At 38.9% G+C, this 72,089-nt stretch overlaps 4 protein-coding genes across 8 annotated transcripts in view; 2 read left to right on the forward strand and 2 right to left on the reverse strand.

The window, feature by feature from the left end:
* The first annotated feature begins 7,059 nt into the window (after positions 1 to 7,059).
* erlin2 (ER lipid raft associated 2) lies at positions 7,060 to 39,198 on the forward strand. 3 transcript variants are annotated; one of them, XM_034238331.1, is made up of 13 exons: positions 7,060 to 7,201; positions 7,400 to 7,495; positions 9,431 to 9,541; positions 10,330 to 10,411; positions 13,581 to 13,627; positions 13,792 to 13,853; positions 15,344 to 15,469; positions 16,493 to 16,566; positions 20,664 to 20,722; positions 30,466 to 30,557; positions 30,642 to 30,731; positions 34,269 to 34,348; positions 36,888 to 39,198. In XM_034238331.1, the coding sequence occupies exons 2-13, from the start codon at positions 7,446 to 7,448 to the stop codon at positions 37,068 to 37,070; spliced, it is 1,056 nt and encodes a 351-aa protein (XP_034094222.1). In that variant the 5' UTR covers positions 7,060 to 7,201; positions 7,400 to 7,445; the 3' UTR covers positions 37,071 to 39,198. The 3 variants fall into 3 exon arrangements, with proteins under 3 accessions (XP_034094222.1, XP_034094223.1, XP_034094224.1); XM_034238332.1 differs by having other exon boundaries at positions 9,434 to 9,541; positions 36,888 to 37,174; XM_034238333.1 differs by lacking the exon at positions 7,400 to 7,495 and having other exon boundaries at positions 7,123 to 7,201; positions 36,888 to 37,174.
* An 8,094-nt stretch (positions 39,199 to 47,292) lies between these two features.
* On the forward strand, positions 47,293 to 49,576 carry ch25hl3 (cholesterol 25-hydroxylase like 3). Its single transcript, XM_034238438.1, has 2 exons — positions 47,293 to 48,095; positions 49,021 to 49,576. Exons 1-2 carry the CDS (start codon positions 47,668 to 47,670, stop codon positions 49,397 to 49,399), a joined length of 807 nt encoding a protein of 268 aa, XP_034094329.1. The 5' UTR covers positions 47,293 to 47,667; the 3' UTR covers positions 49,400 to 49,576.
* Positions 49,577 to 58,063: 8,487 nt separating this feature from the next.
* bmp10 (bone morphogenetic protein 10) lies at positions 58,064 to 61,116 on the reverse strand. The gene is made up of 2 exons (XM_034238403.1): positions 60,726 to 61,116; positions 58,064 to 60,328 (listed from the first exon to the last, which is right to left on the reverse strand). The coding sequence occupies exons 1-2, from the start codon at positions 61,114 to 61,116 to the stop codon at positions 59,265 to 59,267; spliced, it is 1,455 nt and encodes a 484-aa protein (XP_034094294.1). The 3' UTR covers positions 58,064 to 59,264.
* A 5,875-nt stretch (positions 61,117 to 66,991) lies between these two features.
* arhgap25 (Rho GTPase activating protein 25) overlaps positions 66,992 to 72,089 on the reverse strand; it is a 23,934-nt gene continuing 18,836 nt past the window's right edge. For all 3 annotated transcript variants that reach the window (XM_034238400.1, XM_034238402.1, XM_034238401.1), the window contains 4 exons: positions 70,773 to 70,894; positions 69,727 to 69,881; positions 68,619 to 69,112; positions 66,992 to 67,595 (listed from right to left, as the gene is read on the reverse strand). In XM_034238400.1, coding sequence (XP_034094291.1) covers positions 67,394 to 67,595; positions 68,619 to 69,112; positions 69,727 to 69,881; positions 70,773 to 70,894 — 973 coding nt within the window. In that variant the 3' untranslated portion in view covers positions 66,992 to 67,393. The remainder of the gene's footprint in view (positions 67,596 to 68,618; positions 69,113 to 69,726; positions 69,882 to 70,772; positions 70,895 to 72,089) is intronic.

Raw genomic sequence — 72,089 nt, forward strand, 5'->3', positions numbered from 1 at the left:
TAGAAATAGTCTTACCTAAAGAAAACCGCATAGTTCCTTTCTTTTCTGTCAGACGACTTTAAAGAATATTATTTATACATTAAAGTTTGTTTAAATATCTACCAGTCTAGCTTTAAAGTACGCTTTTACAATGCCGTTATCCTCTGAAAATTCCAACAAATGCATTTCAATTGCTAAATTGCAACCAATGAAAATTAGACGGCTAGAGTCAGACCTGCAATACAATGGTATGTCATAATATATCCCTGTAAGGGGTCATGTATGCTTAACAAAATACATTTGTAATCATGTTTTTGAAAGGGTAACCCACATGAATCGACTTTTCTTGTAAATGGGCCAGTGTCAGCCAGCTGGTAAAATCATTTTATCATTTGGTGAGCTGATTTCAAACCAGTTAGAAAAGGTAAAGAAACCAAGAAGAAGTTGTAAGACCGAAAAACACAAAGCCACAGTGAACACATCTCATCCATCAAACTTCATCAGACTTTTTCAAAAACCCAGTCCTGTCAAACACACTCTGAACGCCAAAGAAAACGTGCTGCAAAAAGGCCAGTGTGTGTGTTGCTGTGAGCACATGTGTCCTGGCCTGTGTGCTGACATGCTGCAAGTGTGTGTCAGAGACGCTAAGAGAAGGAAAAGGGAGTGCTACTGACAAAGAAAGACTGGAGAGAGAGAAAGAGGGAGATAAAGGAAGGAGCAGTGGAAAGAGAAAAGGGAGCCGCAGAAAGCGAGTGTTGCATGTGTGTCGGTTCCCAGCCTGTCAGGGCCTGTCAGCCGGTGATTTATGGCACCGAGACTGGGAGCAGTCTTCTCTGCCAGCTCAGTATTGTTACAACTGACAGCTAATGAGGCCGGACGGGCTTTCAAGCACAGCACTTAACAGAGGCCTCCATCTTCAGGAGTCACAAGCTCTCCTCTCTCTTTTCTCCCCCCTTCTCCCATTTATTTCTTCTTCCATGGTGGCAGCAGTGTGGCGAGGTTCCTGTGGGGTGCAGAGTGGAGAAAATCAGGCAGGGGCGACAGAGATATATGGGTGACGCTCTGTTTCTGCCCACTCTCCTTTCTCCTGCTTGCTCTTAGCCCAGAAGCTCGGCTCGTATAAATGAGGGAGAGAGAGCCAGCCTCTGTTAGTGATGACAGAACAAATATTTTGAACTAATAATCTAACTATTTACAAATGTATATAGTCCTTTTGCACTACGTTTGATTTTGTACTTTATTATATATATTGCATGGTTGGACGAGCTCAGGTCAGAAGATTGTCATTGCCATTGTATACACTGTAGCTTGACAATAAAACCTTTGAATCTTGAATCTAATATGTTTGGAGTCTGGTATGCCTGTCGAAAAACCTGATTGATCACGATTACACTCCCTATAGTGAACAAACAAACAAACCAGTAAGGTCATCTTTTATTCATTTAAACTCATACCTGATGTTTTACGATGTAATGAAGATAAGTTTTATGGGTCGTGCAGCAATAGTCGTTGCATGTGAATGAACTGTCACGGAGACACTACATTATGCAAAACAATTCATTATTAATTTATACGGAAAAGGGGAAAACCAAAAACAATACTCTGTCATTCAAAATATCACACAAATAGCCTTTTTATACGTATACACATATATGAGCTTTAATGACTTTTATACTGCCCTCTATATTAATCCATAGTACATCATAATTCATTGTGGTTTTTGTAGTAGAAAGGACATTATTTGCTTCCAAATTTCTGTGAAGTAGAAGTATAAAGTAGCATACATTGGAAATACTCAAGTAAAAGTACAAATACCTACAAATGACTGAGGCCGTTTCTCAATCTCGAGGATACTGGCTTCCAAGCCAAAATTTCAAGGATGCTACGTCATCGAGTGCCGCCGAAGGACTGTTCCAATCTCCAGCATACTTGGAATTCCACCGAGGCCGCGTCGTTGGTTTGGGGGAAATTTCGAGGCTGCACATGGGTAGACTTTGCGTCCTTAAAATCCCCACAATGCTTTGCGCACGGACCAATTTCAAAAACCCTCGCGGAGAATGGCTGATCCGACGCAGCACACATTTAAATGTAAGTATGTAGTGGCGTAGAACATGTGTTGGTAAATATGTTACTTTGTTACATTTGTTTGTTATCACCAAAAATGTGTTCCGTGAAAGTAAAGCAAGTTCATAATTAGATAGACATCGTGAGGTATTTATTTTCGGTACAGTTTATGTTGAAACCGTTAGAGAGAGTGGCACACTTGTTAGCCTGTTCCATTCTTCTTTGTTTTCCGAAGCCGTGGCTTGAAAGCATACAGTACTTGCTTCGTTTCTGAAGGAAGTGACTTGGAAGTACGCGACTACTAAACCAGCATCCTCGCGATTGAGAAACACCCCGTATGTGCAAATGTATTGTCTTCTTCTGTGGTTTTGTGAGTGAGATCTGTGAGGTAGCTGAATTTTAAAGGTCCCCTATTATACTCTTTTTCATCAATATATTATAGGTCTCAGATATATGCAAAACATGTCTCTGAAGTGTTTGGCTCCAAACACCAAACAGATGTTACAGTGGTGTTACCTTGGTTGCTGATTGGCTAATGGTTACCAAGCCAAAACATCGTTATGACATCATAAAGTGGCCAAAATCTGATCAGCTCATTTTCAGACAGGTTTTTATATAAATGGATCAGGACAAAAAGAGAGAGAATCTTTGTTCCTGAAACTTTCAGAGTCTCTTTCCACAGAGGGGACACATGTTGATGTAGAAGAGACATGAAGAAGAGGGGGCACATGTTGATGTAGAAGAGACATGAAGAAGAGGGGACACATGTTGATGTAGAAGAGACATGAAGAAGAGGGGGCACATGTTGATGTAGAAGAGACATGAAGAAGAGGGGGCACACGTTGATGTAGAAGAGACATGAAGAAGAGGGGACACATGTTGATGTAGAAGAGACATGAAGAAGAGGGGGCACATGTTGATGTAGAAGAGACATGAAGAAGAGGGGACACATGTTGATGTAGAAGAGACATGAAGAAGAGGGGACACATGTTGATGTAGAAGAGACATGAAGAAGAGGGGGCACACGTTGATGTAGAAGAGACATGAAGAAGAGGGGACACATGTTGATGTAGAAGAGACATGAAGAAGAGGGGGCACATGTTGATGTAGAAGAGACATGAAGAAGAGGGGACACATGTTGATGTAGAAGAGACATGAAGAAGAGGGGGCACATGTTGATGTAGAAGAGACATGAAGAAGAGGGGACACATGTTGATGTAGAAGAGACATGAAGAAGAGGGGACACATGTTGATGTAGAAGAGACATGAAGAAGAGGGGACACATGTTGATGTAGAAGAGACATGAAGAAGAGGGCACACATGTTGATGTAGAAGAGACATGAAGAAGAGGGCACACATGTTGATGTAGAAGAGACATGGAGAAGAGGGGACACATGTTGATGTAGAAGAGACATGAAGAAGAGGATTTTGCATAACTAGGTGACCCTTGTAAAAGCCGTCGGCCTGTGGGTGTGGTTTTACTTCAACACCGGCCTCCTATTGGACCCTGCTCTGTAATTCAATACACAGAGTCTCTCTGCTCGCTCTCCTCTCTCATCTCTCTCCGTCTCTCTCCTCCTCTCCTCTCTCTCTCTCCCCTCTCTCCTCCATCCCTCTCTCTCTCTCCTCTCTCTCCTCTCTCTCTCTCTCTCTCTCTCTCTCTCTCTCTCTCTCTCTCTCTCTCTCTCTCTCTCTCTCCTCTCTCCCCCTCTCTCCCTCTCCCCCCCCCCCCGGCCCCTGGTTTCTTGTCAGTCGTGATTAATGGCACTAGGGCCCCGGCGCGGCTTACGCTGCCAGTTCCAGCGATGTTCCCTTGATACTTAATGAACTCTGACAAACTTCTTTTCCCTCGCTCTGTTGTTCCTCCCCTCCACCCTCCCTGTTTAAAATGCACAGCACAGACATGCCACTGCAGCACCTTGGGGTTAGCTCTGGTCCTTTCCAGATCTCTCAAGAGACCAGCGTCTAAAAATAAAGCTCAGCCATTTTAGTGTCAAGAGACCCTTAGTTGTGTATCACTTCCAGATGAGTTTTGTTTATTCACAATGTATTATATTCCTTTTTTGTTTGTTCCAAATGTATTGTTTGGCTAAATCTTCAACCAAATGCCAAAATTGATGTTTGTTGCTAATACTAACATCGAGTAACTAATATAGCCTATTTTAGTTTTCTTCTTTCTGAAAATGAAGCAGTGAAACTCATTTGGTCTGTGACGCCCTCTGCTGTTCACATTAAGGAAGTGTGTGAAACAATATTCTCACTGTCCATTCAAAAGTGAATAAGATCAAGATTCAAGAACATGCATTAAACTTTATAGATCAACCAAACCACTAAATTAAATCAGTGGAAACGAGTGTTGCATTTTACAAATTGGAGTTTACAGGTTACAATAACAGAAGGGTACATTTAGTCAAGTATTATTAAGTATCTAAGGTACTTGTACCCAAATTAAGTATTTCCACATATACTGCTTTATATATCTACTATACTACAATTCAAAGGCAAATATTGTACTTTTTACTCTTAGCAAGTAAGGCCCTACTTTAATGATTAAGATTGATCAAAATAAATAAACAAACATTGTTTTTAAACTGTATTCATCTCTTTATTCAAAATGCACATGCTGGTATTATTAGCTGATTATAAAATATATGTATTTTTTTAAAGCTATCTGCATCTGTAATTATAATATTATATGTAATTTATATTGCCATGTGCAGAATGAGTACTTGTTGTACTTTACATATGTTAATATATTGTATTAGTATGTATTTAAATAAATGCAGGTATTTTACTTGTAAAAGTGTTAGTGTGCTAGTGTTACATTTCTTAATAGTCTTTAAAGAGGACCTATCATGCAAAATGCACTTTTAGATATCTTTTATACATAAATATGTGTCCCCGGTGTGTCAGGGAACTCACGCAGCATCAGAAAATAAAACCCTCTCTCTTTTCCTCCGTACCCAAATCTCTAAAAACGGGGCTACAACGGAGCTGATCCAGATTTGCGTCCGATATGACGTAATATTAGAAACGTTGCTATCAGAAACAATGCCCGACTGTTTTGGACGTAATATGGTCGGTGTTTACATTAGCATCGCTAACACTCAGAGCTAACCTGTACTGGAGAGCATGTATGTGAAGAAGCAGGAAGTAAAAAGGAACTCACCTTGTGGTATAACCGGCAAGAGGGAAAGCATTTGAGCTCCAAACTGTTTCAGAGAGAATCCTTGATAATCCATGATATGGCGTTTCATCACGGCAGAATCTGCCGGTAGAATCTCCCGCATGAGCTCAGCCCCCTCCTTTTTTTTTATCAAATCTTTTTTTTTTTAAAGCTTTATTCCCCAAATCAGCACTTTTGAAACAGGAAGTGAAATAGAGGGATATGAGGCATGGCTAGAATGGGTGATCGGTTTGGTATTTTGAGCAAAACACTTCATAGACATGTTCTTGATATATTTTTATATATCGGAGACCTATGCTATTGCCTAAAAATAGCATGATAGGTGACCTTTAAGTTAGCTGACAGACATGTTAAAAACTAATGAAACACTGTTTAATATTGTATTAAAGTTGTTGATTTAAATGCTATACATTAGCTATACACACACTCAACATTTGAATGCCACTATAACAAAACTGTAAAGTAAGTTTTATCAATAAAAAGAGTGGAATTACTTTAATGTCAAGCGAGGTTAAACACACTGAAATGAAATACCAGCGATCCAAATTATATGAGGCTCATTAACGAGAGAATTTCAGATTGTTTTTTTTACTTCCAGACAAAATACTCAGGAGGAAAATGAGGCTGTAGCCAAGTTGAGGAAACCTTGCAACGACAACAAACAGTTGCAACAAAACAAACTCCAGTTTTGCTGTGATCAGACTCCTGTTGTGAAGACATGAATGCAACATTTCAGAATCAAAGAGGGTGTCTTTCCTTATTTTTTTTTATTATATTCTGTGTATTTTATCCTTGGGATTTTGAGCCTTCATTATAAGCAGCTGAGAGATGGCAGGAAATGATAAAGAGTGATGCAACAAAGGTCCCCAGCTGAACTCAAACCAGGGTCGGTGCTGCGTTCATGGTCAGCATGTGTCATCCTCAACTTAATTTGTTGAACAAAGTATGCCGTGTTCTTTTTTGTGTTCCTCTGTGCAGGGCTACTGTTGGCTTTCTGCCCCGTAACCAGCTGCTCTGCATTTGCCCTGCCACAGATCTAATTTGGTTTGCAGTTTTTTCATACTCTACTTAATTTCTTTAGATTTGTTTTAAGCACAGTCACTGAATGAGCCTTGTCTTGTTCACATGCAGCTGCTAGAGCTCTCACATGAAATAGCCTGGGTAATGTTGTCATGCATGTCAAGCGTGTAATTTCAATGTGAAAAATATTACAGTGGCAAATGGTCTAAAACAAAAAACCTCACAAACAACATTTAAAAAAAGAACACTATATTAAAGCATATCATGGACTGGAGAGTACTAACACAATTATGATAATACAGTATATATTATATATAAAATAGATATGTTTTAAAAGCCTTAAATGGTGTTTTTTTTTAGGATTTAGGCATTTTTCTATGTTCTATTTCTATTTTCATTCATGGGGGAAAAGAGAAGAAGAGCTGGACATGACTCAAAACCAAGTTTCAGTCAATTGTACCAAGATCTACAGCAATATGGCACAAATATTAACTTTTGTGTTTGCCTGGATTGAACAGTGTTGTGTTTATAAATCGATAACGTTCATCAATTTTGTTAAACTAAAAATGATAAATAATACAATTTGTCCTGTCTTTTTGTTGAATTGCCATTACAATAAAAAATACAATAACATATATATATATATATATATATATATATACAATTTAAATAAAATAAAATAAATAAAATAAATAAAATAAAGAAAATAAATAAAATAAAGAAAATAAATAAATAAAATAAATAAAATTAAATAAATTAAATAAATTAAATAAATTAAATAGATAAATAAAATAAAATTGAGAGACAGCTAGTCTTCCACGCACCAGGGGGCGCTAACGCCACACGTTCTACGCCAACGGTCAAACCACCGTAGAAGAAGACGGTTGCAGGTGCCTGTGGAGGTGCCTGCTTGTTTTCTGTTTGTTCGTGTCCTCTCTGCTGAAATTACAGGTAAGACCTTCTAATAAAAAATAACACTGTTTTACCATCTTTATAAACAAAGACTCTGGTTTCATCCATTCTGATTAATACTACATGGGATGATCGATATTTATCGCTGACTGTACAGCTTTTACGGCGACAGTGAAATGTAAAGTAAGCTTTGTTGTGAAATATAAGTAACTGATACTATTTTCAAACTGTCTGCAGTTGGAAAATACTCCCTGTTTTAAGCAGGACTAACATAATTCACATTATGATATCAGAGCCTCCTCCCAACGCCACACAACCAAACTCTCCTCACAGGTTTGTATATTTAAAGTTATTTTTCGGATAAGTGATCCATATCTTTGTTAATCCTATAATTTTACGACTGTATACACATCTTTAAATTCCCCTTTGTCATTCGGCATACCCGGGTTGCCTTTGAATTGAGTGTTTTTTTAATAACGTTGGACTTTGATCTGTTGTAGCTTTCGCTTCCGTGAAGCAGGGGAAGCTTTGTTTTTAGAAACTGAAACGCTTCTGTTTGAACGATGATTTATATTCTGAAAATACATGAAGATAATTTCTTCTCGTACAAGACTTCACTTTTCTTACTTAACCCTTTTGTGCCTTTTGCAGCGATATCGTTTCCAGATTTCTGAGTAATCACTTCCTCCCGTTTTGTCCATGCAGGAAGTCACTGCTGCATAACAACATGCATTTTAAAGATTATCTAACGTTTGATTATCATAGCATGCATCTCGTGTTGCAAACAAGTAGATTATAAATTAAAATGCTACTCTATCTTTGTTTATTTCTGTTTATTTAGACATCCGAAGAAACATATGTCCAGCATCAACCCAAATAGTTGCAGACCAGTGTCTTAAGAAGAAAAAAGCCACAATCCACCACAATCTTATTTATAAAAACTAAAATATCTGTATTAAATGGACTCAAACATACAAAGAGGGGTTGTAAAAACACTGCTGTCTCTGAAGGTCACCAGCTTATATCTTTGCAAATCCTTCCCAATCAAAGCAACTTATCTTTCAGCTTAAATTAACATTATCACGTTTATGTGAATGTACATTATTTTGTACATGATACCAGCAAATGCCACTTAATGTCTGACGTGAGGTTACAACGTCTTCTTCACACTGCAGCCTCAATCCTCTTTAAGGTCACTAAGTCCCAGCTGATGGCTCCTAAGCCTGCACTGAGAGGAGATAAAGAGAGCGAGGAGCCAACTGCACCTGTTCCAGCAGGACACAGAGGTTTCAGGACTCGTAGGCTTTATTTGCATATGCACAATATACAGATATATACAAAATGGGGCCATAAAAGTCCAATGCCCCTCCAACAATGCAATTAACAATGTATCGCAATGGCAATATGGACTAGTGTAATATTCAAATTGCACGAACCACAATATTTGTGCAGGCAAAATATGTGTTAGTGCCATTTTGAAAAGGTATTGTAATGTTTGTTTATTGCAAGTCCCCTTATCGTTGATTCATAAATCACACTATGGTCCTTTTTAATGTATTTTCAATAATAATGAGAATAATCACGCACAAATTATAAATTCCTCCAATATCAAACTATCCAGTATTTAAAAGGACAAATGACGTGTTAAAGGTGGGGTAGGTAAGTTTGAGAAACCGGATCGAGATACACTTTTTGTTATATTCCATGGAATGCTCTTTACATCCCGATAGCAATGAATATTTTTAGTGCTTTGACAAAAAATCCATAAAAATCTGTGGAAGCCGTAGTACTGTAAAAAAAAAGCACGACCAATCATCTGAGCCGGCTCGGCTAAAGTAACTGGATGGCCTACCTGCCTGTCAGCCTTCCATCCGTGCACAAACTTATCTCGTGCCCTCATTGGTCATGTGCGCGTTCGTGTGTGTTGGAGGAGGGGCTCTGTGAGGAAGTGGCAGATTTGTTACGGCTGTGTATTTTCAAATTCTAGCTCACTCGAGCTGGTTTCTCCAAAATTACCTACCCCACCTTTAAGACATACAAGGAAATACAAAATAAAAAAGTGCAAAAGACAAAGTAAAAAAATAGAGATTAAACTATTTAAATTGTAATACTATAAACTAGTGCCATCTGAGGGCATAGCCACCGTTAATTAGTGCTTGTAGTTGGGAGCATTTGCTTGTAATTAAAGCAGGATATGGTTTAAACAGAAAAGGGAAACTTTATACCCACCTGCTCATTTTACATGCGGTCTCCTTTTCCACCTGTCAGCAGGATGGCACAGTGGGGGGCCATATTCTCGATAATCGCTGCCCTCGGAGGAGCGGCGCTGTTATCCTCTGTGCACAAAATTGACGAGGGACACACTGGAGTTTACTACAGGTGAGACTGCAGCACACATTGTTTTCTTTAATACCTCAGACATAAGTGGTACATTTCTCCGTTGTAAAACTGAGGCTAAAGAAAAACGAGCATCTGCTTGAAATGTGTTAGCCGTTAGCAGTTAAACTGTTAAACAGAGACTACTATAAATACAATGTTAAGATTGCAAAAATAATCCAGCTGTGGTTCTGTGCCTCTGGGCCTTGGTAAGAGTATTTAAAGTGTCATTTCTTGTACTGACACGCAGTAAATATCAGAGTTTTCATAACAAACAAGATAGAAATCAGCTTCTGCTTTTCCGCCGGGCTCTATAAACAAAGTGTGGATTCATTATGATGCCATCCAAGAACAGAGATCTCTATTATGAGTGGACATGGGTCAATTATAATATCTTTCCCACTGATAAATGAGTTGCTGGAGTATGTGGGCGCAGTAAAAGAGACCTGTACTAACATCAGCAGGAGCATAAAGGACAATGGAAGCGGTGCTAACTGACTTAAATACACTCAATGCTCCACTTTATCTCTTAAATTAAGGCTACCACAAGCTTTATCAATTTGGATAAGACCCGGATCTGTAATTCATCATACCACATTTGAGAATACAGTTTTATTTATTATAAGATAACATTCCAGTAGGAGATATTTATTTTAAGATGCAGGCTCATGGTGATCCTGAAGAGATAGCAATGCAGAATGCTTTTATGGTTTTACTTGGATAAAAGCGCATTGAGGTTCACTTTCACAAGAAGGTTATGGATGAAATGTGTGTGTGTGTGTGTGTTACAGGGGAGGGGCTCTGCTGACCACCACCAGCGGTCCTGGTTTCCATCTCATGCTTCCCTTCATCACCACCTACAAGCCTGTTCAGGTGAGTCAACTGAAGTTCAGTTTTTAAAATCCCTAATAATCTGTACAAAGAACATCCATAACATTCATCTGTTTGCAATTTACAAATTATTAATCTAATATATCATATTCCAATGACTTGTATATAGACTCTCCTTGCACTATTTCCATTCTATTTTTATTTGTATGCACTATTTTAACTATTTTATCTGTTTTATTATGCACTGATGGAGGAGCCTGTGACTTAAGACTTTCATTGATATATTTACACCAGGGATGGGCAACTTTGATGGTGGTGGGGGACACATCATTGATGTACTGGCCACCAGGGGGCCGCAGATTCACTTGGAACACACACACACACAAATCCCATGTGTTGTATGTAATTATTAACAAATATACTAAGTCTGACATCTTCATTGACATTTCACAATCAATGGGAACATCCTCTAACATCTCACTAAACAAATATCAGTTCACAGAAATGTTATTTCATTTTTACAAGTGGCATGTTTGTATTGAACAGGTTATTAAACAGTGGAATAAAACTATTGGAAAGCACGGAAAATGTGTGTGTATTGAGATGAACCATAAGATGACATACACATGAAGTCATGAACACTAACCCAGACATTAGTTCTCTAACTTGAACCTAAAACACTTGTAGCCAGTCTCTGCATTCCCCTTATTCTACAATAAGGGGAATGTCAACACAGACACCTGTCAGCCCGCACTCTGCTGTTCCTCAGCACCACTCCCCCTCCCTCCCGCTGAAATTATGAATGAAAAGCGTAGTAATCATAGATAACACGGCAGGGTCCGATGATTTCAAATAAACAAAGTCTTAGTTTTAAGAATATTAAACTTGTTTCGTCAAATTCAGATGATTAAAACAACTTTGAAGCTTGTAAAGGCATAATTACAAGAGGCAACTTAACGTCACAGCAGGCATAACAACAGCCGGTGATTCTTGTGAGGGATTCCCCGGGAAACAAACACAATACACACAAATGCGTCACAGATTATTTCGCGGTATTTAAAATCATCTACGCAGCTCGCGACGTAACTAGGAGTCTGTATCAGTACTACAAGTAAAAAAAAGAAGAAAAAAAATGTACGTTGTTTATAAATGAATCTGAGGGCCGCAAAAAGAGGAGGTGGGGGCCGCATGCGGCCCGCGGGCCGCCATTTGCCCATCCCTGATCTACACTGTAGCTATTTACAAATGACAATAGAAGCCTTGCATCTTGAATCATACAACAGCCCATTCTACATGCATAATCATCTGAATCCTTAACATTAAGTACATACAGATAATGATATAGATTTGCAAGAGGAAATTGAAATTTGAGTTCAGACCTGTTGCAGGAATGTATTATACTCTGGTCAAATTACGTCACTGCTGATCTAAACACCAGATAAAACCAAATGAATATCCAGTGTGATGTTAGTTTGAATATCCTGGAATATGAATAAACCCTTATCTTAAATATCTCCTGGTCTATCAGCATATCCGCTAAACTCAGCTCTTTGATATAAAGCACCTTTGTGAAGGTTTGTAACGTAATGTGAGTTTGAGTTACACAGCTACTTACTCAGCAGTTTCTAATGTTGTAATGCGTTAATGATACTGACCAGGATTTCCTGTAACACCATTTATCCTGTATGCAAGTCCAATCCATGTTCCTGTAATTTACTTACTATTCATTTTCAAGTTGGTCTTCAGGCACAAAACAGGGACATGTATATACTTTTTAAGTACATAAATAATAGTAATGATATAAAAAAAACGTATAACAAACAGTGATGCAAATTAGTCGCTTTTCGGCGCCTCCCGCTTTTTTAACGCTGATTTGGGTGACTTGTGTAATTCGTGGAGAACCGAAGAGTTTTAGTTTTGGGGGGGGGGGGGGGGTCGGTCCGTCATTCCGACGGACAACTTCTCACTTCAAAAAAGAAGAAGAAATCTAGACCGCAAAATAATTAAACAAGCGAGTGCCTGTTTTTCCTGGCCAAGGACAGGTTCCTTGAACACAACACGAGCGTAACGTGTCTTCACGTGGTATGTGTCTCGTCTGAAAGGAGTGTAGACTGGTTAGCTAGCTATGCTAACGAATTTAAAGAGCTTTTCTACAACCAGGTGGAAGAGCTCTCTCCTGGGAGGCTCAAATAACCTCAACTCAGTGAGGTTAAGGCACACCTTGATATGATCATTATAGTTATTAGAGACATTAGAGACTAAATGAAAAACAGGTATAAAATACTATACGACAGTAACAAAAAAAGTTGTTAAAAATAACAAGAATAGAGTTTAAAAGGGGAGTGATTTGAAAATATCCAAAAAGAAGAATCTGCTTACAGTTCTGTTTCATATGGGTGTTGAGAGATGTATCCATAGATCTCCCAATGTTGCTCTCAAAGTGCACCAGATTGATGCTTTTAACTTCAATATTTAAAATCTTCCCGGGGGAGCATGACCCTGGACCCCCCTGGAGGAGGTTAGGTCCCCCCCCACTTAAATCATGTTCACATGGATAGGATACTAAATACATTTGCACACATCTTGTGTCCATATCTTTCTGTTTTTGTGGTCACGCCACACCCGTGCACATGCATGCATACGTGAGTCATGGTGAGATATCTGGATTAAGAGGTTGCTTTTTCTTTGCACAGCATGAAAGAAAGGCGAAATTAATGGGCTGTGATTTTAGTTTTTTTAAGCAGAGGTTGAGTTCAATAATTTGTACGGCCCTCGGAGGATGTTGTAAAAATTGAAAGGAAAAAGGTTCCCTCCCCTGCTGTAAATAATAATAAAACCCCTTGATTTCTAACTTAACATCTCTGTCTCCTATTGATCTGAGTATATTATAAAGAACAGTTAATTGAAGCATTATAGCACAGGCCTTTGTCAGATGGTATATTACGCTGTTTTTTTTCTGCCTCGAATAGTTCTCTCTTTTTTCACCATACCTGTGTTTGCATCACTGAACAAAAGATACTCATGATAAGATTAACTTAAACAATCATATGATGCGCTTCTAAACCACTGAACATATTTAACATTATAATAAAATAACAAGTTGACATATTGAATTTGATTTCATATTGTGTTTGATTCCCAGTCCTACCTCGATGTCAAGAGTGTGTTTTGTGCAATACTGATTCAATGTTTTATTTTGTTGTTTTTGCAGACCACGCTGCAGACAGATGAGGTGAAGAATGTCCCATGCGGCACAGGGTAGGTCTGCAGTTGTTTAATTTATTAAGTAGTATCATGTGTGGTCCCGAGCATGAATTATGTACCCTTCACACGCACAATGCATTGGGGGGAGTATTACACCATGAAATGCAAACGCTTTATCTTGTGTAGTTAATTAATGTTATGTATTTTCTTTCTTTCAGGGGAGGAGTGATGATTTACTTTGACCGTATAGAAGTGGTGAACTACCTTCATCAATCAGCAGGTAAACCCACCAGTGTACAACAAGACAGAAAGAAAGTTAACTGTAAATTGTCAATTGCAATGAGATAGAGTGGGTGGGTTTTAGAAGAGCAGAGTGGAGTTAGTTTAAAAACAAAACTGAGTCTGGGAGGTTTCTACAGGCCAGAGGTCAGGTGTTGTACAGATTGATGGCTGCTGTTAGGGAAGACTTCCTGTCTCGGTCATTGGTACAGAAAGAGCTCTGGTTACAGACACAGTATCTGCTGGAGACGGTGGTCAGGATTGTTCGTATTGGACGATAATGTACTCAGTGGCCTTACTCTCCTCCACAAATCTAATAGGGTCCGGTCTGCAGCCGATGATGGAGCCTGTGTTCTTTATGAGTTTATTAAGTCTGCTAATGTGTTCGGCTCCAATGCTGCTCCGCCAGCAGACCACACAAGTTGTTAAGATAAAGATAGGATTCACTTTATTGAGGGACAATCTTCGGTCACAACAGCATGTAAACAATGCGTCGCACATGATGTGAAAACAAAACATAAGCAGTAAATATAAACGTGTAAAATATCTACATCGTGACGGTGAAAGATATTTACTGTCGAGTATGCACCATGAAGGGCAATAAACATTAAGTGTGCAAGAAATTGTATATATATATTTTTTTCAATGTTTTCTTATTGAAGAACAGGCACAATCATACATGGTCACAATTGAGACAATGATCTTCATCCATTTTCCATCACCACCCCCCAAGGAAATTGTATTTTAAATATAAATGTACACGGTACAGTGTGAAGACATTATATACAGATGAATTATGGTTGTTAAATGTGAAAGGTAACTGCGTTGGACTTCCAGTTCAGTCCGTTGTCGAAGTGAATCTTTATTTAACCTCTTACTGTTTTATTTAGCTTTTAGTCTGCACAGTCCTCTTTGCTGTAGCGATGTCATTTTCCTCGCTGTGGGACGAAGTAAGGAGAATGTAAACAAGGAATTGGACAAGAAACGAACTAAGTAAGGAAGAAAGGAACGCCAGCGCTCTGTACTCAGAAATCGTTACAGAGCGCTGGCAATAAGATAAGATCGGACTTCATTCATCCCGAAGGACATTTTTGTGCCAGAGTTACAAAAATACAATAAACACAGCAGCATTATAATAATTAAACTGTACATTAACAGTGCAGAAAGAAGAGCAATTAAATATCTACAGGAAACATAGACGGTCACATAATTAATGTAAATATTAACAGTATTTAGTAGTGCAAAAACACGTAGTGGCAGATACGTAATTGCACGTAGAACATTATTAATAATAATGTGAAGTCTAATTGTAGATTTCATAATGTAATCCTAAACTCCCTATGATTTCTTCTCACGTCTGAACACATCTTGGCACTGGCTGACACATCAGACGTGCTTGGGTTGCAGCCGGCTCCAGCCCACCTGGATTGTGTGTGTGTTCTGTGCTGTATTTCCTAAATCGAGCGAGCCCTCATTTTCCCTTCCGTGCAGTTTTCGACATCGTGAAGAACTTCACGGCGGACTACGACAAAGCTTTGATATTCAACAAAGTTCACCACGAGCTCAACCAGTTCTGCAGTGTGCACTCGCTGCAGGAGGTTTACATCGGGCTGTTCGGTGAGTCCTGCACACTGGGTGTTAGCTAACTGCTCATTTAAGACACCTTCCCCTTTCTTTTTTATGGTCCATCTTCATAAACAGCATGTAATCAGCCTACTTGAAAGGGTTCAAAAGAGCCTACATCTTTATGTCTCGTCTAACTAGGTTGCGAGTGCCACAGACAACACCTGCTCTGCATATGCACTTCATTTAAGTGAACCCACACTGTTACAACTATCAATCTTACAAATGTCCACCGAGGGTAAACGCAGGATGTGTATGCAAGTGTCTCATCATACACCTTGCCTCATTATGTAGTAGGGCTGTGCGATCGTAGAAACAATTATTTTCAACACCCCTATTCTGTAGGATAGAACACTTTATTTATCGTTTACTCAAGTTGTGTTACAGAGAAATCAAGTGACTTATGTTCAAACACTGATGGTTGGTCAGCAGTAGTTGTGTCTTTCAGATACCATGCAAAGTTCTTGAATTTGGTTTAAAATAACCATATTGTACTTCATCACATTTAATTATGTTCTTCTTGTACTTGCATCACATGAGACAACACTTAAGACAGTAAAACTACATTTTCTTCTAAATGAACACTTTAAGGTTAACAGGTGGAAATAAATACTAGTCTGACTTAATTTACAATCCAACATTGATTTTCACATTCCACTGTTTGTCGATTTGTTTTCTTATTCAAATATATATTGACATTTTAAATATTCTTTAACAGGCCTAGTTGACTAACATTGATGTTTATAACTGCTGTGGCAGTTGACTGTAATATTCTCTGATTTTTCTCAACAAATGTTTTCATTTGAAGTCTGAAATGAAATGTCTTCGTACTCTCTTTGTCAGATAACTTGAAACATGCCGTTTTAGAAGTGAATTTTACGTTTGGTGAGCTAGACTCAAATCTGACATCTGTAGAGACATTCAAATCAATCTAAACCAATGTGACTAGGATATCTTTATTTGTATTCTCACCAGCTCACCTACATGCCTTGTGTCTCTCGTACTTTTCCCCCACAGACCAAATCGATGAAAACTTGAAGCTGACTCTACAGGAGGATCTAACATCCATGGCCCCTGGACTCATCATTCAGGTACACTGAAACCCACAAAAGCTGCTGTCAATTCACGTACCTTTTTTACAAGTGTCTCATGTCTAGCTAGCCCGGATACGTTTTGGACATTGGTGGCATGTTTCTTATTCCTCTGCAAAACTGATTAATGTGACGTTATCAGTAGTAGTAGCAGTAGCAGCAACAACAATAATATTGCTGTGGTTCAATCAGTCATTAAAATCAGCATCAGGCAAAGCAGCTACATGTGTGTACCAGGGTGTCAATAATAGTGACATTGAAGGTGTGGGGGGAGACAAAGGTTTTTGAATGACATTCCAGCTATCTGCTGCTGCAAATTGAAAGGCGGAGCGGCCAAAGGATGTATGGGCTTTGGGGATCTTTAGCAGGATGCTTGTAGCTGACCGGGTGTTGTGAGTCGGGGGTGGGCGGAGTTGCAGTAATTGTGTGAGGTAGAAGGGGGTGAGGCCTAGGAGTGTTTTGTAAACAAACATCAGCCAGTGGATGTTGCGCCTGGTCTCAAGAGAGGGCCAGTTAGCCAGAGAGTACAGGTCACAGTGGTGTGTCCTGTAGGGGGCATTGGTGGCGAAGCGGATGGCGGAGTGATACAGAACGTCTAAATCAGGGGTGCCCAACCAGTCGATCGCGATCGACCGGTCGATCGCGGGGAGATTCCCAGTCGATCGCGAGATGTGTCTAAAAATAGAACAACAATATTCTGTTTTATTGTTAATGTCCTATAACATAATGTTCCTGTGGCAGAATAATGCACTTGAACGCATCAAAGTTTTGTGATTGGCCGGCGTGACCCCATGTGTCGGGGCGTGGCTGGTGAGCAGTGGGCAGTGCACTCGTTCGCTAACGTTGTCCGTAGGAGTGACAGTCCGCACACACACAAGACCGCAATTATGGCAGAAGCAAAAAAGCCCAAATTATATCATTTTCACTCCGAGTGGGAGGATCATTATTTTTGTATCTATTCCAATTCAAAGTCCATCTGTCTCATCTGCAATGCGAGCGTGGCTTTACCGAAGACGGGTAATTTAGGAGCGGCATTTCAAAACAGTGCACAAACGCTACGAGACGGAATTCCCTCCTAATTCTGCCCTATGCTCCAAAAGGGGAGGGGCCTGAAAGGACAGCTAAATGCACAGCAGTCCATTTTCACCAGGCCCAACAACAAGAGCAAGGCTGCTACCAGAGCATCTTATCGTGTCTGTCACGTTCTTGCGAAACACATGAAGTCTTTCAAAGACGCCGAAGTTGTGAAAGAAGCATTCCTGGAGGCTACTGACGCGCTTTTTGAGGACAGTAAAAGTAACAGAAGCATTTCAACAGGTTTTTGATATAATAAAAACTCAAGTTAGATACCGTTATTAATCAGCTGTAAGTTTGAGTTTGTTTGAACTTATTCATTATAATTATTGTACAAAATGGTATAAGAATGCAAACATTCAGATCTGTTCTGTTTAAATTGATTATAGTCTATTATCAATTCAGGTTAAGAAGCTAGTGTTGCTTGCATCCTATTTTAAAAGGCATTTATTTTTATATTCTACTAAAATGCAACAAAAAAAGGGTTTGATTCTATTAATTGTGTCTTTTTTATTGCACTTTGGCTACAGATTCCTGTGTAGCTTCAGATCTGAGTTGTCTTATTAGTAAGCCTCATTTATACTTTTGTAGCAACACTATTTTTATATAATGGCAAAGAAAGGGTTCAGAGTCTTTTCTTTTTTCCTGTGTCATATGTGGCAGCACTGTTCAATGTTTCTTGAAAACATTACCCACTGTAGTGACGTGTGCATAAACTCCAACTCTGTATCAACAACAATTGTGTAACTTCAGTTAAATACTTGTATGTGTGTAGATTAGAAAGAGGTAAGATAAAGGATCTGCAGTATTTTATGAAGTATTCATCGTACAAAGGTCAGTTTTATACAAGTAGAAGTGTGTATTTACCTGGTAGTAGGCTGTCAGTAATGGCTACGCCTCTATTTGGACTGGTAGATCTCGGCAGACTGGCAACTTTAAAAGTAGCTCTCGGTTCAAAAAAGGTTGGGCACCTGGGTCTAGGGGAACTAAAATAGCACTAAAATGTGCCCTCCCCATCTTCCCACTCCCATGAAAAGGTCAGGGACAAAGACAATTACCATAAGCAGTGTAATTAATTATTCGCACGTGAGACATAGCCAACACAACAAACAACAACTTCTGTTCAAAAAGGACCCTAAACTTACCTAACCAAATCAAACAGAAGACAGGCTTCTTACCGGGCTCCTACCCCAAAACAGGAGAAATCGGGGTTTAAATAAAAGGGCTTCTTACTCACGCTTCTGGCTTGATACTTATAAGAATGTTTACAAAACCGAATATTTACAAAAGGGACAAAAAGATTGATACTTACTACTACTATCTAATTTGCCACAGAGGTCTACAGATCTACTAACTCTACTACAGGGGTCTGAACACACACACACACACACACACACACACACACACACACACACACACACACACACACACACACACACACATACACACACACACACATACCATGTATACATCACTTCAGAGGACATTACATTGACTTACATGCATTTCCTGGAGACTTATCCTAACCTTAACCATAACCAACACATGCCTAACCCTTAACCTTACCCTAAACCTAACCAAGTCTTCACCCTAAAATGAATGATTCCCCTCATGGGGACCTCCAATTTGTCCCCATAAGGGAGGCGAGTCCCCACATGTGACTGTGTAAACAGATTTAGGTCCCCACAAGTATAGTAATGCTAGGACACACACACACATACACACACACATACATACAGGAGGAGAGAAAATACATACACAACACAACATAAACACACAAGACCCAATGACTCAGGGTCATAACACCAAAAAGATACATTTCTCATCACAGCTTTATATGTATCCTCATAAGGAAACATTTGACTGGAAGCACAGCGGTGTGCACATTCTCTGGTCTTTGTTCATGGGTTTTTGGAGGAAAACTACAGAATTTCATCATAAAAATACTAAGGAAAGCACTCGGAACCAATCATTTATGTTATCTAAACATGAGTATTGCAGGATGGAATTTCCTACTCAAGGTGATTCACTGTTGAGGCACAATTTGTGTTCTAATCCAGACATACTGCTCTGACAAAGTGTCAAACAAAGGTTGGGTTTACCTTACAAAGATGTTTACCGTCTCTCTTTAAAAAGTCTCTTTAAAGCTTGAAGGCATCTAAACTCAGAATGAACTGCGGTACAGAACCAGGGTATTAAAGTTATAAATAATAACAACAAACAAATGAAACGCTTTATAAAGAGATGATAACAAAAGTCTTTTTATAGCAGTTCATAGCCTTGTATTGACTTTCACAACCTTCTGTGAAGCCCCTGTCCTGCAGAGCTTATTATAACAACACCAGACCTCTTTTTATAAAAGACAATATTTTGACTGACTTTAAAAGAAGCCTGAGTGGCCCCCCCCCCTCTCATTAAATCCTCCCACAGAGATAAACTCCCTACCCTGCTTAGTGTTTAAACGCTCCTCTGGGCTTTAATGCTCTTGCCTAATGTTTCCTGTAACTCTCTAGGTACAGTTAAAATAACAATGTCTGTTTCTGGGAAACCAGTAAGCGTACAGGTCAGAGAGTATTTACTGGGCAATAATACTTTAACATTATTACCGTATTACACAAGACATTTGAGCTCTAATTGGATTGTAAGCATTGATATCACTATTTATTTTAATACGCTACTCTATACATTGTTAAATGCATATTTGTGCATATTTTATCTGTTGTTTTGTTTTTTTCTTTATCCTAACATAAAACAGTTTTCAGGGGAAAGTATAGGTGATTATAAAAGCAAACAAAAAAAATGAAAGTCATTTTAAGACAAAGGAATATGTTGTTGTTATAGGTGAAATAAATAAGTAAAACAATAGTTTCAACATTTCTATTCCCAACTGGGGATAATAAAAGTAATTTGGCTCTCTCAGCTTCTCATTCTTCTGATATCTCCCCGGGGGTTTAATGTTTCTATAAATGTTCCTCCCGCCGGCTTCGGACTAAACTTTTTCTTTCTCTTTCTCTGATCCGCAGGCGGTCCGTGTCACAAAGCCTATCATCCCGGAGAGCATTCGCAGGAATTACGAGCTCATGTGAGTTTTTATTTTTTGTCCCCCTGCCAACAGAGGAATGTTCCCTGACCCCCGTTGCCTCTGTTGTGCAATCATTTCCCTCCCAAGTGGATCCTCCTCCCTGCCAAGTCCTGTAAGATTCTGCTGTTTCCTGTCGGTCTGTGAGCATCTCACTCATATATAATCAGTGCTCCGTAACAGCAACTGTGATAAAGTGAGGAGGCTTTCCAGTATGGCAAGGCAAGTGTATTATAAAACACATTTCAACAAAAAGGCTATTCAAAATGCTTTACAAAAAACATGAACAGACTTAAGAAAAGTGCCAGAAAAAACATTACGTTGCGCATGTTAAGGGCTCTCAAATTCTCATTTGCAGGTTCATACTTGTCCAAAACCAGAAAAGGCCCCCTTAAGATCTAAAACTCAAGTCAACTTTATTGTAAATCTTTCAGTTTCTGTGTACAAACAGAGAAATACTGTTTCCCACAATCCCGAAGATAAAAAAATACAATTGTATATTTAAATAAAAAGACATAAATACATACATATACGGAAGAGGATTAGGGCCACATGATTTTTTTTTTGGGAAGATTTGAAAAAAAAACGTTTTCTCAGAATTCTGACTTTAATCTCAGAATTCTGACTTTTTCCTCAGAACAAAAAAAACATTTTTTTTGGGAGAAAAAAGTCATTAAAGTCAGAATTCTGACTTTTTTTCTCCCAAAAACAATCATGTTTTTTTGTTCTGAGGAAAAAGTCAGAATTCTGAGATTTCAAAAGTCACTTCAAAATGGAGGTGGATGAATATATTACAGTAAAAAATGCTCATTAGTGCAAAAGAGTGCCCATAACAGCGTAGAAAGTGTCTGCTGGTGCTGGGTGTGTGTGTCTGTCTCTGTGTGTAAAATAGAGTAGCACGGGTACAAATTATAGGATAAAAGTAACAGTGCCTGATATCCAAGTTATGTGATTTACTAAAAGGCAACATTTCGACAGTAAGTTGTAGTAAGGTTCATAAAAGCACAGCGGGGAACCAGCCACAGTCTGCAAGTAAGACAAAGGAAATAATTTAGATGTTGTTGTATCAAAGTAAAGCATCGTGCCTGACTTCTAGCCAGAAACCCACACGAAGCCGAGTTAACGCAACACACATGTCTACCTACAGATGTGTTGACTAATCTGTTTCATATTAGATAGGGTCTTCATTCCCAGGAGTATCTTTCAGCTGTTCATTATCAGGCATCAGCATGACATGTGTTCAACTCTAGAAAAGCATCACAGCTTACTGTTATTTTAAATATTTTAAGTGGAACATTTCATAATCCTCCACAAAAGCTAGCTGTTGCTGCCTGCACAGCACATACGCTGTTTACCGATTAAATCTACTGGGACTTCAGAGGTACAGAGGTAACTAAACAAAAGAAGGGCGAGGCTTTTGTAGTTATTAAACCTGTGCAAACAAAGGAAGCGAGAACTACTGAAAGCACCTGCAAATGTTGAAATACTCCTGTGTAATAATCTGTGTTGTTAAGAAGATAACAGCACAGTGTTTGTGCTCCTGTAACATTTGCATAAAGGATGTTTTAAGCAGACGTTTGGGAAAACACTGGACCCTTTGTTTTGCAAATGAGCCTCATTGCAAATATACAACGATCAGTGTTTCTAGCCCCAAACAGTAACATAGAAATCATTAGCATCTTCAGACCGTCTGAAGCACCTTTTTATAAGAAGTATCTGCTAAAACTAATTTATTTTGGGATGCAGTGACAGGATGTTATGACAGTTGCGTGGTGAAAAGACATGAATAAGGTGCCATACGCTCCTTATGTATATACAATGTAAATGAAAAAATGGAATAAGACGGGCCAGATTTAATATTAATATAGTAGCACATTCTCATTAAAGCTCTGAATAATGTTTACGTGTTTTCAGACAAAGGTAGAAAAAAAGCAGGCTTTCTTATATTTAGCAAGCACACAGGTTTTGTTGACGTTTGTAATGTTAGCTAACTAGCCATCGAAGCTAACGCTGCTTTGCTTCCATGAGTTGCTTGAAAACGCTGCCTTACTTTATTGTGTTTTAAGCTGAGTTGCTTTAAATTGAGAACCTTAGGGTTTTAGATATTTTTGACCAGGAGTATTTACATACAGTTTAAAATGTATTTGACAAGGGAGTCTAGGATTAAACAAAACACACCAACCAGCTGATGCATAGTTTCTCCTTGTTTCTGTCTTTCTTTGCTCATACATTTCAGTCTTTTCTTCTTCTTGGCTATTGTCACTATAATATAATTGAATATTCATTTGAATTGTTGCCTCTTGATTAGAATTGTTATCTTTGGATACATGCTCTGCAGGGTTGCCAACTTTGGGTACCTGGCTGGAGTGAGATTTTGATATCATGGGTTTAATTACACATATGCAAGGCAAGGCAAGGCACGTTTATTTATATAGCACCTTTCAACACAAGGCAATTCAAAGTGCTTTACAAAAAACGAAAGACATTAAGAAAATGGCATTTAAAATCAGTCATTAAAAAGAAAAGATAATAAAATAAACATTAAAAGAAAAAATACATGGATAAAAGTTACAGTGCAGTTTAAGATGTGAATAGTTCAATTAAAAGCAGCGTCAAAAAGAAAAGTCTTTAGCCTGGATTTAAAAGTAGTCAGAGTTGCAGCGGACCTGCAGGTTTATGGGAGTTTGTTCCAGATATTTGGAGCATAATAACTGAACGCTGCTTCTCCATGTTTAGTTCTGACTCTGGGGACAGAAAGCTGACCAGTCCCTGAAGACCTGAGAGATCTGGATGGTTCATAATTTAGCAGGAGGTCAGAAATGTATTTTGGGCCTAAACCATTCAGTGCTTTATAAACCAGCAGCAGTATTTTGAAATCTATTCTTTGACACACAGGAAGCCAGTGTAAAGACTTCAGAACCGGAGTGATGTGATCCACTTTCTTAGTGTTAGTGAGGACTCGAGCAGCAGCGTTCTGAATCAGCTGCAGCTTTCTAATAGATTTTTTAGTGAGACCTGTGAAGACACCATTGCAGTAGTCCAGTCTACTGAAGATAAAAGCATGGACACGTTTTTCCAAATCCTGCTGTGACATTAGTCTTTTAATCCTAGATATATTCTTTAGGTGATAGTAGGCTGATTTAGTAACTGTTTTAATGTGACTGTTGAAACTCAGGTCAGAGTCCATGACTACACCTAGATTTCTGGCTTTATCTGTTGTTTTGAACATTGCAGACTGAAACTCAGCGCTAACTTTTATACATTCTGCCTTGGCTCCAAAAACCATTACTTCAGTTTTATCTTTGTTTAATTGGAGAAAGTTCTGACACATCCAGTCATTGATTTGTTCAATGCACTTACTCAGTGTTTGAATTGGAGCATAGTCTCCTGGTGAAATTGTTACGTAAATTTGTGTGTCATCTGCATAGCTATGGTAACTTATTTTGTTGTTCTTCATTATCTGAGCCAGTGGTAGCATGTATATGTTAAAGAGAAGAGGCCCCAAGATGGAGCCTTGAGGAACCCCACATGTCATATTTGTCAACTCAGATGTGTATTTACCTATAGAAACAAAGTTGTTTCTGTCCTTTAAATAGGATTCAAACCAATTTAGAACTGTTTCCGAAAGTCCCACCCAGTTCTCCAGTCGGTCTAGTAATATGTTGTGGTCAACAGTGTCAAACGCAGCACTGAGATCTAATAATACTAACACTGAAGTTCTGCCACTGTCTGTGTTTAAGTGGATGTCATTAAAGACCTTTACAAGAGCAGTCTCAGTGCTGTGGTTTGGACGAAAGCCTGACTGGAACACATCGAAACAGTTATTTAAATGCAAGAAATTACTCAACTGTTGAAAAACAACTTTTTCAATGATTTTACCTAGAAATGGCAGGTTTGATATGGGCCTGTAATTGTTCATTACTGAAGCATCTAGATTATTCTTTTTTAAGAGCGGTTTAATGACTGCAGTTTTCAGGGCCTGTGGAAAAATACCTGAGTGAAGAGATGTGTTTACTATATGAAGTAGATCTGAGGCCATGCAAGGAAAAACATCTTTGAAAAATCCTGTTGGAATAATATCAAGGCAGCAGGAGGAGGATTTCAGAAGTTGAATAATGTCCTCTAGGTTTTTATCATTAATCTGATGGAATTGTGTCATGATGTCTGAATTGATATTAGGTGGACATAGGGACAACACATTTGTGTACCTGATGCAGAGGCACTGACTGCTTGTCTGATTTTCTGAATGTTGTCAGTGAAGAAGGAGGCAAAATCATTGCACGCCCTGGTGGATAGAAATTCAGAGGCTACTGACACTGGGGGGTTAGTTAGTCTGTCGACGGTAGCAAACAAGGCACGTGCGTTGTTTTTGTTTTTGGTAATGATGTCAGAGAAGAAAGACTGTCGTGCGTTTTTCAATTACAAATTATAAAGGCCAAGTCTCTCTTTATAGATTTCAAAGTGAACCTGGAGATTTGTCTTTCGCCACCTACGTTCAGCTTTTCGACACTCTCTTTTTTCTGCTCTCACGGTCATGGCCTTTCTCCATGGAGATATCTTCTTCCCAGTCACTTCCTTTACCTTAGTTGGAGCAATGGCATCTATAACATTTTTTATTTTTTAATTAAAATGATCTACTAGCTCATTTACTGAGATGTTAGCAGGGGCAAGTGTGGAAGAAAAATTCTGAGTAAACATTTCCCTAGTATTTTCAGTTAAATATCCTATGCGCACTAAATGACTGCTATTGTGTCAGCAGCGGGACCTTAGCATATATATAGGATATATATACAATATATACAAATACACAATATTGGACACAGACTATAAAGGGCACAAAGTTTCATTCACTAATGAAAGTCAAACACATGTTTGTTTCCACTGTTTTCATTTCATTTCAAACCTTTATTTAGACAGATAGGTCCCTTGAGATCACGGATCTCTTTTACAAGGAAGACCTGCATCAATTTAGTTCCACATGAAACATAAAAACAACATAAAAACAAACAATAGAGGACATCATATTTACCAACACTTACAAACACCCATAGTGTCAGAAAGCATCTCGTGCAGACGTGCCTTAAAAACATTCAGAGAAATAAAATTGCACAAATTCAATTTGGACTGCAGGCTGTTCCAAGCAAGTGGAGCTGCGCACATAAAAGCTGTCTTACCTAAAACAGTCCTTACCCTTGGTACATCTAACAAGACTACATCCTGCGATCTCAGACAATAGCTGCTTGCAACTTTCTGCTTTACCAGAGAACAGATGTAATACGGGAGTTTGCCCAACATAGCTTTATAAATAAAAGTGTACCAGTGACTGAGCCTCCGTACAGAGAGTGATGGTAAACCTGCCTTGGTTCAGTGTACAGTGATGTGTAAGCGCTTTACAATTTGTGACAAATCTCAGAGCACTGTGATACGCAGCATCCAATTTGCTCAGGTAATTGGCAGGTGCATTCATGTACAACAAATCACCATAGTCCAGCACAGGTAAAAAGGTGACAGTGACTAGCCTTTTCCTGGCTTCAAGCGAGAAACAGGACTTGTTTCTAAAAAAGAACCCTAGCCTAAACCTTAGTTTTTTAAGCAGGTTATTGACATGAAGTTTAAAAGAGAGACAATCATCAAGCCAGATACCAAGGTATTTGTAACAGGCAACAACTTCAAGTTTTGTTCCTTGCGTAGTTACAATATCTAAAACAGGCTCTGGTGTCTTTTTAGCTTTTGAAAAGAGCATTACCTTGGTTTTATCCACATTTAAAAGAAGCTTTAATTCAGAGAGCTGAGTCTGAATAATGTTAAAAACAGCCTGTAATTTAACAACAGCCTCTTTAATGGAGGGACCTGCACAGTACATCACAGTATCATCTGCATACAAATGTAAAGTAGCTTCATCCACATTATCACCTACGCTGTTAATATATATGGAGAATAAAAGTGGTCCTAAAACAGAACCTTGGGGAACACCATTAGAAATGTTTAACCACTCAGAAGACAGTCCATCAAAGTGAACACATTGGGACCTTTCAGAGAGGTAGTTTACAAACCACCCCACTGCATGGCTGGATATGCCTATACTGGCTAGCCTCTGCTTTAAAATGTGATGATCGACGGTGTCAAACGCTTTGGAAAGGTCAATAAACAGAGCTGCACAACTCTGCTTATTATCTAACATATTCGTAATATCATTCACCACTTTCATTGTCGCAGTGATGGTGCTGTGTTTCTTTCTGAATCCTGACTGATATTTAGACAGGATGTCATTTTTACATAAAAACTCCTTTACTTGTTCACTCACAAGTCGTTCGAGCACCTTAGCCAGAACTGACCATTTTGAGATTGGCCTATAGATATTTAAAATAGTTGCCTCCCCTCCTTTCAGTAAAGGCAAGACATAAGCAGACTTCCATACTTTTGGAATTGTATTTGTGCTGAGGGAGAGGTTAAAAAGAGTAGTGAGAGGTGGAGCAATAAAATATGCAGCTAACTTTAAAAAGAAAGGTTCTAAGTTGTCCGGGCCAGCCGGTTTCCTAGGATCTAACTTGGATAATGCTTCATGAACAATACCAATAGTTAAAGGAGTAAAACTGAAAGGGTTTTCCAGACCACATTGTTCAGAGTCAAGGATTGGAGCGTTCACAGAAGCAGAAGTACAGTCAGTGACAGAATCAAACAGAGAGCCACAAGACACAAAATGCTTATTAAAGCAATTTAGCATAGTAGCCCTGTCTGATATAATGCCAGATGCTGTGGTGAGGCACGGATGTAGCTCATTTGGGATATCACCAGGAAATCGATTTTATGGCTTTCCAAAATGTCCTAGGATTATTCAGGTTTTCTGTGGTAACTGACAAATAGTACTTTGATTTAGCACTTTTTATCGACAGCTTGAGCAGCTGTCAACTCAACATTGTAAATAACCAACCAAAAACGATCGCCGGTTCATCTTGTTTTGGGCGTGAGAATAGTTTGGGCAGCGTGAGAGCATGAGATTGAGAGTGAAAACGTGTGGCACACTTCAGATGCGTGAGAGTTGGCAACCCTGTGCTCTGTTAGTTGGTATTGGGACGGTGAGGCAGCGCTCACTTTTGAAGATTTTTGGGGGGGGGATTTTGACATCATCCCTGAGGTTTACGGTAACAATTACTCACCAACCCACATTTCCTAGCTCTTTGGAAGCAGTGCCATCATTTCCCGTAAATGGAGGCACAGCATGAGCAGTCAGACGACCGCACGAGTTGTGACCAGCTTCTAATGTCAAAATTCATGTTTTAATGGCAGCAAAACTTTCCATTCAGCAAAGCTACACTTAATCTCTATCTACTGCAAATACTGCCTTTAAGGCATGAGACGTTGTATTAGGATACTTTTGGTTTCACTTTCTCATAAGTGGTTCAGTAAATGTTGACCTTTGTTTTTTCAGGCTGTGAGAAAGTGTGTGGCTTACTTGACCGAAAGCCAGTAATACAAACAGATCCCAGCAGATATGTGATTAGAGAGTAGATTGCCCTGGTTATGGAAATAAGCCCCAGGTTATTAAATAAAGCCAATTTCCCTTCAAACTAGCAGTTGTATTGTTCTAACTTTAAAAGGATTACTTGAGGGATGAACAGACAATGATTGATGTGGTTCGTTAAGGAAATCTTCCCAATGAGGCAAAGACACGAAGATGCAAAGCCAAGATTGAAAGCAGAGCATTTGTTGTCAATGTGTCCTGATGGCACAGGGTTTGGATGTGACTCTTTGAAATGTTATGCCCAGTCCAAATGCCTGCTCTTATAGGCTCAGACTTTCACAAACGCTTTCCAAGTCTCCGGGCTGTCTCATGGTTTTTTGTTCGGTATCTTTCTGCTCAGTCTGAAGTCTGAAGGTTTTTCTTTCTCTTTCTGTTTGAGAGTTGAGAATGATGTCAGAAACCAGGAATCCTAAAAGAAACACAAAAAAAGCTCCAGAGACCAAGTTTTCAGGCACATCTGTAAAAAACCAAGTCCTGATCATCTCCAAAGAACCGCCTGTGATGTCAAAGTGAAGTGTGTTGGCTTGTTCTATGTTTATTTTATGAAAAGATATTGTTTTATTGCCTATGAATAAGTACCATTCACTTCATAATTACAAAGGACTTAGATGTTTATGAAAGCTGTGATGCATTCATATTTCTATGATGTATTAATATGGATCCTAGTAAGCAGCACAAGTCCAATTGTCAAGTTCATTTAATAGTTAGTTGTTTACGGTTAACAGGTTGCACAAGCTCTTTGAAATCCTTGAAATGTGAGTTTTAAGGGGAAAAAATCAAGGGCTTTGACTTTTCTTTCGAAAGACATCTGTCATTGAAAGTGCTTGAATTTATATATTTTGAGAAATAGTAGAAAATAAAGGTCTTTGCTATTTAACATTTTCTAAATTGGCTATGTCCCACTCTCTCTTGCATGTTTCTTACCTGCAGTTACATCATTGTTTGAACATGCAACCTGGCTCAAGTGTATTTAACCTTTCCGTGTTGGGTCCTTGACATTAAGCCTGAAAAGTACTCGAATGTATTTAAGAAGGTGTGGGAACCCTAGAAAAAGGCAGGCACATACTGTACAAAAATGTGTTCGCAGGGAATTAGAAAAATCCTCAGTCAATCAAACTTTTGCCCACAAAATGATGCCGTTTATTTACCGTTCTTCTAACGAACAGTCAAGTTATTAAATATCTGATGCTTTTGAAGCATTTAGGCCTACCTCTTTAGGAGACACCATTGTTGTTTTGAACAAACAGTCGTCTTCCTGTGTCCTCACACACATAAAGCCAGTAGCTCCTCACAGTGTGCTGTTTGGTTTAAAGGTCTCCTATTATACTATTTGTAGGCATATATTATAGGTCTCAGATATACAAAAACGTCTATGGAGTGTTTGGCTCAAAATACCAAACAGATCACCCATTCTAGCCTCAAACCCCTCTGTTTCAGCCCTGTTAGAGAACTGCTGATTCTGGGTCCGTAGCTAGTGTTAGCGATGCTTGGTAATGTAAACAAAGACCATATTACTTCCAAAACGCATTGTTTCTGATACACCGACGTTTCTGATAGTGCCGTGGGCGTAAAGCCAGCCCACATTTCCGATATTACGTCATATCGGCAGCAAATCTGGATCAGCTCTGTTGTACCCCCGCTTTCAGAGATGTGGGTACGGAGGAAAAGAGAGGGTTGTATTGCCGGACACTTTGTGAGTTCCCCGACACACCGGGGACACAAATGTATGTATAAAAGACATCAAAAAGTGCATTTTGCATAATAGGGGACCTTTTTTTTAAAATACCAATGCATTACTTGAAGCATGACAAGATGGATGTCCATGTTATCTTGTGACCCTGCATTTATTGTGTAAACTTGTATTATGGAATCCAGCTGCTATGCAGGGTAAACACTTTTAACCTACATGACACAAGCCAAGCATTAATGTCTCGTTAAAGTAAACTATAGAAGCACTGATATCTGAAGTTGGTCCAGGAATTTAAAATAAAGACCCATAACATCCAACTAAAATACTAATTGTGCTTCTAAGGATGCATGGAAAATGTGCAGACCCACAAAGGTGACACCTCTGCACATGTTGAGGTTGGGAGGAATTATTCTATAAATGTTAACACACGCAGGATAATAAAAGTGTTAGATATCCCACCTAAACAGTATAAAGCCTGCTCTGTACATGCCTAGATGTGTGTGTTTTAATGTAAAGTGTGTGTTTGTGTTTTAGGGAGAGCGAGAAGACGAAGCTGCTGATCTCTCAGCAGACACAGAAGGTGGTGGAGAAGGAGGCGGAGACAGAAAGGATCAAAGCTATAATAGGTGAGACAAAGACAAAGAAAACAATGAAGAGAAGTTCATTATACAAACTATTGTTATACAAAAAGGTGCTTGTTTGTGTTCTAGAGGCTGAGAAAGTGGCACAAGTGGCAGAGATCAAATACGGACAGAAAGTCATGGAGAAGAACACGGAGAAAAGGATCTCTGAAATTGAAGGTTTGTATCCAGAACAAAAGTATTATCAGCTAAATATTCTTAAATGATCTTAAGTAAAAGAAATACCCAATCTAACTTAAATTAGTTTTTAATACTGACTAATATTTATCTTTGAGCATTCTCATTCGTGTTTGTTAATCTGTAAAGCCCACTGACACTCACGTTTTTGAGATACAGGGCTTATAAATACACTTGGATTTGATTAAAATGTGTCGAGTCAGGAGTGGTATCAAATTATCTAAACACAGCCTGAAAAAATAATCAGTTTAAAGTAAGTTAGAGCCAAAGACTGAGCAACAAGGGCCACAAAACAACAAAAGTGAAAGACATGGCTTTATCTAAACAATGCATTCAAATCAAATCAAGTTTTATTCATACAGCTCATTTTGAAAACGATTTTTGGTCGAGCCAAAGTGCTGTACATGCAATAAAAACACTTTACAACAATAGCAAACAGAAGACAACAAATTACAACAGCAAAAATCACACTCAGGTAAATGTCAGGAGTCGTGCTCCGCTCTGACTACAAGGCCAGGGAGAAGAAGTGAGTTTTTAGTGTTGATTTAAAAACCCCTAGGGTCTGGGCCGACCTCACATGGAGGGACAGAGTGTTCCAGAGCCTGGGGCCAGCCGCTGCGAAGGCTCGGTGCCATCGGGTTTTTAGCCTGGTCTTGGGCACTACCAGCAGCAGCTGGTCAGCCGACCTTAATGCTCTGGCTGGGTTGTAGCGATGGAGGAGTTCTGCTAAATAAGCCGGAGCCCATTTAGGGCTTTAAAAACAGATAAAAGGAGTTTAAAATCAATTCGGAACCGAATTGGAAGCCAGTGCAGTGAGGCCAGAATTGGGGTGATGTGGTCACGCTTTCTGTGGCCAGTGAGAAGACGCGCAGCTGCGTTCTGCACTAGCTGCAGGCGTCTAATTGAGGCCTGGTCCATACCCACGTATAGAGCGTTGCAATAATTCAGCCTTGTGGTTACAAAGGCGTTAATACCCCTTTCTAGGTCTTTAAAAGATAAAAACGACTTGGTCTTGGCCAATAGTCGTATTTTAAAAAAGCAGGTCTTGACTACGCTGCTGACCTGCTTATCACATTTTAAAAGCGCTAGTGAAGGTCACTCCAAGGTTCAGGACAGAGGGGAGGATGTTTGTATTGAGGGAGCCCAGAATATCAACCGGGGAGGCTGGAGGTTGGGGTCCAAAAAAGATGACCTCAGTCTTGCTCTCGTTGAGGTTGAGGACATTTTGGCTCAGCCAGGATTTGATCTCTGTTAAGAGTTGTTAGCTATAAAGTCTTAAAACGTAAACAGAACTTATTGTCGGATAAATGCAGAGAAGTGAAATGTACAAGAGGAGCATCTACAAAGAAGAATTGTAATCTATCATTAATTGGATCTCAACATTGTTTCCATAAATGCACTTTCCTAAAGTACCCCAGTCAGTCTTCACATGTTACAACAGGAATAATGGCTGTTTGCTAATTCTCTAATCCTGTCATCATGTCGACTCACTGAAAAGATCGGAGGGTTATGAAACAACTGTCATCACAACATGTGCATTTCCTGCCAGGGCAAGTCAAATTCCTTTTAAGACAAATAAGCAAACATGCTCAGCGATGTGGCAATTTCTTCACAAACAGTCAAAAGATAGAACGAAGGTAATCGGGACGCCCCCAGTATTTATTTATTTAAAGATATGTGTTATACTAACCAGATCTAAATGAATCAAACCCTAACGACTGCATTTTCCCTAAACATTGGTTTATAGACAAGATATGATAAACATGTATATAAGGGGAAAGCAACGGTACAAATGAAATGCATTTCAGAGTAGAGTATCATGTTTAGAAGACCCCAACTGTTTAGAGCAGTGGTTCCCAAACTTTTTTCAATAATGTACCCCCTTTGAAAAAGAAATGCAGCCAAGTACCCCCTGATCAGCGCAAAAACAATTTGTTAGGGAACAAAGCCTATATAAAGAGGTACAGTGCAGTGCTGCACCATCAGTGTCTGATTATTAAAACAACAACCTTGTAACTGAGAAACACTTAAATGCTACATTTAAAATGTTTACAATCCATCACTAAATTCATGGCAAACCAATTTTAACATCATGCAATAACACTGAGACGACATTAGTTGCATTGAACTGATCTTTTTAAGAAGTTGTAATTACAATGTAGTGAAACATGGGCTTGAGCTTCACTGAGATCTTTGTCATTCTGACGGGGAGGCACCTGCAGTTATTACACTTCACATTTTGAAATATGTGTAAAAACCCACACTGCTCAAACTTCCTTACTTTTCCTAAAATTGGTATATTTATTTATTTATTTTGGGGCGTGGGGAATGAAGAGAAAAAAATATATGAGCATTTTATGAGCATGGGATTTTGACCCCTCATATAAACATATGCATAATGCTGCGCTATACCTTGCGGCCACACGCCGTTGCCAAGCAACGCTTATTGTTTAGGTCTTTTGATAAGCAGGCAGTCATATCATTAACTAGAACTAGCTAGATCTGATTTGGACATAAACGCGAGGGAAGTCTAACCGGACGCGAGAGAGAGATCAGAGATCATATCACTAAGAGTTAGACCTAACACACTTAGCTAGTGTATCTAACTACTAGCTAAACTAGTTATATATGTATTCTTTACTGTCGGGTCAGTTATTACAGGTTCAGCGAGCTGCACGAGACTGACGGGCTGTCAGGAGAGGGAGAGGAAAAGAGAACACCCCGATTATTGTTCCCATTTTATTATCCAGAGTTTCTGTAAACCTTTGAATAAAGTAGTTAATCTACTATTAGTAGTTTGTTTAAATGCATTAATTATGTTGTTTTTTCATTAACATAAAATAAATCTCACGTACCCCCTGCAGTACTCCAACGTACCCCTAGGGGTCCGCGTACCCCCATTTGAGAACCACTGGTTTAGTATATTCAAGCTTTGACATATGTTATTACATACATGCAAACTAGTCGCTTATCTGCAAAATTCACCGTTTTGAATCAAAATATGTCAGTGAATCTTTTTAGAGGGGCGGGGCTTGCAAGTGGCCAGCACATGAACTTATGGACTAGAAGTAGAAGATTTTATGTAAGGCCAAAAGACAGAAGAAATCAACTCAATTTGGAAAAACAATTTGTTGTTGTTTGTTTTATTTTCTTGCCCCCAGACCTCCGTTTGGTTTACAAACATGTCATCTTTTTTACATCTTTTGTTTGCATGTGTTTAAACAGCTGCTGTTTTAAGCACTTTTTAAAGACAGACACATATAAATACATTTGGGTTATTAATCTGAAGTCAAGGATTATGAGTAAATCCTCAAGTGGTTTTCAGCAGCTGTGTACAATCAGAACCGCTTCTTTCCGAGTGTGTTTGATTTCAGTTTTCTAGTCTGGGAAACCATTTGTTTGTTTTGGCTCATGTTTGTAGGTCGCAGTATTTACACCAGCTCCCTCCTCTCTGAGCGGCGAAGCAGCTTGGACTTCTGTTATTACACAGAACTCAGACTGTTTGTTTCTGATTCACAGATGGTGCTTTCCTCGCCCGGATGAGAGCCAGAGCTGATGCAGAGTTTTATACGTCACAGAGAATGGCAGAAGCCAATAAGGTAAATAGATTACACAAAAGCGCGAGATGTTATCAAGGATAACGTAACACGATAGTCAGTCTTTCTCCCAGCAGTTCCATTTCCGGTGCTGCGGCTGGGCAGCAGCTGTGTGTCTGTGCGCGGCGGTACATTTGAATTACACCGGGCCAGCGGCACACTGTGAACTGTCAGGAAGACTCGAGTCTAACTCATGGTCTAACTAACCTTATCCTGTCCGTCAAAATGACTGACAACGAAAAAGTCTAAAGCCACCACTGCTTGGGAGAAAGAAACGATGTGATATTTGGGCCCATTTTCGCTTCAATGAGGCGGAGAAAAAAAGCGAATGCATTGTTTTATCAGAAGGGAAGCAATGTGGCCAAAACACAGGTAACAACACCACAAACCTGAGCAGATACTCTCTGCAAAGCTTCTTAATCATTCAACCTGAGTTTTTCATCAAATAAGGACAAGATATAATCCTATTTATTTATATATACTAAAATGACAAATTATTGGTTTTGACTAGTTTGACTGAAATGTTCTATATAATCTGATGACTAAAAAAGTCTCAACAGTTTTCATTGACAAAAAGTAGACTAAAATAATTAGTTTACTTTGACTAAAATATGACTAAAATGCTCAGACTTTTAGTCGACTAAAACTTGACTAAATATGACTAAAAGGAAATTTAACACAGGACTAAGACTAAAACTAAATAAAAAAATAGCTGACGAAATTAACCCTAATTAGTAGTCTTGCCTTTGTTGATGGAAAGCTGCTAACAAAGCTCCACTTATTGTGTGATCACATATCTCTTATTTCCTGTGAGTCACCTGTTATTTAGGCGGCACAATCAGGAAACACTGTTTTTAATCAGCAGTGACAGGTGAAAGTGAAACAGTATAATAAAGCAGATAAAAGATACAGGATATAAAAAAAACAATGAAAACACCCATACCACCATTCCTTTTAGTATGACAGAAACATATGTCCTCATACATACTATGTCAAATGCAGAATGCCAAAAAGTACTTAAAGTCCTTCTGCATCTGGTCACAGTTTGCATACAGCATGCTATTTTGGCTTTTCTGACCCACAATCCTTTGCACAGGGGCTATACTGTATGATCAAAAGGTTTGACATACAAAGTAGTATGTACCAAAAGCATGCATACTCCATGGAAGCGTACATACTTAATAAGGTCAGCGGCAGGACATACAATAAGTAAAAAATAACAAGTGTGTTATTTGGAACGCAGCCTAAACTCCATTCAGTTAACAGCTGCAAAAATACTGAGAGCTGAACACAATCAGAAACAGAATACCTTTATTCGTCCCACAGAGGGGAAATGTACATTTTTAAGAGAGTGCTGCGGGTATTTGTCCTCAAACCAATAACACACAACAGAAAACGATCTCAAACTGCAGCTGAAGCACAATGACGTAAATCTTGTTCATTCTCCAGGCAAGATTTACTTTTGTGCATTTATTTTCTCAGGTTTCAACTAAAGCAAAACAGGAACAATGGCTTTTACATCCTCTCTTGCCCTGGTAAAAAAACAACTTTCTGGTGCCAAATTCCTCCTCCACCTTTCCACCAATAGATGCTCAAATCAAGAAGCTGCCTTCAAAACAAAAACATCAACAAGTAATCCGTACAAACCAGAAATACAACTAATGTTTAACTCTTAGGTATTAGAAAACATTGAATGGCTCCAGCAGAGGTTTTTAAAACCATCCTCTCTGATCTCCTGCACCGCATGAGTTTATTCTCTACCCACTATTTTAGCCCCCCCCCCCCCCCTCCTCATCCAGGACAGACTCTGCTTCGGACAATCTTGCCCTAATGTACATTTCCCAAAGATATTGAAGTGACTGTTATTTTGTATATATGGATTGTTGTGCTTTTATTTATGTCTTAATGTGTGTATGTATACATGTGTCTGTTGATTGTGTGTATATATAGGATATACATATTTTAATATGTATTTGTATTCGGGGTTGTGAGAAACGGTATTTCAATCAGGAGAGACAAGTTTTCTTTTGATGTAACGATATATATTTATTGCCGGGAATACACAGATGCATGTCGTGGTGTTTGGCGATTAGACCCCGTTGTGCTGGAATATCATTCGGGAGGGGGAAAACCGAGCCGATGAATCCCCCCCTGGGGTCTAGACACTGGAGGGCATGAAAGGATTGATTGAAGTCGGTCTGAAGAGTAGTGGTTTAAGCTTGACCCTGGATTTGGAAGAAAGGAAGGTGGAGGAGGGCTGCGTTGAGTCACCTGAAATGACAACTGTGAGGAAGGGGAGAGAGCAGATTTCAAGGTTTAGCAATGCACTATGATAGGCTTGTGGGAATAGAGGCGAAGTGATAGGTTTAGCTGGAGAGTGACGCCCCCGACGGTCTTCCTGGTTGAACTTGCGCTAAGCTTCATTTCAATCTCTCCGTCTGTACACACAAACTGAACGATTGACAATAAAGTTGACTTTGAGACTGGAACCGGAAAGTCCAGCCCGCTCTTCTGTAAATAAAATGGTGTTTCTCTCCCGCAGCTGAAGCTCACCCCGGAGTACCTGAAGCTCATGAAGTTCAAGTCCATCTCCGCCAACAGTAAGATCTACTTTGGGTCCGAGATCCCGCACATGTTCGTGGACTCGGGCTCCGCGGGGGGGTCAGTGAAGGCGTCTGCAGCCATGGACATTGTAGCCGAGCAGATCATGGACCTGGATCACTAAACAAGAAGTACCGAAGCCCTCAGGAGGAGGTGGAGGTCTGTCTGCAGGAGGGGGGGGGGGGTCTAACCCCCTGACCCAGAGAACTCCTGCTGAACAGAGCCCGTATTTCTCAAACACCTCAGAATAACTGCTAGATATCACACTGAAGGTTTTACAAGGATTTGATATTATTCTCCTGCAGCAGAGCACAGGACTTGAGTTATTTCAGGTTTGCATACACTTCTGCATAGTTCATAGAGATGGTCTGGAATCAGTCAGTTGGGTTGCAGATAAAGCGGATGAGATAGCATCAACTGTACGTGTCTAATTAGCTCTTTTTAGCAAACATCTTTTCATATGTGCATCTAGTGTACACAGTTCATCAGGAAACAACAAACATCTGGAATGCAAAACTACGTATGCAACTACTGATTCTTAAATGACCAATTCATCTGCCAATATCTTTCTCAATTTATCAAGTTTTGTTAAGTCAAAAAAGCATTCTCAAATTACTTGTTTTGTTTGACCAAAATACCCATAAATATTAGTTTACAATGATTCATTACAAGCAGGGAATCTTTTCAATTTAGAAGCGGGAATAAAAAACATTACAGTTGTTTAAAAATGACTGAACTTATTAATAGATCAAAATGGATGAGTTATTTCTGTAGATTGTAGACTTTCTGTTGATTGGCTATATTTAGACAAATAGTGACTCTTCATGTCGTTTATATTTGTCATGCACCCACATGCATGTGTCCAGAGCATTCATTTGAAGCTGGGATATTTGTCATGTAGGAATTATTTTAGGTGCAATGAATCTAATCAGTAATTGTTCTTGTTGCATGCATTTGCCTTTTGCTAACCCCTGTCCTTTAGTTACATTAATAATTAGCAGATATACTAAATCTATACATTAAATCCTAAACAGTAATAGTCAAGATCAAGAAAGATATTAAAATACTGGTCCCTGCTGCTCAAAGGAAGGACCACATGTGTGTCTCTCTGAGGATTTTAGACTTCCTATTCTGAACGGCTTGAAAAATACGGGCCCTCTCCAAGTAACCTCGTAGACGAGAGGACGAAGGAGCTGCTCGCTGCTGCCTGTCAGATGCCACGTCTTCTGAGTTTGTGCAGCTGTCTGCTGTATGTGTGTAGCACTCTCTCCGTTCATTCAGCGGGGAGAAGACATCTGTGCGGCTGCTTATGTTCACTGTTCATCTCTCTTTTGCACCAGTTTTATTCAAATCAGCGCCCACTTTAAACGATTTATCTTGCGTTATGACAAAAACAATTTAACAACTTTTGTACTCCAGTTTTACAGACGTGACATAAGCTTTTCTCAAAGGGTAATTTTCAGCATTTTTGATGATTTAAAATAACTATTTAACGTGTATCCTGTAGGAGTAGTTACAGGATATTTACAGTAGTGAATCGGCTTATAATTAGATGTATACTGAGGGACTTGATGTGGAAATAGTATGTAGAAATAGTATGTCGTAATAGTATGTCGAAATCGTCTGTCATTTGTCAGTTTTGGAAAACTCATAATCTTTTTTATAGAAATCTTGGCTTGATCAGGACCAAACATGTTCTCAGTCTTAGGTTACTAAAATGCAAATTGTGTCTTAATGTTGACAATATACATTTTCTCCCAGCATTTAGCAAATGTTAAGTTTGACTGTTTATACTGAGGGTTGTGGCATTGCACAACAAAGAACACATGGTTGTGAGTTACCCTAACCCTAAGTGATGTGTTCACAGAAACAAATTAGCTTCAAAGTTGTAAAATGTGGATTCAGGCTTTGTGGGAAGCTGCGTGTTCAGGCATCGAGGCTGCCACTTAGTTTGTTGAGCACACACTTTCCCACGAGAGAAAACATTTTGGAGTTTGAAGCTAAATGTCCTGTGTCCAAAATTAACCTACACCCAACTTCTAAACAAACAGTTGTTATGTGTTATTGACCCTGCTCTTTGTTGTCGTTTGAAGCTAGTCTTAAAGTCCCTTTCCGTTTTTGTTTTAATACAAATGTCTCTTAATTGATTGAGATTTAACAATGACTTGAAACGCAAAGGTGTTTGCACTGATTTCAATTGTAAATATGCAATCAATATATTGTTATTTGGCAATAAAGAACTGTGGGTTATACTTTGACTAATTAATGGCATTATTAAGAGTTGTATTTACAATGCAGGTAAAATGGGACTTGTAGGATGTGTCATTAAAAGTGTATTCAAACTAGGGCTGTCAGTCGATTAAAATAGTTAATCGCGATTAATCGCACATTTTTGATCTGTTCTAAATGTACCTGAGAGGGATATTTTTCAAGTTTGTAATACTCTTATCAACATGAGTGGACAAATATGCTTTATGCAAATGTTTGTTTATTATCATTTGAACAATGACAAATATTCTCATGAATATTAAACACAACAACCTCTGAACATTAAAAATATCCGCCTCAATTCAACCTGGAACCTCTCATACATTACATTACATTACATTGCATTTAGCTGACGCTTTTATCCAAAGCGACTTACAATAAGTGCGTTCGACCAACAAAATACAAACGCTTAACTTAACAGCCCTAAACATAAACATGTTGTATCTAAAGAAGTGTTGTAATTGCGAGTCAGATTTATAAAGAGGCCCTGGTGTGCTTTTTGGGGTTTTCCCTCTCCTGTATTTGTGTGCATGTAAATGGTCTGCAAAGGACTAAATCCCAAAGTTCCCTCCAGAGCCAGAGGGACAAAATACAATAATGAAAGCTGAACATTAGCATAATAAAACCCCTTTTAAAAAAAATCTGAAAAAGGTAGTTTGGAGTAATAATTAAACCAGTTTGAATTTAAATGTTATACACAGCAATAATCCTATTAGATTATTTAACATGTTGAGAAAAACTGTTCTTTTGAGCAACAATGAAAGTTTACCGTTTTCATTTCCTAACACATCAATTTTAACTTTTTTTGAACAGGGTTCAGGTTGTGAAGGGGTGTGGCAACTCTTATCTGACACACACTTTAAAACAGTAAACGATATTTACATTGAAGACTAAAAGAGTATACTGCTAACATATTGTCCACATCTTGATCTGATCGAACATATCGGGGTACCAACTTCAGTCATGCTTTATTTCACATGTGTTTCCGATAAACATGCATCATGCACGATAATATACCAGGAAATACTATATCCATGAGTCACAGAGACGGATGCGGCCATATTTGGAGTTAGTTATTGGATCAATGGATTTAGATGTCCCTCTTTCTATGAGTTGCTTCTGACTGTTTCCAACCTTTTGCGCTCAGACCCACAACTAATAGTTACTCATGAATGACTGGGTAAAAACGTCTGAGCCTGCTCAAGTGAATGATCATATTGAGGAGTTCCTCCCATCAAATGTAAGGCTTCTTTGCAAAGTTGCACCCTGTAAACTTAATTATATATATTGTATATTGAAACCTTTATAACAAATATTGGAGTTATTGTTCCGATTTTACTTATACTAATATCAAATTGTTGTTTTCCAGGAAACCACAAACTAATACCTTATTAGTTAAGATTAAGATTCATAATGTAAGTGTTGATGTGATGATGATTTTAGATTAGAACATGCAGGTGGTTTTAATCTTGCCAGTATGAATGACAATTAGCTATATTAAGATTGACTTATACATCATAAAACTAAGAAAATAAAGAATATTTTGTACGAAAAATAACCAAAACAAATTAATTTTGAAGGACTAGAGAAAGTCTGTAAACTCAATTTAAAGATGTTTAAAAAAAAGTCCCATAGAGCCAAAACATATGGCTTTAATTTGAAATAGAATTTTGTCATTTGTAATAAATGATTGATTGCATAACTTATTTTGCTTTAAATTGTTTACGCAATTACTTTCATTTGTGCAAAAATGAAGCGTTTTGGGTTAGGAGCTATAGGAGCCTTGCTCAAGGGCACCAGTTGTAGTAAAGGAAAACTCTTCACTGTCCTCAACCACCTTTATCCTGCAGGTCAGAGGGATTGAACCAACAACCTCCTCTTCCTTTAGCTTTGTGTTTTTCTTTCTACAAGAAGCACACGCATTTCTCCACTTGGATCAATATAGTATGTGTCTCTCTTTACCTGAAGGAAACATCTCTCTTTAGCTGCAAAATGGTCCACTATGTTCACCAGCTAGTTGCTAACTGGCAGTTTTAGAGCTTTTTAACTCAAAACAGCTGCCTGCTGCAGTCGACAGATAAACAATGAGCTGAAACTCAATATGAAGCTCCTGAGAGCGGAGCAGCAGCAACCTCCTTTTTCATTTGGTTCATTGTCAATATAAGAGTTTTGCTTATAGCTGCTTTAAAGTCTTTACTACCGTTTGACTCAGGGCAGAGAGTATTATTATTCATGGGGGATTACTCCACTTCACACTTTTTATTACTGTACCGATCCCACAGTTTAACTCATTATTTACAGTCAACCAGGGTCGGCGTCATGGGGGGTCATTCGCGGGCCCTGCCCCCCCAAATGAGTCACTGTGCCCCCCCAACGCAGGGTGGGCAAGCCTTATTGCCACTTTGCCGTTTTTTTTTTTGTAATCATATAAGTTAAAACGTTTCCACCAAAAGTTTTTTGTGTGAAATACATCAGAAATAAAGAATACACATTTGTATTCTTTATTTATTCTTTATATGAAACACAGCCTGAGGTGTGCTCACTGCTGCTCTCTGATTGGTGTGTTGCTTGACCAATGACCCCGACTTTTGTTTTGTTATCATTACGTGGCTGTGTGTTTAGATGAAAGCCCAGTGGCGATCTGTCCATCTGTTACACTGATTATACAGTAAAGCCATCGAAAATAATATGATATACAGTACAGTACAAGTACATGGGTCTCTGTGTTTCATTTAAGCTCGGCTCTCTGTGTGTGGCACGAGCGCATTTTGTCAGTGCGCGAGCGGTAACGTGGAATATTGTTGTTAGCATCTGGTTAGCTAGCTATGCTAACGGATATAAAGAGCTGTTTCTACACCAAGGTGGAGGAGAGTCCTCTCCTGTCAGACTGAGAGGATCTTATAACGTCAGCTCAGTGAGGTAAAGGACTCTCAGTGTTTAGATAGTTCACTTTAGTGTAAGTTATCTCAGTGGGTCTCAAACGGTTTGGTGACCATTTATGAAAACAAGTATTTGCGAGGAATAGGCTACCTTTATATGATCATTATAGTTATTAAAGAACAAGAGAATAAATGAAAAACGGGTATGACCTACTATAGGACAATAACACAAGAATACCATTTAAAAGGGGAGTGATTAGTAAAATATCCATAAAGAAAAAGTAAATCTGTGTACAGTTCTGTTTCATATGGATGCTGAGAGATGTAGACTATCCATAGATCTCTTCATTTTGCTCTCAAAGTGCACCAGATTGATGCTTTTAACTTCAATATTTTAAAAATAATCTTCCCGGGGGAGCATGCCCCCAGACCCTCCTAGAGGACGTTAGGTCCACCCCCCACCTAAAACATGTTCACATGGATAGGATACTAAATACATTTGCACACTTTTCATATGGTGGCCTATGTCCATATGTTTCTGTTTTGGTGGTCGTGCCACAACCGTGCATGTATGCACAAGTCATAGGTGCGCTATACAATAGCACTACACCCCTGCAATGTGTGTGAAAGACAATAAACTTTACAGCATGTTTTTTTTAATTGAAGTTGCGTTGGTGTTTGTGTGTTGGTTGTTGACGGCAGTATGTGCCCCCCCTTGGTAAATGATTGCCCCCCCATTTGATTTGTTCTAGAGCCGACCCTGCAGTCAACTGATTGGGAATGTGGGGCCCTGGGGCTTTAAAGGGTAGGTAAGAATGGAGAAACCAGCTCGAGTGCGCTAGAATTTGAAAGTACGCAGCCGAAAAAAATCTGCCCCTTCCTTCAGACTTCCTTACAGAGCCCCTCCTCCAACACACACGGACGCGCACATGACCAATGAGGGCACGAGATAAATTTGTGCACAGATGGAAGGCTGACAGGCAGGTAGGCCATCCAGTTACTTTAGCCGGGCCGGCTCAGATGATTGGTCGTGATTTTTACAGCGCCACGGCTTCCACAGATGACATTTTTGTATGTATTTATTGTCAAAGCATTTAATGTATTCATTGCTATCGGGATGTTAAGAGCATTTCATGGAATATTACAAGTGTTTCTGAAGTGAATTACCTACACTACCTTTAACTGAGTGCTAATCCAGCCTTGATGTTAATAATCACTTGATAATACTAATACTAAAAATGTGGTTTCACACTTAATCACCTTGTTGTAAGAAATGATCTACAAGTTTAAAGCAAAGTTGTGTTGTTTAATAAAGAGTTAAATCATTAAAAATAATTGTATCTATTTTCAGCTGGAAGGCCAGTTAACCCTGCAGCAATGTGTGCTAAAGAAATCTGAACCTCGATCAAACAAATGACAACACTCTAAAAGTGAAGAAAACAAAGGAAGGGGAACAGCGTGATCACATTACAGTCAGACAGGCTCTATTGAAATGGTGGGGAAGTACACATGTTAATTATAACAAGCAACATCCGTATAATAATTTGTCACAGTGGCACACTTCTCTGTCGAATGCTAGAGAACAGAAGTTAGCCAGTATTAAAGGTTTGAAACAAAGCCGTGCAACCACAGCAAAGTCAAGTTTACATAGAACTGAATGACACTTAAAATATACCTTTCCACGATAAATTAATACCTTGGAATAAAGAGGTTTTTTTTAATGGCACAGTTCAGTTTCAGTCATTTTTATTTCACTTTTATTTATTTTTCTCCTTGAAACTTGTCTATGAAGGCAAGTGCAACAAGAGTTTCAAAATGCAATCATTAATGGCATTATTGAATCTTAATGAAACCCTCATTACTTCATTATTATTATTCTAACTTTACTCAAGTGTATTTTGTAGAGTTGTACAGTTAAAACTGTATTCTTCATAGGTTCTTTGTTGAACATTTGTTTTTTTTGAGGACTTTTATCCATGGTACAGGAGTTACTGTCTCATTTCATTTTCAAATGGTTGTTTTCCAGGAAACTCTGAACGAATTTAAGCTTTCGTTCGCTTTTGATTCATATTGAGCATAGGTATTGAAGGAATCCTTTCTGGCATCTTATTTTTATTTGTGTACTTGTCATCATAAGAACAAGATGTAGTACAAGGAGAACAAATACGCAGCTGTGAAATCAAAAGAAACGAAAGAACAATGATGGGAAGATCATTGAGATGTTAAAATGTGTATTATCCTTCTGCATCATTCATTCATATTCTGACAGTTTGTGAACCAATCCTCTTCTGTCTATTTTCCCTTGAGACATTATCCAAATCTAAGTTGCCACTATCTGCAACCAGCAGTGTAATCAGAGCTCACCATCACTGAGAGAAAAGCTCCCAGAAAGCCCCTGTGTTTCCAGCAGCGTGGCATGGAAGTGGAGCGTGAAGCTGATACTGGCATCAGGGGATTCCTTCATGTATTTAGTTACCTAGAGTCAACATTAAAAAGAAATAGGAGAGCAAAAGACACTTAAGATTTGCTTTGATTATTTGCACAAGTAAATATGTGGAATCAATTTTCTTAATTAAGTAAACCTGGCAATCTAAGTACTCTGTTTCAGGATAAAGTCCTGCATGCAAAACGTTAATGAAGTAAAAGTACGGAAGTATTGGCGTCAAAATATATTTAAGTACCAAAAGTACTCATTACTTTACGCATAATGGAACATTTCACAATCATTTATGATATACAAATTATGATTATTAATTCAATAACATGTTTACAAAAGGTAATTTTAAACTGCTGTGGGATATTTTAACCCATAAATGTTTATTTATTGTTCATTTCTTTTTTGTTTAAGATAATTACAGTAATTGAGTAAATGTACTTTGTGTACGACTGCGAACAAGACAGGCGAGCCGAACACTTAAGATTTGCTTTGTATATTTGAACAAGTGGACTCAAATGTTTTAATTTAGTAAATATATTAAATTGTAAAAAATACTCTGTTACAACAATCCTGCATTCAAAGTCTTACTTAAGTAAAAGTAAAAAAAAGGATTGGCTTCAAAACTACTTAAAAAGTAAATGATGTGTAATGGCCCATTTAAAATGTAATCGTTTAAATTATATTACTGTATTATTTATGCATTAATGTGTTCATCACATCTGGTTAAGGGGGTGCTAAAGCTGTCAAGTGAATTTAGTGTAGTAAAAGTACAGGACTACAAAGTAGTATAAAAGGAAAAAAGTGAGATTACAAGTAGGGCTGGGCGATTTGGCCTAAAAATAAAACCTCGATTTTTTCTAACTAATGGACGATTTTCGATTTAAACCTCGATTTTTTTCTGAAATGATATGGATCCTCCTGGATGTGGTGAGTTAAGTATGGCGAGTAAAAAGAAGAATAAAACAGATGGTTGGAGTGAAGATGTGAGGACTTGACATTTTATTTTGGGATCATCCACATTTCCAACAAAGGTTCACGGATGAAAAAAATGCCAATACTGAATCTGATGTTAGAAATGTTGACTGCATCTGGTTTCATTTCAATTTCAACATTTCTATTATTTCCAAATGCACCTGCATGGAAAGAAAACCTATTAAATATCACTGTCCAGAATAATTTGGGTTGCATATTTAGTTATGTGAGAAAAATATACATTATACACTTTTGTCAATCATTTCAACAAATCATATCTCAAAGAAAATTAAAAGAAAGTATAAAGCCTCATATATCTTTGAAAATGTAAAACTGTTTTATGAAATATGTTTTTGTTATGTTCCAATACAAAATATAAAGGCTATAGGTCATCAGTTAAACATTTTAAAAAATAAAATATATATTGTTATATGTTTTTAATATAATAGTGAAATAGAAAAACATGTCCAAAATAAATCAGGTTACAGGATGTTGATTTCAGGAAAGGTAATATTGGGGTTTGTTATAGCTTGCAGGAAGTTAACCATTAGAATAATTGCAATGCATGAATTCCAGGTTAGTCTTGCTGTTGGCATCAAACAAAAAAATCACTTCAGACTGGTTTCATCATTTAAAAATATCATCATGTTGAATGATACAAATACAACAAATAATGATAATAAAAAAATACCCTCAAACAAAATAACATCCCTTTAACTTTCTAGGAAGTTTTCTACAGGTTTTTCGCGAGGAAGACAAGCCTGTCTACTGCCTCTGGCTTGAGGCATGCTCTTTGGCATGTTACAATATTACCCCCCGTACTGAAAACCCTCTCCGAAGGGGCACTTGTGGCAGGAATGGAGAGATATTTCTTGGCCAGATAACTCAGTCTTGGGAAGTTAGCTTCATGTAGCTTCCACCACTGCATGTCTCTGTCGCAGGTGCTGGAATAAGTTGGTTGTGTTCCCATGTTTTGCAGCGATCGTCTTTCTACAGACCTTACACAGAACAGTTGTTTGTTCTATGTCTGACTGCTTGTACCCGAACCACTTCCATACAACTGAACTTACTGAAGTGGTACCTTTTTTAGGAATGAGTTCTTCTTCATCTGTGTTCGTGGACATTTTTATGCTACGTCTGTCGTAGTGATGTGTCGGTCGCGAACTATTTAAGTGAACGACGGGAGCCGGCTCTCGCCCGCGAACGAGCCGTTTTTTTTGCGGAGGGATCGGCATGAAGGCACATTATGCAATGTGCAATGTGCACATTATCCCGCTTATTACATGGCCAAATTCTCAGCAAAGTAACGACATGACTCCCAATATTAATTGAAATGCTTTTATGGATTTAGAAAATGATTTTATTGATTTAAAAAATAGTTTTGTATTGATTTAAATTGACATGCATCCGCTAAGAAAAATAGTGCGTTGTTACTGTTTGAACTAATGTAGCAACGGCAGGAACTTGATTACAGATCCAAAAAAAAATCGCGGTTTTTCGGTTTAGCCATTTCACAAACCGTAGGAAAGTAAAAATGCGATTAATCGTGAAAACAGAAAAAATCGCCCAGCCCTAATTACAAGTCCCTTAAATGGTGCTCAAGTGAAGTTATTGAGTAAATGTACTGTGTAACACACTGCATACAAGACGTGGGCGAGCAAGTCACTCATAAATCGCTTTGTATATTATGTGTTCATGTGGAGGTGGGGCTCCTCCTCCACCTCTTCCTCCTCCTCCTCTTCCTCCTCCTCCTCCTCCTCCATGTGAGAGAAAGTCTTCCAGCAGCAGCTCTTTCAGGAAGAGGTGAGGCAGCACCCGAGGAGAGACACATCACTCACCTTTTTATAAAATATATGGCGATAAATTAGATGTTATCAAGGACTCATCTTTATGGGAGGACATCAAAAAGGAGATATGTGGATACAGAATTGTAAAGGATATAAAAACAGCTTGTTTTAAAAGTTATCCTTAACTTACCTTTTTGTAAAACATGTAGGCTATGGCAGAGATTTGACAAAGGACTGATCTTTCTGCAGGTGCTTTAAAGGTGGACATCTCTTGAGGATATCGTCTATAAACGGATTTTTAAAAGATTGTTTCAAAGGGACTCTTGTATAAGACTTGGAGGACGCTGGAGATGCAGCAGCTGGTGAAATAACTCCGTAATGCTCAACCCCCCCTCGGAGGCTCCCGTGCTGCAGGGTCTGTGGGAGGCGGTCCAGGCCGGGCAGCGCGAGGTGCTGCTCTCCCCTTACCTGCCCGCCTCCTACGCCTTCCTGACGCACGTGCTCCTCTGCACACCTTTCCTCGCGCTGGACGCGCTGGGCAGCGTGTGTCAGCGGGTACGCTCGTGGAGAGTGTCTGCAGGCTCGGGCCCCCCACCCTCGCTCCGCCGCTGGGGGGAGTGTTTCCTCCGCGTGCTGAGCAGATACCTGAGCTCCGTGCTGCCCGCCACCGCGCTGCTGCACGCGCTGTGCAGTCCCGCGGTGTTCCCCCTGCTCGCGCCCTCCTGCTGGGAGCTGTGCGTGGAGGTGTTCGCGTGTCTGCTGGTTTTTGATACGCTCTTCTTCATATCTCACGTGGCCATGCACAGGTGAGCAGTCTGCAACATCTTGTCAGTTATTCCAATGTTGATCAGTGATGCTGTTGTACCTGATACAACATGTGCCTCTTAGATGTATAGAGTAGAAACATATGGAGCATAAAAGGGAAATATCTAAGTAAAAATTATATTCGAGTACAATATTATGTAAGTCTACGTAGTTAATCAATAATTATTTTTTGTAACAACCTGCACCTAATGTAACTTGCAATGTAGCCCACATTACAAACTTGGACTTTCACTTTTCATAATTATTCATATATTGATGTAAACAGTGAATCAGTTTTGTCCCATGTCCAGCCACATGTATTGTTATTTTAAGTATTTAACGAAAATAAACAAAATAAGCCTGTGTTAAGCCATACGAGTATTCATTTAGTTTCATGTGACTTACCTATTTCTGTAAGAAGCAGAAAAGGGTAATTTAATTATAGGATTATTTAAAGTCTGGGGGGATAGAAAAAACAATATAATACTGTATCAGGTAAGGAAGAGTTCAACTATGCATGCAGTTTGAAGTGTATATAAGCTGTAAGATTATCTTGGTCTATAGTGCATTACATTATTGACTGCTTTGGTGCAAGATAATGTATCTCTTATGTATTTGACTTCAACCATCTCTGTGTCTGTGTTTTATCGATTCCTCTTTTTCTTATTCTTTAATGTTGTGAGTGTTATCCACGACAAGTTTTGTGCTGATTATCCCCAGCAGTGAGAGTTGAACATATTTATGTATAATAGACGTGAAAAAGTGGATTTTCCATAATAGGTGACTTTTAAATAGAGCGGCAAGTTTAGGAGAATGTGTTTGGTTGGTTGTAAGAGGGACGAGGTGCGCCTGAAGTAGCTTCGCCCCATTTTTGTACAGATTTTCCCCAGCAGTGAGAGTTGAATGTGTTTGTGTGTATCTCGTCAGGGTGCCCTGGCTGTACCGCAGGATCCACCGGCACCACCACCGGCACCACCTCCCCTTCGCCCTGGCTGCTCAGGACAGCTCTTCTCTGGAGCTCCTGTCCCTGCTGCTGCTGGCCCTGAGCAGCTCCTGGTTGGTCGGCTGCCACCCGCTCAGCGAGGCCGTCTTCCACCTGCTCAACAGCTGGCTGGCGGTGGAGGACCACTGCGGATACGACCTGCCGTGGGCTCTGCACCGCCTGCTGCCCTGCCTGGGAGGAGCCCCCTGCCACCAGGCCCACCATGCTCTGCACAATGTCAACTACGCCCCCTATTTCACCCACTGGGACCTCCTCTTCGGGACATACTGTGCACCAGAGCAGTATCTACGTAAAGAGAGATAAAACTGTTGCCTCTGCAGAGATGGCAAAAGTATACACATCCTTGTTGGAAGTACAGACTAAACTTCTTTACTCAAGTCAAAGTAAAGAAGTATGAGCTTTGAAATGTACTTCAGTAAAAAGTACCCATAACTAGCAGCTGTTTTAAAGAGTACGTGACCTCCCTTTATATTAATAGAACAATAATGTCATTGTTAGCTAATGAATGTTTCCATGCTGAACAACGGCAACATGACAACGTTTCCATTGGTCCCTCTTCTTTAGAGAAGACCAGGAAATGATGGATACACGGATCGTGTTCAAATCAATAGGCACGCAATGACTCTAAATAATAATGACCACGCCACCAAACACACATTCAGACTAAAGGAACCAGCCTGTTTGGGAAATGTGAGAAGTAGAAAGTACAGGTATTTGTGTGTAAGAAGTAAAAGTAAAAAGTTGTCAGAAAAATAAGTAGTGGAGTAAAGTACTGATACCAGAAACATTTCATTCAAAGCTGCCAGGATGCACTAAAGGCTGTTTTCTGCAGATATTTGTTCTTTTTTTATCAGCTTTTTATACGCACAATTTTAAATCACTTTTTATTTAGTGGACATTTTTTTCCAAAGTGATTGATAAAAGCTGCATTGAACCACGAACAAAACAAACTCAGAACAAGAAGCCTGCAAGTACAATAGCTTTCAAGGAGCCACACTTGTTTAAGTGCTAAAAACACAGGGATTTGTCATCCTATAGTTTACAAAGGAATTACCTTTTCGGTTGGATCCTCCAGAAGCAAGACGTTTTGAGAGGTGTGACCACAAAATGACATTTATATACAAAATAATTGAAACAGTTTTAATCACTCAACAAGACTACAAACTATGTTTCCTTGTTAATTATCTCAGAAGCAGATAGCAGAGACTTTGGAGTCGAGAAATTGTCTTGATTTTTATCACCATGACTTGTGGCTTTATTTAGACCTCAGCTTTTTGACGTGAAAATACTTGACTCCTGCCGCCGAGCGCAGGAATACTAATAGATTATATGAAATGTGTGCGGGTCAAAAAATGGCATTACACTTTGTGAAAAGAGCAATATTTGTAAGCAACAAGTAGTATTGTAGCAAGACTAAGGACTCAAAACTCAACGTTTAGGACTCTACTTTGTACAGTGTGTACACTTGAGACGTACTTGTGAGTTGCAATACAATGACTGGACCCCCCTCGGCTCAGGAGTCAATGAGTTCATGGACATACTGTACATTGTGCAAAATGTACAATGGCGTTTTCATGCTCAAATCTACAGCTGTCCTATATCAAGTGAATGAAGCACGAGATGAGGAGAGTGCAGGAATGACACAAAACATCTAGACAATGGAACAATAAACAGATGCCTGAACTAATGTCGTAATAATTTGCCCTTTCAACCGAGGAGTGTTTTTGGATGGATTTATATACTTTCATTTTGTAGGCGTAACACATGCCAGATTTGTTTAAATGAATGCTGTTCTTGTGTTTGAAAAGTAGAACTTTGAGTGAGTGTCTGTTCATATTCTCAGGGGAGATTCTTGGATGTGACTATTGGATACTCAGCACATAACAAACCATAAAACCACACATTTCTGATCGTATTAAACAAATAGTGATGAAGAGATATAGCTCTGTTGTCAGTCTTTATGCTAAGCTAAGCTAATTGCCTGTTGGCTGTAGATATTAATTGAAAAGATCAAACATCAAACGCTTGCCAATGTGGAAGTACCTGCATTCTCTTTAATAACCAGCAGGGGGCGACTCCTGGTTGTAAAAAGAAGCGCAATTGTATGGAAGTCTATGAAAACATTTACCCAATTTCTCACTTGATTTATTACCTAAATAACGATTTTGCTAAAGAGTGCTTTGTTCTCAATCATCAGTTTTAAGTCTCCTTCAGTAAACCATGATTAAAGTATATATTTAGAGTACAATACACAATATAGCAGGGTTATGTTTTAAGGCTTGTATGTGATTGACAGATTACTATGAAGTTTGTGTTGTATGTCTTAAAACTTTAACCCTTTCACTTCATGCAAGTTAATTCCAAAGTTGTAGTCACCTTACAGTAAATGTCCTCTTCAGCTTTCAGTTCCACCCTTTTGAGTTGCTACTGGTGCCAAAAAACGGAGAAATGCAAAACAAGGAGGTGACAAAGTCGACTTCTTATATGGTTCAGATTTGAGTTTAATTGATCTTGTTTTCCTTCTCTTTACAAAACCTTTAAAAAAGTAAATGTCTTTAATATCACTAAATGACTTCTGAAAAGGCAAAGTACATCTTGTGTAAAGCTTTTGTTGGAAGAAAATGTCAAAATGTAAGGTAAACACTCCTCTTTGAGCCAAATAATATGTAACGTTTGTATATTTGTGTGATAAGTACATTGTAAAGATTCTCTAAATGCTTATTTGGTTGTTTGTTCATGAGAAAATATATGAAGGCATGACTGAGTTTTGTGATGTGTTCTTGTCCGCCTTAGGTTCAGGTTTCTGTTGTTTTGTTCTGGTCAGTGATTTTTATACCCTGGGCCTCTCACGTGGCTATTTTTGTAAACTGGTTCCATGTGTATTTCACAGAGTAATCAAAACCACATGTTTTTTTAGATGAGAAGCCCTTCACTCATTATTTACAGTTTTAACCTTTGCAATTAGTTTTTGAAGCGAAGCATTGTCATCACCTAACAGCACTCTTGGGGTCTACTTTCTAAAGTATTCAGCTGGGGCCGTGCCAGATTATTTGTGATTTATTCATGCTTTGTGCACATAAAAGAAGGATAGCAAACAGCTGCAAATTGCTCAAGCTTCCTTCACTTCATCACAGTAAGATACAACACGTAATGACTCCAAATACAATTAAAGTAAAGAGATAAATGTTATACATCATTAACAGCTATGATGTGCCTTTTTGAGCAATATTTTAACAGGTTGCAACACTTACTGTTTGTATTCTCACGCAGCAGCCTTCTTGATAACAGCTTGTAATATTTTTTTACGGTTTTCTTGCAAGTTAAAGTTATTACTTTTAATGGATGACAGTTGACTTGTAGTGAACACATTGTTTTGAGAAATTAGCCTAGAACTATATGAACTGCTCTGAACATCTGTTTTTCATTACTGGCTCTTCCAATAGCCCTCAGCTTTCTGAATTGCGCAACATCAGAGTCAAATGCAAATGGCTAAAAGGTGTATAAACATGTTGGGGTACATATGGTCATAAAGTGGAGCAGAAGTGCACTTTTTCTGGGAAAACATAGAGATCTGAGAGAAGAGCGAGAGGTGAGTGCTGTGGTATTGCGGAGAGATGGCATGATAAACATGTGACCCAAACGGAAACAATCAGGCCTTATTACAGACCCCACGTCAGAGCCAGGGCGAGTCATGCAGCTTTGGATGACACACACCAAAACACACGTTCACAGCGAGACATGCATCTACGTTCTGCAACGTCATGATTTTTAGGCATTTCCAAAGCGGTTTGTACAGCCTGTACAATGGGTATGAGCTCAGTTTGTTTACTTGTTGTGCGGTGTGCTCCTTAATTTAATCACGTAGGCTAAATGCTTTACCAACAACTCTGGCATTATAAAAACAAAAAAGACTAAAATCCTTGCAACGGACAGAGGCATGTCAAAACAAGAGATAGGAAAAGGCACAGAGAACTATCCAACAGTCCTTATCAACAGGGCAAATTCAAAATAATTTTCATTTCATCATGTTTCCTGAAAGTTAGCAATTCAGTGTCAAAGGCCAGATTCCTTCCACCACTCTGTAAATATTCAATTAGTGAGCTTTACAAAGTCTGAGTCAGTGGCTGAGGTTCTTGCCCCCTGGTCTGTATCCATTTTTAGACGACCCCTGCTCTCATCCAACCCAGTCTCACGGTATTTCGTGTTATAGTCACAACATTTAATCTATCTATTTTTGTCGCTGCTTTTAATTGAACTATTCATATCTTAGACTGCACTGTAACTTTTATCCATGTACTTTTTTCTTTTAATGTTTAATTGACAGCACTGTAACTTTTATCCATGTATTTTTTCTTTTAATGTTTATTTTATTAGCTTTTCTTTTTAATGACTGATTTTAAATGCCATTTTCTTAATCTCTTTCATTTTTTGTAAAGCACTTTGAATTGCCTTGTGTTGAAAAGTGCTATATAAATAAACTTGCCTTGCCTTGCCTTGCCTGCCTTGCCTTGCCTTGCCTATTGATTCGTGTTCACCAACACGATTTTCGCCTTTTTTTCGTGTCACACAGAACGATTTTAAAAGCAATGTATTTTTATTGGTAGTATGTTAAGCTGTGTGGTTCATAAAAACATGTTCTTACTCAATACTCAGTATAATGTCTGACTTTTTTGCCGTCCGTGAGGAAAATAAATGGGGCTCAGCCTCAGAATACTGAAATCGGTATTTTTAAATCTTTTTTTCCTTCTAATTTGTTATTCTTTTCTAAATAACACACTGTTATTTACTCACCAATAACACACAATTATCCTTGTTTTTATTTATTTGTTCTAATCTTTGTTCTAATCTCTGGCTTTTTTGGCGTCCGTCAAGAACAGAATTTCAAAATAAAATAACTGGAAACAGATACACACCCACTGAACTGATTACCCAAGATCCTCAGCTATGGTTTAAGCTCAGTGATTGGATTGTTTAGCCGCAATGCACGTTTGCATATGGTGTTTATATGATATGAAATCCGAAAAACATTTAAAAAAAAAAAAAACTTTATTCCGAGTGTGCTTGCTTTTCTCTTTGGAAGTCATCACATAACGGCATTATAATACACGGTTCAGCTGCATTAAATATGACACATCTGCTGTAGTTCTTTATTTATGGAGCCCTGATTAGGAGACCTTTGGACAAACTGGAAGAACTGCCACGGAAACTGAATACTTGACGTGGATCATAAATATATCAGCAATTAAACCACATCTTCAATTTCTCTTCACACAATACGTCTCCTTGCAGTATCAACACTAATTCGGCTGACTTTTACATTTGATCTAATTCATAGATAGGTTATATTTACACCATAACGGTGCTGATAGAAAAGGACTGTAGTTTTTAAAGATATTACTGATTTTCTTTAAATGTAAGAATGTAAATACTAAGTCTGAAATAGTATAGCAATATGCTGTAAAATTATGTGAAAGCATGCATAAAACTACACATCTTCAGAAAACAAAAGTGTCCTACACTAATAATACAAAGTTATTATGGCTGTGTGTACCTTGTGTGCACCGCCTAGTGGTTAAAGCACGTTATTGAATTATTGTGTTTTATTTGTTAAAAATATTAAGAGTACATACTTTCATAGGGAGAAAGTATAAATATAGAATATAAAAAATCAAGAAGATACTATAAGTGATCTCTACAATAAAACAGTTTAGTGCAGAATGTACAAAGATATTAATAGGAGGAGGTGCAAAACAGAAAAACGAATTAACCTTTATTTAAACATTAAATAACAGATTAAGGTCTTCTTTTAAATAAGAAAAAAACGTTGGGGGTATCTATCTACAGATAAATATTAAGCCTGACAAAGTACTTAACGTCTAATATATTGCTTTCCTGCAATGTTAACTATGTTGAAGCACTTATTTTAACTGATATTATACATATTAATTATACTCTTATGTAGATAGAATAAGAAATGTGCAGAATATGACAGTTTAATGGTGGAGGTACACACATATTGATAGATGTCTTGTAATGCACTGTTGAGGAACCTGTGACCCAAGTGTTTCATTCATTGCATAACTACACCGTAGTTGTGTATATGATATGTCAATACACCTTTGAAAATCTTGAAATGGATGTGCAAAATAGCCATAATATACAGTCTTTAATGAACTATTAGTAGAGAATAACGAGTAATGAATATACTTTATTACTCGTTTCCATTCATGTCAATTGAAGACACATGTTTAGTCTTCTCAAGCACCAACTATCAAATATCTCTCCTGATTCTTGGCACTTGACAATCACCTTACCTGAATTTTACTCAGGTGTAACTAAAGTCTGATTTAAGGATTGTTTATATTTCACATAATTAATCAGAATCTGCAAAGTAACTCAAATAAATGCAGTGGAGTAAAAATACCAGGTTAACCTCTGAATTGTAGTGGAGTAGAATTACAAAGTAACAATGAGCTGTCATGTGGGTATATATTAATGCTGCGCATTATGGACACAAGCTATTTTCACCCATTTATTAATTATATGTTTTACATTTGATAACACCAATGTGTTTAATACTGGCAACTTCTAATTGTGGGAAAAACGAAAACGTTCAGTAGAGACGTCCCATAGAACATTTTGCGAAACACAATAGCCAGCATGTGTAGTTCTGGGGGGGCGTTCGATTCCAGTTTTGGATAGTCTGGCGTGGTTTCGTTCCATTTCACACAGCTGTTTGTCGCTATGACACATATTGTTTGACTGTATGGGAAATCAGTGTAGCACATGCAGCAGCAAATAAGAGGTAGCAGATGTGTTACATTATCATAATGTTCTAACAATATACACATTGTTTTATGATTGCATAAGTTATATTTATCCCACCTTTAACCTAACATTTTTGACAGAATTATAATTGGCCATGGGTTGCAAAGTCCTTTTAAATAAAATCTACTTATTGGCTTTATGGCTGAAAGTTAGATGAAAAAGTGCAAGCTAGCAGACAGTTACTGTAGCTTAGCTTAGCATAAAGGCTTTAAAGGTCCCATGTCATGGCCATTTCTACTGATCATAATTCCATTGTTGAGGTATAGGCTACTACAATAGATTTATACTGTACAATTTTCCAAACTCACATTGGTTTCTCATACAGCATCTCTGTAAAGTATGTGTATTCACTCTCTGTCCTAAACAGCTTGTTGGAGCTCCTGCCCCCCCCCCCCCCCTGTGAGCCCAGTGTGCTCTGATTGGTCGGGACGTTGAGAGGCTCGTTGCTGCGATCTGCTGCGAGGAGCGGAAGCCTGTCCGCTCCACGGAGCAGATCGCAGCAACGAGCCTCTCGGCGATACAGCGAGAACAAGCTAAATTCATCCTGAGCACACACAAACACTCACAGCCGAAGTAAAAACAATAAGTGTGGCTTGATATTGAGTAAGAAAAAGGTTTATAACGCTGTGAATGGGTCTGCGGAGAGCATTTCTCCACGATCCCAACTTAGTTGCCCGAAAAACGTGTACCCATTTAAACAGTTGTGGTAGATACCTTGTTTGTTTTAAACATCATAAATACACAAACAACAATGAATACTTACAGGTTGTGTACCCGAATCTCCCGCTGGTCCAAACAAAGTAGGAACAGCATCGTTCTTCAGTGCCCTACGCTGTACATATCCGGCATGAATCGCTGAAAGGTTTGGGAAGCTTTGTTTCGTGAAAGGCTGGCAGAGAGTGTGGCCTCTGGGTATCTCCACGTCAGAGTACCCAGGAAGAAAATGAGAAATCTCCAACGAGGCGTTTTGGGGAGGTATTTTCTGTGTTAGAGTTTTACTCGCTACAGGGTGTACTTTGAGGGTTTTTGACTCTGCAGACCGTTTACATGCATAAACACCTTCATAACACACAAGGGGACGGGTAATAACCGAAAAGCATGACATGGGGCCTTTAACAAGGTATTCACAACATGCCCATTAGTCAGTCTACCTACAGTTACCTATAAAGAAACCATTTTTGAGAAGCCGCTTACTTACATTCACTTTGTCTGACCTGTAAAGCTAGGAATGTAAACATGAAAACAACACCATTTTTAATTAGTAGGTTGTTGTTCTTCAATGTTGAAAAGTATTTCAGACATACATAATTTCAAAAGACAGATCTAAAATGATGATATTTGAGCATTAAATAATGTAAACAACCTTTTTTCAATGCTAAATCTGCTATTTTATCCTGCTAAGCTAAGCATGAAGATACTTCCCAATATGTCAACAAAAAACGTTATGTCTATCTTCATCTTTATCCTATGCAACCTTAATTCTGAATTGGCATTGTAATTTACCAGACAGAGCAAAGACATCACACTTTTAATAAGTATTTCTATTACCCACATTTTTAACAAGATAGTTTACACATTTCAGAGCATGAATCTGATCTGAATCTTAATTTATCTTCAATGTATGTTGGTACACAAAAGGAAAAACACTATGCCCTTACAAGCTAGTTCACTTTCATAGAAAAAACTGGGGAAACTGAAGCAGATACTGGATCTTTTTTTGGTTTTTCGTTCACATTTTTCCTTTTGCGAACAGGTTTTCCATCAAAGCTGTCTGCATCTGCTAGCTGTCAGCCATCCATGTTGTTCATTAGCGAGCCACTCCACTCAGTTTCCCATGGTTCTTTGTTTGTGTGTCATGTATGAACTATGACCTGTGAGCTGATACTGTCGGACTAAATGATCTGAATGTCAGCAATGCATTGTATCAGCTTCTTTTTCAAATAATAGAAAGGAAAGTTGACAGGACAATATGATTGATAATGTGGAAAAATAACTGAAAAAAACCATTAGCGTGGCATTTGACCCACAATATTAACATTCACCTTGATGTTAGATAATGACATTTCTTGGGTGACTTCCCTTAAAGAAACAGTAGGGGTCAGGGTTTAGTTCACAGTTAAGGAGACTGTTCATGTTGGATATGTTAAATATTTATTGTTTTAAGAAACTGTTACCATTTCTCTTCCCAACAGAATTCATATTTTTTCTGAAAAGGCATTGACACGGATAAAATAACCTCTTAACATTAAGTAACTTACAAATGTACATACAAAGTTATCTACTCTGTTGTAAAAAATAATAAATTAGAACAATAAATAGTGTTATTTGAGACAAGCAGCAGAGGTACCGAAAGTCTTTTAAACAAAGTATTTCTGTGACTGCATTTCCTTCGGGTTGTATCCATTACGGTCACATGATTAGGTGCCCCCAAGTCCACTCTTGATTTTCGCCGGCAGATAATAACTGTTCAAATAAGACAATTTACCATAAAAGTGATGGAAGGGTCAAATGATGAGTTGGAGATATGTTGGCGGCACATTGCTATATCACAGAGTTGCAGTTCAGATTGTTTGTTGCCCAGGAATGTGGACAACCCCTGCCCCTATGTCCTGTCTGACTCCCCCATCCCACCATCTTAAAAGTTGCCCAGAATGCCGTTCAGTTCTCCAAATTGAGTGTTGTTTCTCAACCCCCCACACCTTGCTATCACTGTAGCTCGGGGGGGGGGTGGAAAAGAGGCATGTGAAGTGGGAAACAGGATTGGGGTAGATAACCCTGCCACTAGGAGCCTACGTATCAGGAGGCTGCAGGAGGCAGGAGGTCGGACCGCAGAGTTCATGTCTTGTCAGGTTGCCTCAGGGGGGGTCATTCCACTGCGCCAGGACACATGAAGTGCTGATTAGTGTTTGCATCGAGTGGGGAGGCCAGAGATAAGTGGAGAGGAAGACAGATGTCAGTGGAAAAGAGAGGGAGGGGGATGAATGGCCCGCTGGTTCCCACCAGGCCTCCTCACTGTAGGATGTGAAATCTTGTGCATTTTCTTTCTATGACGACGCACCTTGGCATCCCTACCGGCAACATGTTGACTGTTGATCCGCAGCAGACTGTCTTCATTCTGTCTGTTTCTGTTAAGCTGTTTAAAACAAACATTTTCCACAATCATTAATTTAGGAGCACACATAGTTTCATAAATAGTGAATGAACGATGCCAGTCTCATTAAGTAACTCGTGCAGAGATTCTTGCCAGACATTTTTGGCTAACCTCCCTTTTCAGCTTATTGTTGTGTCTTTCCTCTTATTGTAAGACTTCACGATGAGTAAAACTCCCTCAAACCATGGACTATCTGCAGCCACACTCAGCCACCGCCATGCCCTCAAACTTGTACTTGTAGGTGACTATGCCTGTGTCGTCCAAGTACAACAGGGAGATGGGGTCCAGCTTGGTGGGCACACAACAAGCCCTTGCAGCCTTCTGAGGGCTGTTGATGTTGATCAGAGTCTGGACTATGGCATGCTTTGTGGGCGTGACATGCTTTGTCAGTGGGAATGAACAAACGCCAGTGCACTCAAAGGCATCGTAACCAGTCGGGGCGAGGATCCAACTGTCCCATCCAATGTCCTTGAACTCTACGTACAGAGATTGTTTCTTGCAGTGGTTTCCCTTGGCATTGCGACGAATGCGAGATGCCGTGTCGTAGATCAGATTGGAGCGCATTTGGATTAGGTCCTCTTCATCTGGCTCTGATTCTTCATCCCCATCATCCTTCCCCAGCTCCCCCCACAGATCGTTCAGGCCCAAGTCATTTTGAAGAACCATGTTTGAGGTTTCGTGGTCGATCATCTCGTTCAGCTCGCGTTTGTCATCCCGGTGATCGGTACTTTGGTCATCAGAGAAAACAATCAGCAAAGGTGTGTGTTTCTCCTCAGGGCTGGTGTCGATCTGCATATCCCCTTCAAGTCCGTCTTTGTTGTCCTCTGTCATGCTTTGAACATTTTCCTCATTAGCCATGCTTACAATGTGCACCTCCAACCGATGCGTGGTGCCATAGTCCAAATTACGCCATCGTTGAACAGCAGCAGTGAGGTCAAAGGCCTCCCAGCCGTTATCAGTGCCGTAGACCTGCCGTGAAGCCAACTCCACCAGCTCTATCCGTTCTTCCTCCTCTTTCAATACATCTCCTCTCAAAGTATTGTCATCGGTCATGTTGTCATCCACGATATGTGAATCCAGCTCATAGATCGTCACCTTTCGGTCGACACCAGCATAGAGGTGGCGGTCAGTCTGGACAAGTGTGTAGAGGCGAAGCTCTGCCGCTGTGATGCGTTCATGGTGGGGAACTGACACATTAAAGAGTAGTGGGTGACGCCTCACTCCTCCAACACCCACACCACTAGGAGATGAATCTAGGGAAGATAAATACATTGTCAAAGTTGAGCTTTGGTTTAATTTGTTTCTTTAATAAGGTTTTCAGCTGAGTTTTGCAAAAATATCCTAACCTAATTTCATCCTCAATTTCATTCGCATTTGGAAAAGATTAAACAATGATATTTATGTAATTGGAGTTCCATTTCAGAGTAATACTTTTGACATGTTTTGACATACTTATCAGTGCAAGGACATTGCTTTGCACTGAGAACTAACAAGGAACAGGGTCATGACTAAGGCTTGGAATTTAAAACGTATCTTACTATATAAAATAAATAATACATAGCAGCAACGAAGAAGTAAAAGGTGGCTCTTAAATTGACTCAATCTATTTGATCAACAGGGGCATTATCAAATGGAGCACTGGATCTTTACCTTCATTTTTGAAGCTGCGGATAATGTTGGCAGTGGGCATGGCAGTGCGGTCATTAGCAAAACGGTTGTAGAGCTCCATCATGTACTCAGGTGGCTCTTCCCTTGTGCTTCCAGGAGGCAGGGGCTGAGGATCCAAGCCAGACAGATTAAAAGTCCGCAGAAACTGTTCCTTCAGGCTCTGCAACAGGCTCTGCATGCTTATGTTGTTGTCCTGCTCCAGAAGTGATGTATCCACCACCCCTCCATGCCCGTCTGCCCGATGCCTCTGATTGGTGTTGGAGATAGGGCTGCTCAGTCCACAGAGCCCCTGGAGCAGCAGGATGGAAAACAGCACCAGCAAAGTCTTGGAGCTGCAGATCGTTCCCAGTTGAGAGACCCAAATGCTCGCCATGGGAAAATCTGCAGCTTTCTATTTTATGCCCTTTGGGGTTAGATAAGCTGAGGCACCAGTAAAACAAAAATAATTGTGTTTTCTGAACGCCTTAATCCAAATGCTAATCGAAATTGTGGTCAGTTCATCTATAGGCAAAGAAAGGTCTAGATCCCTGTCAGTAGACGTTAGTGGTGTTGACCCTCGCACTGACTGCTCTCTTCCAGATCTCACAGCATTTATTTCATGCACACCTTTTGATGTCCTTTACAAAAGGGTTGCAGTTCCGGTGACAGGGTGGCCAGGGCTTGGCTTTGTCCGTCCGAGTCATCTCTGTTGTGTCTTCTCCTGTCTCGGTCTCTCTGTGCTCTGCTCTGTTCTTCCCAGCTCTTTCTTTTTGTCCCTTATCTATGATATGGTGGGCTCTGCATTGCTCAGTGCTTATGGTCTCCTTTGCTGGTGTGTGTGTGTGTGTGTGTGTGTGTGCACGTGCATGTGCGTGCCTTTAACTTTGTGTGAGGCACATGAGCGTGTCTTATCTCACAACTTCCTTAATGAGGATTTTGTAAACACTGTCCTGTAGCCTCTTCCTTGTGGAAGCGCTATTTTGTTTGGGTGGGTGCTCCAGGGTTGATATTCCTCATTTGTTTATTTGCTTTGTAAATGGTGGAGTTCTGCAAGCTTGACCATTTCTTTATGACAAAATACATCTAGGCTCTGTTGATATTGTTGAATGTAACAGGATGTATCTATTAAATGATATTTGTCCACATTGAAATGGAAATGCAATGAGGTGTGAGGCCTTAATGATCAAGGAGGAATGATACAGAACTGACTGTGAGTCACAACACAGTAGTACAAAAAAGCATTCTTGTTCCCTAATGCTTGCTGAAATGTTTTGTGTTTACTTCCTATATTGGTAAATTGACTGTGTCTGGGCACAAGAAGTGCTACTTAAAAAATGCAGAAGCTAGAACATACAATGCAATCTACATCGGTTATCCATAGAAATGCATAATCATAATTGTTTTAATGTACCTAGGCACAACAAGGGCTGGCCCCACTTTACATTTCTGAATTGTTATGTTCCCTCGCTGAGATCATTTAAGTTTATTGACCTATAGACCAAAATGTTTGCTTAAAACTTAAAAAACACTACTGTAAGGTATATGTCATTTAACACTCCGTTTTATCTTATGACATTTGTTATATATTGTAATTATTCCTGCATTTATTATTACAATATTATGTTCCTGCAGTAAATCAATCTCGCCCTTTTTTATTTACTTGTATGTATTGGGTATACTGTGTCTAGCATTGTTGGAGGTGCTTGAGATTTACGACAATAAAGCCTTTAAATCTGGAAGTAAATGTGACTGTTGCAGCTGTGGCTTTCACCCTTAAATCCATCTTTTCCTAGTTGTAAAAAACACTGTCAGTCAGTAGTTTTAAGAAGCAAACCCACCTGTTCATTCAGTGAAGATTTAACAGGTTTTTTTTTTATTTGCTATTTCCTGTTTTACTTTCTCTTTTTTTGTTAACGTTTGCATTGTTCACCACCTAGTGACAATGGTTCCCAAAGACACTTTGTAAATACACGGTACTCACTTTCACTGCTACCAACATGGAGTCAAGGGGCTGGTCAGATGTTTTCTGATCAGATTAATAACAACTCTTCAAATAAATCTACTCATCGTCACCTGAACCCTCATCCCACTACACAACTGTCCTTCATTCCTAAGCTTCTTTGCATGACCTGCAGATACACTCCTGATTGTGGCGCGTCACAGAGATGGGAAGAAATGAGCTTTTCCTGCCGCTGCCACCCATCTGCCAGGCTGACAATTGACAGACGTGCTGTTATCTTTCACTCTGTTAAACACATCTTCCTGATGACCGTAAGAAGGCTGGATAATGGAAATGTTCTTTTGCTCAAACACACATTCACGCAGACAGTCCCATCCATATGGTCTGTATTATGGTCCTAAGGGTGTAAGAAATGTGGATGTATGGGAAAGAGCTGCTATTTTAGGATTGATCCTCCCCACATACAGTATTATGTGCTGATATTAAATATCTAAATGTTACGGTTTTCATCTGTGTTTCCCCCACAATGGTATGTTTTTTTAGGATGGAAAATGAATGAAAAACTAACAGATGGTAGGGGAGAATTTCTATATTCAATTTCCTGTCCTTATCACGTGGGTTTCGCCACACCCCCATCTCTTTAGGAGACTGTAGCAGTGACCATCAACTGGTGGCCCGCGGGCCACATCCGGCCCGCCAGACATTCTGATCCGGCCCGCACGGCGGGGGTGACTGTGGCGTTGGCGGAGTGGTTAGTGCTTTTGCCCCCCACTAATTTTTTTTTACAACGTCTCGTGAGTAATATGCAGTAGCGGAGTCCAACAGCTGCGGGACAGTAGCCTGCGTACTGCGTAGCCTTCCCTGCCCTGAAGAAGAAGTGATCATAACGCCCTAACTATTTCATCTCTATAATGATAAATAGGCTTGTAAGCTCTCAAATAGCAAATTAAATATAAATACCTTAGAGTGCTCCCACTTTAGAGACAGGAGTTGTAGCCTAAACCATTTTGTACCATTGGCTTTACTTGTTATGCAATATGTTAATATATATTTCGTTTCAGAGTATCTTTGTTGCTATGTTAGCAAATGTTAGCATGCCAACACACTAAACTAAAATGGATAACACCTAAAAATACCTGATGTTAAATATCAGCATGATAAGTGTGAGTAATAGGTATTAGCTTGTTAGCAGGCTGATGCTAACATTTAGCTTCAATCCGCATGGATACGCAACCCAGTCTCATGGCATGTCGTGTTCACCAACACGATTTTTAATCTATTGATTCGTATTTTCCCCTTTTTTTCGTGTTGCACAGCACGATTTTAAAAGCAATGTATTTCTACTGGTAATGTGTTTCGTGCCTGCAGCACGTCTTTTTCTCCGGTCAGGTCGTGTTCTTACTCAATATCAAGCCACAATTATTGCTTTTATTTTAAATCGTATAATTTCGGACTTTTGTTGCAGTCTGTGAGGAAAATAAATGGTACTCAGAGCCTCAGAATACTGAAATCTGTATTTTTAAAAATCTTTTTTTCCTTCTAATTTGTTATTCTTTTCAAAATAACACACTGTTATTTACTCACCAATAACACACAATTATCCTTGCTTTTATTTATTGGTTTAATTCCATAATCTCGGGCTTTTTTGGCGTCCGTCAGGAACTGAATTTCAAAATAAAAATAACCGGAAACAGACGTAGGCATTTCGAGTGATTACCCAGGATCCTCAGCTATGGTTTAAGCTCGCTGATTGGATGTTTTAGCTGCAATGCATGCTGGGATTTGGCGTTTATATGATATGAAATCCGGAAAACATTTTAAAAGAATAAAATAATACTTAATCCCGAGTGTTCTTGCTTTTCTCTTTGAAAGTCATCACATAACGGCATTGTAATACACGGTTCGGCTGCATTACATATTACAGATCTGCCGTAGTTCTTTATTTATAGAGCCCTGATGAGAAGACCTTTGGAAAAACTGGAAGAAATGCCGCCGAAACTGAATACTTGACGTGGATCATAAATATATCAACAATTAAACAACATCTTCAATTTCTCTTCACACAATACGTCTCCTTGCAGTATCAACACTAATTCGGCTGACTTTTACATTTGATCTAATTCACAGATAGGTTATATTTACACCATAACGGTGCACAGCTGATAGGACTTGTAGTTTTTAAAGATATTATTGATTTTCTTTGAATATAAGAATGTAAATACTGAGTCTGAAATAGTATAGCAATATGCTGTAACATTATGTGAAAGCATGAATAAAACTACACATCTTCAGATGTTGTACATACATAAGTGTCCTACACTAATAATACAAAGTTATTATGGCTGTGTGTACCTTGTGTGCACCGCCTAGTGGTTAAAGCACGTTATTGAATTATTGTTTTTATGTGTTATATTTGATTAAAACAATATTAAGAGTACATCATTTCATAGGGGGAAAGTAGAAGGTCTGTGATAGAAATATAGAATATAAAAAAGCAAGAAGATACTATAAGTGATCTCTACAATAAAACAGTTTAGTGCAGAATGTACAAAGATATTAATAGGAGGAGGTGCAAAACAGAAAAACGAATGAACCTTTATTTAAACATTAAATAATACTTTAGATTAAGGTCTTCTTTTAAATAAGAAAAAAACGTTGGGGGTATCTATCTACAGATAAATATTAAGCCTGACAAAGTACTTAACGTCTAATATATTGCTTTCCTGCAATGTTAACTATGTTGAAGCACTTATTTTAACTGATATTATACATATTAATTATACTCTTATGTATGTAGATAGTATAAGAAATGTGCAGAATATGACAGTTTAATGGTGGAGGTACACACATATTGATAGATGTCTTGTAATGCGCTGTTGATGAACCTGTGACCCAAGATTTTCATTCATTTCATAACTACACCGTAGTTGTGTATATGTCGTTTCCATTCATGTCAATTACAGATAAATGTTTAGTCTTCTCAAGCACCAACTATCAAATATCTCTCCTGATTGTTGGCACTTGACAATCACCTTACCTGAATTTTACTCAGGTGTAACTAAAGTTTGATTTAAGGGTTGTTTATATTTCACATAATTAATCAGAATCTACAAAGTAACTCAAATAAGTGTAGTGGAGTAAAAATACCAGGTTAACCTCTGAATTGTAGTGGAGTAGAATTACAAAGTAACAATGAGCTGTCATGTGGGTATATATTACTGCTGCGCATTATGGACACAAGCGATTTTCACCCATTTATTAATTATATGTTTTACATTTGATAACACCAATGTGTTTAATACTGGCAACTTCTAATTGTGGGAAAAACGAAAACGTTCAGGAGAGACGTCCCATAGAACATTTTGCGAAACACAATAGCCAGCATGTGTAGTTCTGGGGGGGCGTTCGATTCCAGTTTTGGATAGTCTGGCGTGGTTTCGTTCCATTTCAAAGAGCTGTTTGACGCTCGGCGTAACCTTGGCGCACTCCAACATCCAATCCCAGAGCTTGAATATTAATCACGGGGACTGTAGTCCTAAACGATAGCTGGGGATTATGGGTAGTGTAGTGTCTTCGGCCATCCTAAACTCCTAGAGGCCTACGTCTGTTTCTGGTTATTTTTATTTTGAAATTCAGTTCCTGACGGACGCCATAAAAGCCCGAGATTATGGAATTAAACCAATAAATAAAAGCAAGGATAATTGTGTGTTATTGGTGAGTAAATAACAGTGTGTTATTTTGAAAAGAATAACAAATTAGAAGGAAAAAAAGATTTTAAAAATACAGATTTCAGTATTCTGAGGCTCTGAGCCCCATTTATTTTCCTCACAGACCGCAACAAAAGTCCGAAATTATACGATTTAAAATAAAAGCAATAATTGTGGCTTGATATTGAGTAAGAACATGTTTTTATGAACCACACAGCTTCCGGTCTTCCACGACCCGACCGGAGAGAAAGACGTGCTGCAGGCACGAAACACATTACCAGTAGAAATACATTGCTTTTAAAATCGTGCTGTGCAACACGAAAAAAAGAGGGGAAATCGTGTTGGTGAACACGAATCAATAGATTAAAAATCGTGTTGGTGAACACGAAATGCCGTGAGACTGGGTTGATATACGTCAGTTATGATGTATCACCTGCTAGCGGTTTCTACAATCACGCACAATATCCTCAGCTTTCAGGTGTCTTCATCAGTATGACAGGATATTGTTTTGTTTTTTTTCTTCCATTATTTCTGCTTTTTGCTTCATATGAATGCTATTCAGTTGTATTTGCATCTTAGCAATAATGTACAAATACTAAAGGTTTTGTTTTCATGCATCAAGAAAAACATTTAAATGTGTGTTTTATTAATTTGCCACTGAAACGAAATGGACTTTTCACTTATAGGATACACGCTGTTCACCATTAAAATATATATATATCCGCCCACTTGACCTTTAATCAAAGTGTTCAGTCTATGCCAGCCTTTCATTTTCGAGGACAGCAGTAGCAGTAGTCTTTCTTTGTAAATAGTAATATTCAGATATAAACTTTCCTCACAGACACAAACAAATGAGCCAATCATTTATCTTCTATTAAACCGAGCTCAAATGGAAACAATCCAGTGGAGAAAATAGCATTTACCATAACCATTTCATGCAAAATTAGCTCTGTTGAAGTTTGCAGAGTCATAAATCTATATTTTAGTGAGTCTTAAAGTAACCGTTAGGTGGGATCTTGTGGCTTTTTAGGGAGGAACTGCTGAATGTCTCTTTGGAGCTCCTTGTTGCGTCTCTGGGCCTCGTCTCGGCTTCGCTCAGCATTTCTCAGGCAGATCTCCAGCGCGGCCACTTTGCTGCGATCGGCCTCCAGGCCGGACTGGAGCTCTGCCACCGTGGCCTTCAGCTCCTTGTTCTCCTGCTGAAGACTGCAAGAGACGGTGAGAGACACATGAGGCTCACAAATACATCTATTCTGGAAACAGCGCAGTCTCTGTGATAGCAAAAACAAACAAATCCAAGAATATTGAGTAAAAGTCCCTGATTGAATTCCCCTGTTTTCAATCTAAATTAACTTGTAACAAGAGTTTCCTGGAAGTCAGTGTCATTTTCTTGATTCTAGTTCAGTCATCTGTCCACATGTAACTTTCATTTTTGCAATATTCCCAAAACAAGAAACGCTATTTTTGGAACAAAATGGGGCTGGACATAAAACACTATTTATTAGTTGTCAACAGTTCAAGACACAATTTCTGGCAGGTGACAGGAAATGTTTTCTGAATATAATTTGATTTCAATCTTGTGTTTCACTTTAATCTTGGTGTTAGAATTGAAGGATTGCATGCTGCTCCTTTGAGATCCAAGTTTTTAATAAAGTGCAGCAGGAATTACATGATGTGTTGGCCAAACCGAAAGTTAGCATTGTACTGGTTCCCATGACATAAAGCAAATGGATTTTCTTTGCCCATAAGATAAGATAAGGTGAGATAGTACTTTATTGTTAATCCATTGTTCATTTATTGTAAAGAAATAAGCTCTATGGAAAGCAAAGGTTAAGATAATGCCAAATGTTGTTCAGCAAGATACTATTTACTCAATATAACCAATGTTGTAATTTGTTCAAGGTAAAGCAGAAGCTCACGTCACATGATAGTGATTGACCCTTTTCCAGCCACTAGAGATATTTTATTTGATGTCAGTTGTTAAACTCTTCCAGCTAAAACTAAGCGACAGACAAATTACTCAAAAACAAAATTGATTTGGTTGTTAAGCTAAAATAGTTCCTCAAAAGATATTGATCACCTCAATATTCCATTAGACAACATTGTTATAATAGTAATCTTGTGGTAAAGAACTGCTTTATCAGTGATAGTAACTTAAAACTTGAAAAGTGTGTAGCCTACAAAATGTTTCTTTAATGGCAAGGGTCTCTCTGGTGTGTAATTCCTCACCTTTCTACGAGCTGGTTGTCTGTCTTCTGCTCCGGCTTGTTGGTGGCTGTGAGGTTCCCTACTCTCTTCTGTTGGGACACCCCAGGCTGGGGGTCACTGTCTGGTTTTTGGGGGCCCGGAGAAGAAGAACTTGTGTTGTCACTTACTCTCCGGGCCACTAACTTCTCCTCTCCCCCTCCAAACAAAGACCCTGAACTCCGGAGGTCCAGGATCTTAAAAATGTCCTCTGACAGCGTCCCACTCTTCTCCTCCGCGCTCTCCTGGACTTGGCTCCAGCGGTTCAGGGCGTCCGCCTTGGCAGCCATCCCAGTGAGCGGGCAGTTGAAGGCTGGCAGGGTCTGGGTGCGTTTTCGGGGGCTTCCCGACCAGCCGTCTGGTGTGGGGGTTCGGGGGTCCTGCTGAGGAATCAGGGGGCTGAAAGAGTCTCTGCTGGGACCCGGACAGTCGATATCCTCCTCCTCTTCTGGAGACTCAGACAGAGAAGCATCTCCCATCTGAGACAAAAGCACATGAAGATTAATAACATATGTATATCTACTTCCTCGCACAATGTGAAACGTTCAATATGATATGGAGCGTTTTTAACAGATCCCAGACTTCAAGGAACTTTATGATGAATCTCTTATCATGTTATGTATTATTTATATTGAGTTAATATTCATGCTAGTGTTACAATACAATATATGTACTTTGATGCTTTGACAGCATTGTTTTTTTGCCCAGAAAGTACATTTATTTAAATGATTATCAACATTTATGCAAATTAATTGTCATACTTTTGAACAGGTTTAATAAATTGCCCATTAATATGTGTTTTGGCACTTGTCTTTCTTTAACAAAGGAGAATTGATTTGGGACTTTCTTGAGACTTGGACAAAAATAAAATACAAATATTATTTTTTTCCCCACTATTACCCGTTTTCGGGGGGACTACATTTATCATTTTAAAATGTCATTTGCAAACAAAAAATAACGTAATCACTTGAGTCATTAGTCCGACAAAGATGCATGGAAACGTCTTTCTACAAACACAAATCGCCAATAATTCGTTCCATTGCCGAAATACATGCCTTTATACTAAAAGAGCTGTGTGGCCATGTGCTCGTACCTCTGCAGACTCCCAGCCCACGAAGCTTCGGGGCGCGTTCTTCTGGCTCTCAGCCTTCTTTGAAGGCAGGGAGGGAAGAACGTCTTTGGAGAGAGGAAACAGAGCCTCGTGCTGTCGGATCATCACCGTCATCAGCTTCTGGATCTGAGGAGTCGCTGTGAAGAAAACAAACCTGGAAAGATTATCATCAAAAGGTCTTCTCTTCAGGTTTTTCTTTTTATCTTTTAAATGTCAAAGCAAGATTCAGTTACTTTTTTTTCTTATGTTGTATTTGTGTACAATGCCTGATTGCTACCTAACATCTTCATCAAAAAGAGAGAATAAGAGTCATAGTACAGTATGTCATAACAAAATTAATTCAACAGTCAAAGTTTGCCATAAAAAAGAACTATATTTGAAACTTGAAAGCCATATTATTTTGTAAAAATAATGCTTTGCATAAAAAGTCATTAAAAATCATAGTATACTATGTCATTAGAAGTAATTAAAACGTTGTATAAAGTGGTTAAAAAGTCATTATTACAATCTAGCATTGAAAATGTCAGAAAACAGTTTTTAAAAAAAGTAAAACTTGATAGTATCATATTTTGAAAAAGTTTATGTGGGGGAAATGTGATAAAAAAAATAATTGAGGGAAACCTAATGTTTTTATTTAACTGTAAGAAGAACTGTAGATAAGAAGACATAGAAACTGTATGTCAGTATTAATTTAAGATAGTAGGAAAATGTAAATGGATGAAGAACAATACACGGGTATCTAAATGAGCCTTCTTAACCTTGTAAGGTAGGTTTTTTGTAAAAATCAGTGTTATTCAACTTACTATATAGTTGAAAAAAGAGAAGGATAGTCATTCTGCAATATTAACACATCAGATAATTGACTCATAAAATTAGTAGTCACATAAAGTCTGGTTTCAGGGATTTTCCAGATGTTGAGTAATAGAGAGAAGTATATATTATAAGCCTAATTGGGACCAGAATATCAGGCACATGATTCCAACACACATCTGCACATATGTTGGTTGGTCAGCAGTGTGTTATCATACCCTTCATCACAGAGATGGGGTCTTCTATCTGAGGTTTGAGCAGGTTGATGCCCATCACTGTGGCCAAGTTCTCCACATTCATCTTGTTCACACTGGAGTGCTGCTGCACCTCGAACAAAAATCTGCAAAAAGAGAAAGCATCGAAAACAGATGGTCTTAATATTAGTTGGGACGGAAACTGATCTCAGAAGAACATTTGGATTGTGTTAGAAGAGGGACTTAGATTCTGTCTTCCTCAGGGACGTGTCATTGAACAACGATGTTCTCTCTAAACAGACGGGCTGTACCAAATAGTTCAAAGCTTAGCTCATAACATGGACCTCCAAATTGTAACTCAGAATTCAAAAGCTGACCAGAATTTAGTTGTTTATGTTTATAAATCCACTTTCATATTATCTGTAGGATTAGATTCAAGTGGTGGATGTGTAATGTCATAGGACCAACATATCATATGTTTGGAGGGGACAAAGCATTGTTACGAGTACGTTAATGTATACATTAGTTCCCCTTTTACTTTCTCAACCCGTCTCTCAAACACACAAACACACCCTCAACCAGGGGCGGCGCCAGGGGGGAGCTAGGGGGTGCTGAAGCACCCCCCAGGATTGCCAAAGCACCCCCTAAGCACCCCCAAGAAATATGTGCTTTTTTTTCTTTTAGAAAATTATTATTTTTATTAAATTAGAAAAATTATTGATTACATCAATGCAAATGTGAAACAAACAAATGTTTGACCAAAAACATAAAGCCAACACAGGTGATATGATTAGGCCATTGGCCAGCACCCATTAGATTTTTGACCTACCCATAGGGTAAATTACTTTGTGACACTTGAGTAACTTCCTGTTAGCTAGAGCGCCAAATTATTTGCTAACAGCAAAGTGACAAATGGATCGTTTTTTAGTCCTTAAACGTCCACATGTGGACACTCAATCAAAACCACCTGAAAGCGAGAAGGATTCTGCACATAATAGCATAGCCTCGTAAATACAAGTAGCTTACTTCTGGGTCTCTGTGTTTCATTCAAGCTCTGCTCTGTGTGTGTGTGTGGCACGAGCCATTTTGTGTGCGCGAGCGAGCGAGAGAGAGATCTACCGGAGATCGTTGTGGTTAGCATCTGGTGCTAGCTAGCCAAGCTAACGGATATAAGGAGCTTTTTCAACAACAAGGTGGAGGGAGAACTCTCTCCTGTCAGACTGAGAGTCTCAGATAACCTCAGTTCAGGTGAAGTAAAGAACTCTCAGTGTTTAGTTAACTTTAGTCTAGTTATCTCAGTGGGCCTCAAACGGTTTGTTTTAAAAGGGGAGTGATTTGTAG

The sequence above is a fragment of the Gymnodraco acuticeps genome, unplaced genomic scaffold (assembly GCF_902827175.1).
Source record: "Gymnodraco acuticeps unplaced genomic scaffold, fGymAcu1.1, whole genome shotgun sequence".
NCBI lineage: Eukaryota > Metazoa > Chordata > Actinopteri > Perciformes > Bathydraconidae > Gymnodraco > Gymnodraco acuticeps.

Bases quoted from the DNA above. Each gene is read 5' to 3' on its own strand.
- ch25hl3 (XM_034238438.1), top strand. From the start codon at position 47,668: ATGCTCAACCCCCCCTCGGAGGCTCCCGTGCTGCAGGGTCTGTGGGAG. The intron at 48,096-49,020 runs GTGAGCAGTCTG...GTATCTCGTCAG, and splicing joins TCTCACGTGGCCATGCACAG to GGTGCCCTGGCTGTACCGCA.
- bmp10 (XM_034238403.1), bottom strand. From the start codon at position 61,116: ATGGCGAGCATTTGGGTCTCTCAACTGGGAACGATCTGCAGCTCCAAG. The intron at 60,329-60,725 runs GTAAAGATCCAG...TATCTTCCCTAG, and splicing joins CCGCAGCTTCAAAAATGAAG to ATTCATCTCCTAGTGGTGTG.
- erlin2 (XM_034238331.1), top strand. From the start codon at position 7,446: ATGATATCAGAGCCTCCTCCCAACGCCACACAACCAAACTCTCCTCAC. The intron at 7,496-9,430 runs GTTTGTATATTT...TCCACCTGTCAG, and splicing joins CAACCAAACTCTCCTCACAG to CAGGATGGCACAGTGGGGGG. The intron at 13,854-15,343 runs GTAAACCCACCA...CCTTCCGTGCAG, and splicing joins CTACCTTCATCAATCAGCAG to TTTTCGACATCGTGAAGAAC.